Genomic DNA, 72089 nt, shown 5'->3' with positions numbered 1-72089 from the left:
AGCTTGCCCAAAGCTGATAATATAGTAAACTATATATATGCTTGCCCAAAACCGATAGATTAGGGCCCCTAGGCCATCATAGTATATTATATATGCTTGCCTAAAGCTGATAATTTGGTATACAATATATATGTTCACCCAAAGCTGATAGATTAGGCCCCCCTAGCCAAAATAGTATACCACTCCAATCAAATAACCAATTTCTTATTTTTATCATACCCAATAAAAATAGCCATGTATGGGTACATGGTTGGCCTGAGTCAAAATATTATAATTTCACTTTCACAATTCCCATCATTTTATTTAGTCCACCAAAATATTTTTGGCGTTATAAACTGACGTTCGATTATTTTCCAATAAATTACTGAAATTAAATAATTTAGGAATAAAATCCTAAAATCACAATTAAATTAATTTAACACAATATATAACTCAAATAAATAAGACTGCACCACAAAAACCAACATAAAATTCTGGTCACCGACTATCCCAGTTTAATTTTTGGAAAATAAACAAATAATTAAATAATTACAAAAATATTAAATAAATGCCAATAAATCCAACTTAGGCTCGTAATGCCTAATTGGATGCCGGAACAGACCCGGAAAATTTTTGAAGTTCATTAAATAAATACTAGAACGTGTTTGCTTGTTAATTGCACTAACTAACCACCTAACATGCATCGACAATTAATTAAATCCACTAATCTAATCTAATCTAATTGCATAATCCATCTTAGCCTAAACTAATCAACCTCTAAATGTAATTAACCTACTAAGCAAGGTTTAGTGAGTTAAACTCACTTGTTTGGCGAGTCGGTCAAATCAAATCGATGGAGACGCAACGAGGGATGACTCTCTCCAAAGCAGGCTTAGCGTTCGAGGTTGAGAACCACCTCAAAATGGGCCTAAAAATTGCTGGAAACCTATTGGTTTATGCTTTGTTCTTTGCTGGAAAAGACAAATCGAAGGCTCTGTTGAAGCAACAACGGCCCAAGAAAGGCTAAAGAGGTTAAACCAGTTTCAAGCGTGGACTCATGGGGGTCGGAGGTGGGCCAAACGACTCGGCATGGGATGAAATAGAGTCTGAGATGGCAAAACAAAAGGCTGGAAGCTATAGGGGTGTTGGGTTGGGAGGTGGGGTGGTAGGGCAGCGGTGCGGGCGAATGGCGGGCGAACAGCGGTTCGACGCGGCTGAGGGACTTTGGCAGATTCTCCGTTGGTTGCTAGGCTCGAGCAAGGCACAAATGAGGGGGAGGAAGGAGATGCACGCCAGCTATGGAAGAAGAGGGAGAGGAGGAAGACAAGTCTTGGTTTGGTGGGCCATCTTGGTCCCCTTGACCATCCACCACCACTAGCATGTTGTTTGGCCTCCGTTCAGCCACAAATGCCCATTCTTGCAACCTTTGAGATGGTCCAAAACCATAGGCAAAGGGGGACATACGAATTTCAAGGACTTTGGCTTCAATTGGACACAATTTCCTTCTTAAATCAATTAAATTTGGCCCTCATAAATTCAATTAGCACCTCACTGATCCAAGTGGTATTTTTTCTAACCATTACAACCCACTTGCATCTTAATTTTGTAATAAAAATTGGTCCTTGTTTTTTTCTGGATAAAAATGGCCCTAGGACAACTTGTTCCCAAAAAGTCTCGGGTTGCAGAAAAATCTTTTGAGACTAAGTTGATGTTCTTAGAATTTATTGTGACATGACAAAATCTTCAATTTTTGAAATCAAACTCAAATTCACGGTTAATTTCACTTTGGTGCATTTTTAGCGTGACTTAGGTTACTGGGTAGGTTTCAAATTTTTTTAGAGCAAATGACTCGTAGTCGATTTTCTTTGAGCCACAATGAACTCACTCGACACATTGGCGACTCTCGGTTGTCATAAAAATCTCGATGATTCAAATACAGACACAGGATACCAAAATGATAGAAAAATCAATTTGGTGTCGATTAACAAGAATTTTCTAATTTAGTGGGGTTACCTACGATTAGTCACATATCTCAATCGAACCGACCTATCTCTAATCTCAAATTGATTTTTAACTATGTCGTAATGGCCTCTAAAGATGAACACGGTCGAGTAGTTGATTCCTAGTCGAATTCTCAAGTCCATTGTATTAAAATTTCTTAATAACTTCCCCAGATAATCTAGTTATCTCGAGAGTGATCAACTCTGAAAATAGCCCTATAGGTGCATCGATGAAATTTCTGATTTATTCAATAGAAAATATGATTGAAAATATGGGATGTCACAACTCTTCCCCTTTTATAAAAATTTCGTCATTGAAATTCAAAGTTTACACACTTTAAGCAAAAATGTGGGGGTACAAACGTCTCATTGAATATTCAGTCTTCCATGTTGCTTCTTCAATACCGTGGTGTTGCTAGACCACTTTAACCAATGGGATGGTCTTTGTATGTAAAACTTGCTCTTTTCTATCCACAATTTGAATCGGGCTTTTAACATTTGACACTTGATCATCCACGTCCAATTTTTCAAAATTAAGCACGTGGGTTGAGTCAGGCTCATACTTTCTCGACATCGACACGTGAAAGACGTTGTGCACTTGTGCCAGTTTCAACGGCAATGCAAGACGATATGTCAGGGTCCCAATTCTCTCAAGAATCTTAAATGGACCGTGACATCCTGATTTTTAGGTTCTAATTTCGATTGGATAAGTTGGACATTTCATCGACATGATTATAGTGTTTTTTTATGAGTTGGTCACTCATGAGATAACTAAACTATCTAGGAAAGCCATTAATGAATTTTAAGGCAATGGACTTAAGAATTCGATTAGGAATCGGTTTCTCGTGTGGCACCCCTCGACGGCCCCCGATCTGTTAGGGTCGGCACAGTTCGATTTCCATTCACTTTCCTTAATAACATGTCACTCTGATACTAATTCAATTGCAGCAGGTCCATACAACCTGGGGGTTACATCTTTTAGATCGGTCCCTTGCGCAATTCATGTAACGGAAGCATATCCAACAACTCCCTTCCCTATATTCAGAAAACGATGCACACCTACTAAACATTTATAGGTAAAAGCCATACACTTTTATTTACTTAAACCAGATGGACATCATTCATCGGTACATCAAAATGCTGTAGTCTTCTATACTTAGCTATACTTCAAAAGATGACCGACATCTCCTCCAACAGTCGTATACTTAAAGTCCATCGATCAGTGTCGGCATCCAAAAGTTCATTTCTTTGTTATCCTCCTCCTCGCGGTCATATCCAACCACTTGGTCCATCTACTGGTAATAGTGGCAGCAGAGGTATCTTATCTAGTCTGAAATGTTGGTCCCCAAAGGGATGAGTACAGCCACTCAGCAGGTAAAGGACCCAATAAACCACTCAATGCATCACACAATACAATCATAACAATCATTGCATAAAACATGTCATTCATGCATCCAAGCATAACTTACCTTAAAGCCATGCATATGTCATCACACCACATGTAAATACATCCTCATATAACCTTCACCATCATGTCATACATTTACCATCATGCCATAGGTGCACATACATCCATGCACTCACCATTATCATGTCATACATGTACCATCATGCCATAGGTGCACATACATCCATGCACTCATCATCCTGCAATCATGCATACATGTTGCCATACCATGCATAATTCAATTTCAATTTCCCAATTTTATTCTTTCATTTTGGGCCACCACATTTCTCTTTCCCGGGACTAATATTTGCATCCCACATTTATCGCTCGCACCCAATCCTGGCATCGCGAGGAACCTCTGGCACAAATCTCCGGGCATCCGGTACAATACCTGCCGGGCATCTCGCATCCCAACTAGCATCACGAGGCATCCCCTTGGCACAAACCTCCAGGGCTTCCGGAATTACGTACCGACATACCATCAGGATTGTCCCCTCCTCTGGAATTACGTACCGTATACCACCGGGAATCTTGAAACTCCTGAGGACCCTCCGGAATTACACCACTAGGCCACCGGGCATCTGGCACCCCCACTTTCCGGGCATCCCGACACTCTCAGGACATCATCGGCTCACACCTCCGACGGTCTTCTCATCACCACAATGCATATTCCCATATATCTCATTTTCAATTATAGCTGAATTTCAACATGGCATTTGATGTGATGGCAAACAAGATCATTTTCATCATTTGATTCTTATATGTAGTTCCAATCATCATCATATATGCAGCAAGATACAATCACTTATGACAATACAATCCATGGGTTCCATATGACTTAGAATAATCCATACATCATGACTTTTTGAAATTTACCAAATTCCAGCTTACACAATTTCGGAAAACATGTAAATTAAATATCCATATGATCTTCAAAAATCATACAATCAGAGCATGTAATACATACGGCATAAAGGTAGCAGTTTCATGAAGAACACATGCCCAAAAGAGCTTCACACAAGAAGATATAGCTCACACAATACAGCATGAAAAATTCGGATAAAATCAGATTGCGCAGTTCTTGAAATATTTCGATTAAAATACCCGAATGACCTCCAAAAATTATGAAATTTTACCAGGTGATATTAACTAAGGTAGATTTTTCATGAAGACATCTAGGCCAGATTAGCTCTAGATAATTTACTATAGACGGTCGAAGCTCCTGTTCCTAGTACCGAACAGTGCAGTTTAGCTGTCTCCGGAAAATCAAGGTTTCACCTACTTATCTTCCATCATTTCCTCTGAACTTTTGATATGTTTTTCCTCAAGAGGTCCCCTACAACTTGAATTAAGGTATCTAGGTGATATTATCAAAGAATAGTCACCATTTAGTCCACGAAGTCTCGGGAGTCCAGTACCATACTTCCAGATCTACCGTCTTCAAAATAAAGTCGTTTCACTAGGCTAAACTTGCTCGTTTTACCTAAAATTTGAGTATGTTAATAATTAGGATGTTATATACAACTTTCGTGAAGAAGTCAAAGTGAGATTCGCGGTAAAAAGTGACATGTAACCCACAAAACCACCAAGAGGTCGACGAAACAGTTTCAGATCTAGCCTTTTCGTAGAGGAAGGGTTTCACCCCTTAAAACTCAACCATTTTATCTCAAATTTTAGTATGTTATACTTTGAGATGCTTTATACAAATTTTGTTAAGAAGTCGAAGTCGAAATCCAACTCAAAACCCACATGCAAGCCTCTACAATATTCTGGGTCAGGCCGGTATACACGAAAACAGCATGCTCTTTCAAAAACGACACACTCTAGCTTCAGTTTCTCACTCCCTAAACGTCCGAGACTCATCACACTCAAACACATATACAAAACACGACATGCAAGAGCAGAATATAGATCCCAACTTGCCTTTGTACTGAGCTACAACGAGCACGACGGTGGACGACGGAACCACGGCGACGAGCGACGGACGAGCGGACGGGCAGCTCTTCCTCGCACTATCTCTTCTTCCTTTCTCTTGGTTCCTCACTCTCTCAGCAACTCCCTCTCTCTCTCACTCTCTCAAAACCAGCCACTCCCTCTCTCTCTTTCTTTTTGGTTGCTTAGATACTTGCATGCATTCTCATTTTGCATGGGGGACACTTGTCCCCAAGGAGGAGACAAGTGTCTCCCTTGTTGAAGACACTTGGAGGAGGCCACACAGCTCCTCCTCCCTCTTCAATGCGTCGACATGGGCCGGGGTTATGGCCTACTTTAGGCCCATCTCACTTGGGCCTAAAGTCCAAACTTAAATGGCCCAAGTTTGTTTTTAATAATACATCTTAATCCTCATTTTAAATAAATACCTAATTGCATAATAAAATGGCCAAAAGACTTTGTGACATTAATCCATAAAATCAAATCTATAAAGTGCATAGTCAAGAACAAACCGTGCTCATCTTTAGAGGCCATTACTTTAGGGCATTTGATTTTTGATTTTTATTTATAAAACCAATTTGAGATCAAAGATGGCCATTCAAAGACAAATATCATTTCCCTCAAAATCAATATTTCGGGTTGAAATTCCCGGATGCCACATCTCGACCGTGCTCATCGAGATGTGTGGATCCGATCATGGGTGACTGGGTGACTCCAATAAATTAGAAAATTCTCATTGATTGGCACTAGTTTGATTTAACTATCATTTTAGTACTCTATATCTGTATTTGAATTTTTGAGATTTTCATGACAATCGAGAATCACCAATGTGTAGAGTGGGTTTAGTGTGGATCGAAGAAAATAGACCACGGGTCATTTGCCCTAAAAAGTTTTGAAAATTACTTGATAGCTTAGGTCATGTTAAAAACGAGTCGGAGTGAAATTAACTGCCAATTTGAGTTCGATTTTGGATATTGAAGATTTTGTCATGTGACAATAAATCCTATGACCCACAACTCAGTCTCAGAAATTTTTTCTAACAACCGAAACTTTTTGGAAAAAGTCGATTTATGGTCATTTTTGTTGAATCAATGCCGATGATTAATTTTGATTGTAAATTTGGAAAGCAAGATGGATCAAGGGTGAGAGGAAATGTCAAATTGAAAGTTGAGGCGTCAATTGAATTTATTGAGGTCAATTGAGATTAAATCGAGCAAGATTTATTAACCGATTGAAGCCAAATGCTTATAAATTCGTATGCCCCCTCTTCCTATGCTCTTTGGACCATTTCAAGGTTGTGAAATGAAGGTTTTTGTGGCTCAATGGTGGCCATGGATTATTGGCTTGATGGACAAGCCTTGGTGGACAAAAATGTGGAAATTTGGCCATGGTAGGTCCCCTCCAACCCCATCTCTTCCCATTCTCTCTCCTCTTCCTCTTGGCAAGCCAAAACCCTCCTTCTCTCCCTCCATTTGTGCGAAACTAGCAGACCAAGGAGGAGTCACCGTTGCACGCCACTCATCGCCACCGAGTCGCGCCGCTCGCCGCCATCCGCCTCGCCCGCGCACGTGCCACTAGCCGTACGCCGTCCGCCCCTGCTCCACCTTCCTCATGCCGTTCTGGGGCTGTCCTTAGATGTTTATTCATCGGTAAACCTCCATCTAGGCCTGGTTTGGCCTATTTCTTCATTCTCGATCAATTCCTGCCTAAATTGAGTTGATTTCCCTTCAATTCCAGCCAAGAACAGCAAGAAAAATAGTGGATTTCCAACAAGATTTGAAGGTCTTTTTGAGGTGCTTGCGGGCCTTAGGCCTTAGGTCCGCCTTGGTGAAAAATGTCCCTTGCAACGTTCCCGATGTTTTAATTCGAGCTGATTGTTAAACAGGTGAGTTTAGCTCTCTAATCTTCACTTAATAGACTAATGATGCTTAAGGGTTTATTAGTGTTAATTAAGTAGGATTATTTAGTTAGATTAGAATAGATTAGTGATTATTAGTTAATATCAATGCATGTTAGGCAAATTGTTGTAGTTAGTAAGGAAACAGGCTCTATTATTTATAGAATGTCTCTCGAGATTTTTCCCGACCCGTCTCAGGCTTCAATTGGGCATTATGATCCTAAATTGGATTTATTGCAATTATTTATTAATTTTTATTATTATTTAATCAATAATTTATTTTTGAAAAATTAGGCTAGGATAGTCAACGATTGAAATCTTATGCTGATTATTGTGGTGCAGTCCATTTATTTATTTGAGCGTTGGTTTGTGCTGAATTAAATTAATTGTGTTTTTAAGATTTTATTCCTAAGTCATTCAATTTTTGTAATTGATTGGAAATGAACAGTGCCTTTAATATTTTAATAGGCTGTATAAAGTGGTCAAAAAAGAAATTGGTATCACGTGGCTCGGTGAATCAGTACATCACCTTGGCAAATAGGTTGCCTTAGAGAATGCATGTGAATCGTTAATTATATATATCACCCGTAAAAGACGTGTGGCTCGGCAATTAGTACGTCACGTTGGCGAATATGGCACCTTAGAGAATGCACGTGACTGGTGATTAAGTACATCGCTTTGGCGTATAAGACGCCTTAGAGAATGCACGAGGGTTGGTGATTAGTACATCACTTTGGCAAATATATCGCCTTAGAGAATGCACATGGCTTGATGATTAGGTACATTACCTTGGCAAATAAGTTGCCTTAGAGAATGCATGTGGCTCGATGATTAAGTACATCGCTTTGGCGTATAAGACGCCTTAGAAAATGCATGAGTCGGTGATTAGTACGTCACTTTGGCGAATATGTCACCTTAGAGAATGCATGTAACTCGGTGATTAAGTACATCACCTTTGCGAATAGGTCACCTTAGAGAATACATGTGGCTCGGTGACTAAGTATACTATCTAGAAAATTGTATAGTATGGATGGAAATGACCAAAAAATGGTTAGATTGACATGTAATCGACTAGGTCGATTGATCGATGTTTTGATCTGTTGTGATTGTTTGGGTGCTTATTGAACTGTATTGAATTGCATGTGGAATTTGAGACCAAGGTAAGTCCTCTGACTTGTGTTGTGCATAGGCAACTCTAAGGTGTATTAGTTTTTTAATCGGATCTTAGGAAATAGAAGTCATTGAGACGTTGTCTTACTAGTTATTGAATAACAATTTTCAAGTCCTTAGACAACATTGGTGAAGGACTAGAGGCCCGTAGTGAAGAAGAAGAAGCTTGAAGAATTGACGATCTTATCGAACTAGATAGTCATAAGGAAAATCTCTTTTGTTGAGAGTCAAGTCTTTGTTGCAGACTTTGTTTTATGAACTTGTGATTTAAAACCTGACTTGACCATTCGTCTTGTATATATTTGTACTATGGGTTGCAATGTAGATAAGTGTGGTTGCTTTTAAAGTGAAAATTTGGAGTCCTACTTTTCTATCCCATTGTTTTATTGTATGGGGATTTTTAATTGCTTCCGCATGTGCTTATTAAAAAGGAATGGATCAGCAATACGTCTTGGAATATCGCTAGCAATCGACCAAAGCTGAATGATGGGCACGTGACCGAGGACCTGGGGTGTGACATGGACCTACATACCTTGGACTTAGTTTTCCTTTCTTACCAAAGCATGAAGTTCCCCTCATTGATGACATTTTTAGAAAAACGTAATCACCAACTTGGAATTCCAAAAGCCTTCGACGCTTATTTGCGTAACTTTTCTGTCTACTTTGAGCGGTCTTAAGTCTATCTCCGATCACTGCCACGGCATCCACTAATTGCTAAACCAACTCTGGGCTGGTAATCTTTCTCTCACCAACTTCATCCCAACATACCAGTGTTTTGCACGATTTTCCATACAACGCTTCAAACGGAGCTATTCGGATGCTTTGCTGATAAATGTTGTTATAGGCAAATTTCACCAGGTGTAGCTGTTCTTCCCAACTTCCTTTGAAGTCTAGTACACATCTCTTAGCATGTCATGAGGGTCTGAGTTGTCCTCTAGACTGGCCATCCGTTTGAGGATGATATGTCGTACTGTACTGTAGCTTTATACTTAGGGCACTCTACAAGCTCTTCCAAAAAGCAATGATAAACCTAGGTCTCGATCTAAGGTTATCGTAACCGGCACTCTATGCAAACGAACTACCTGACACACTACAAATCTGCATGTCTATCCAAACCGAGATCCTTTCGAACTGCAATGAAGTGAGCCGACTTTGTCAGTCTATTAACTACTACCCAAATCGAATCATTACCTCTCTGACTCCTCGGTAATCCGGTCACGAAGTCCATTGTTATATGCTCCCATTTCCATTATGGGATCTCGAGAGGTTGCAAGAGTCCTCTCGGCTTGCAATGTTGAGCTATGACTTGCTGACATGTCAAACACTTGGTGAACTTAACCACTAATAGTGTTAACATAGATTCTGATACATTTTGGTACTATTAGGATGAATGCTGTAACTGCTGCGATGCGCTTCAGATAAAATATTTTCTCTAAGCTCTACATTGTCAGGTACAACTAATCATCCTTGGAACCTTAGTATTCCTTCATAAAAAATCTGAAAGTCAGCCTTCCTTTTCTCAAAGTCCTCTTGAAGGATCTTTTGAACATCAAGGTTTGTCGGTTGGAGTAACTTGATTATGATCTAGACATTTGGCTCAATTCTGAGGGTGGCCACAAGACTTGAAAGGTGGCCTACCTCAAATTTGAATACCAAATCTCGAGCTCTCTCGATTAGGTTCCACTCCTTAATCAAAATATGGACAATTGAAGACTTACAACTTAAAGCATCTGCGACCTTGTTCACCTTTCTCGGGTTATATAAGATATCACAGTCATAGTCCTTTAGCAATTCCATCCATTGGTGCTGTCTCATATTCAACTCTTTTTGAGAGAATAAGTACTAAAGACTTTGGTGGTCCGTGAAGATCTGGAATCTTTCTCCACACAAATAATATCTCTAAATCTTCAGGGTGAAAATAATTACCGTGAGTTCTAAGTCATGCATCGGGTAATTCTGTTCATGAGGTCTCAACTGATGGGAGGCGTAAACAACAATCCTGCCATGTTGCATTAACACGCAACTCAATCCTTTGAATGACACATCATTGTAGATCTTGAATCCTTCCAGAACCAGATGGAATGGTCAGCATAGGTGCGGTAGTCAGCTTTTCCTTAAGTTCTTGGAAACTACACTCGTACTTGTCTATCCACACAAAGTTCTCTTCCTTCTTCAGGAGTTTTGTCAAAGGCGATGCTAATGATGAGAACCCTTCCATGAACTGTTTATAATAACTTGCCAAACTCAGAAAACTTCTTATTTCTGTCAATGTAGTCAGTCTTGGCCATTTGATCACGGCTTCAATCTTGCTTGGGTCCACGGAGATTCCTTTGCTTGAAATCACGTAATCTAGAAAAGCAACATGAGTCAACCAAAACTCACACTTGCTGAACTTGGCATACAACTGATGAACGCTCAACGTTTGCAGCACTAATCTCATATGACTCATGCTCTTCCTCACTCCTCGAATATACTGGAATATCATCGATGAACATAATCACAAATTGATCTAAGTATTCCTTGAATATTCGGTTCATCAGATCCATAAAGGCAACTGGAGCATTTGTCAATCCGAATGGCATCACTGTGAATTCATAATGACCATACCGAGTATGAAATGCTGACTTAGGAATGTCCTCCTTTCTCGGGAGTGGATACTTGTTCTTGATCGTTACTTGATTGAGTTGCCGATAGTTGATGCACAGGCACAACGAACTATCTTTCTTCTTCACAAACCGAACCGGTGCTCCCTAAGATGATGCACTAGGATGAATGAATCCATTATCTAATAGCTCTTGCATCTGCACCTTTAGTTCCTTCAACTCAGATAACGCCATCCGGTAAGGAGCCTTAGAAATTGGCTTTGTCCCGGGTGCTAACTCAATCACGAACTCAATTTATCTCTCTGGTGGTAATCCTAGTAATTCATTTGGAAAACATCTGGAAATTCTTGTGCCACGTCTTCCATCTTAAGCTCCTCAATTGTCGTATTCACTACAGTTGCCAGGCAACCTTGACAACCCTTATCTAACAAGCGAGTTGCCTCTAGTGACGAGATCAAGGTAATCGAGGGTCCTCCTCGATTCTCGACAAACTCAAAGCTCTCATCCTCTAACGGGTCAAACTAAATCGCCTTGTGATAACAGTCTATCTTAGCTCGTTGTTTAGTGAGTTAGTCCATGCCAATTATCAAATCAAAGTCATACATTGCTAGGACTAATAAGGGCAAAAGAATGCTTCAAGTGCCATAACTTTGGTCAAAGGGACACTTAAGTGCCATAACTTACGAAAGGTACACTTAAGTGCCACATTCGAAAAAAAATGGATCACTTGAGTGCCACTTCGGCCAAAATCCGGCCAAAACGCCAACGTGGCGTTTTTCGGCGCGCGCCCAAAACAACATCATTTTGGACGTTGACGTGGCCAAAACGGCGTCGTTTTGGGCTGGCGTAAAAAAAAAATTAAAAAAATTAATTAAAGTAAATTTAAATTTAAATTTAGTTAAAATATTTAAAAATAATAATTTCAAAATTAAATTTAGTTAAAATATTTTTAAAAATAATAATTTTAAAAACTTTAAAAAATTTAAAAATAGAAAATAAAAAAATAAAAAGGAATGGGGGAGGCGGGGGAGGTGGTGAGAGCCCTCGGCCCGCCACCGCCGCGGCCCCACCGTCGGCTGGGAAGGGCCGGCGACGGCGGGGAGGGTTGGGGCCGGCGACCTCGGCCGGCCGGCGGCGAGGGCTCGCGAGCCCTCGCCCGGATCCGGCGAGGGCGCGAGCCCCCGGATCTAGGGGCGGGTCGCGAGCTCCGGCGGCGAGGGCTCGCAAGCCCTCGCCATCGGTCGGCCGAGGTCGCCGACCCACAGCTAGGGCCGGCAACCCGGCCGACCCTCCCCGCCGTCGCCGGCCCTTCCGGCGGCGGCGGTGAGGTCCTCAACCGCCTCCCCATTGCATTTTAAAAATTTTTTTTTTTAAAACTTTTTAAACTTTTTTTTTAAAAATTTTAATTATTTTTTAATATTTTGACTAAATTTAATTTTAAACTTATTATTTTTAAATATTTTTACTAAATTTAATTTTAAATTTAATTTATTTATTAATTTATTTATTTTCCACGTCAATCCAAAAAACGACACCGTTTTGGCCACGTCGCGTGCAAAACGGCGTCGTTTTGGGCGTGCTTCGCCGGAAAACGCGACGTTGGCATTTTGGCCGGAGTGGCACTCAAGTGATCACTTTTACTCCGATTTTGGCACTTAAGTGTACCTTTCGTAAGTTATGGCACTTAAGTGTCCATTTGGCCAAAGTTGTGGCATTTGAGGGGTCCGCACGTCGACTAATAAGTCTATCTTCTCCACTCGCTCACCAATCGATAACTTGCAATCAGAACAACCCAAAGTAGCAATATTTTTTTTTTTGGTAACAAAGTAGCAATAACTTTATCCTTCAATGGTAGAGATATGCAAACTGCTAACTCCAACAATATAGGAAAGAAAGAGTTGCTCCTGGGACAAATGAAGCGTAAGCAAGATGGTTATTTAGCAAAACCATACTTGTGATCACGTCAGGCGCATCCTCTGCCTGACCTTGTGTGATGGCATACACCGTGCCTTGAACTGGGGGTTTGAGCGGTCCTCCTTGCGGCGCATTCTAAGGCAAATACCCTCTCATCTAACCCATCTACGGCGGCAATGGTAACTGTGGTTGTCCTCTTGGTTGCCTAGGACAATATCTGATTATGTGACCTGGTTGGCCACATCCAAAATAAACACCCGGCCTTCGGGGGCATGGAGCTAAACCGTGTCACCTCCAACACAGGCGACATAATCCATTTTGACTCAGCCTTGCTTTCCAACTCCACCCTTCTTATTGGGCGGAACTTGAAATCTACCTCCAATCATGGGGCCTCTTCCCATGGCAAATCCCTTCTCGATGAGAACTAAATCTCAATCCAGACGAGGTGACTTGTTCATTCAGGCTCCTTTTGAGTAGCTGCGCTCGACGATAAATTTCTTAATAACCAATCAAATCGAACGTCACTAATGGTTATCCCAATTCTTATCGAATGCCATTTTTGAACCTTCGAGTTTTCTCTTCAGGATCCTTAATTAGCCTCAGAGCATACTGAGATAGTTCAGCAAATTTGACCCTATACTGGTCAATGGTCATCGTCCCTTAACAAAGACGTTGAAACTCTTCCAATTTTTGTTCTCTGGCGCTCCTCGAGAAATACTGTTCGTTGAACGCCCTGAGGAAAGCATCTCATAGTGGAACCACTTCTCCTGGAAACACAGTCTCTTTGGCAACTCTCCACTAGGTGTTAGCATTGCCTTGCCACTAATATACTGCTAGGGTTACTTTCTCTGTCTCAGTGCACATTAGGAGTGCAAAGGCCTTCTCCAGATCTTGTATCCACAGAGACGCAGTCTCGGGGTCTCTAGTACCCATGAACCTTGGTGGGTTCAGTTTTAAGAACTGCTCCACTAGCTTGTGGGTCGGTCTCCCTGTGATCATGTTCCCTGGTGGAACTTCAGTAGGAACAATGGCGACGACGGGCGTGGCGGCAGCTTAATCCCGAGCCTGCTGCCCCATCATCTCTCGCATAACATCCAAGGCTTGCGTGATCCTAATGGATCTCGAATCACCAGGGACTACAACCCCAACATCAATGAGAGGTGGTGCTATGCCACTCGCACTAGCCTATGCTGGCACTTGACCTCGGCCTCCTCGAGTACCGACTTGGTTGGCATCTTGCCTCGAGTTATGGCCTTACAAATCCTCTTGGCAAGAGTTCTTAGCTCTTGGTCACTCATGGCTTAGCTTTCTCTACTGAAGCATGCTTCCAATTCTACACCAAATTAGAAACAGAGTGATCTAAACAATGAGCAATTTTATCAATCAACTAACACAGACATGCACAAATATGAATTTAAAGGCCATCCTACTACTATCCCATGAACTATCACACCTTATCACTCAAATACCTAACCATTGCTCTAATACCACTAAACAAGGATGTCACAACTTGATCCTCAGGCGCGTGCCCATCCCGGCTTGGTCGATTATATAGCGACGTCCCAAAATGCATCACCGATCCTTTCATTTTAATACGCATGTGGAAGCATATAAATAATCCTCAGACAATAAACCAATGCAATAAGAAAGTAGGACTAAAAATCTCAAACCTGAAAAATCAACACACTTATATACATTGCAAACCTATGCACGTATATACAAGGGAAACTACTAAGTTAGGTTCAACTTAAACAAGCTTAGAAAACAAAATCTGCCAATAGGGGTGGGGTTTCAATCCTCTCTTGGATCGTCCTTGGGGTCTTCATCCTCCTCGACGATCTCTCCTTCCTTTCGCTCCAATTAGCACCCTCGGCTAAGTATACCGGAGAGTCAGAATCGTCATCAAGCTTGGGATCCTTCACATTCACCACCGATCCACCCTTAGGATCTGTTGTGCCTTTCCCGAATACTACCTCTTAAATGTACAGAGGTACATCAGATTCCAGTACAAGGCCTACCCTTCGTCCATCATTATAATGACGATACCACGATTGGTCCGATATTTGTGGGACACTTTTTGGGGTTCACCCACATCAACCCAAACAGTGAATTTCACCAATACATATTCCAAGCCTTTAGGGTGATGGTGTATGAGAATGTGATAACATGTCTTAGTTATTTCCCCGGGTATACCAAAATGCATGAGAGGAGGGGGAGATACCGCTATCTAGGGACTTGAAATGTTATCCCACAACCGATTTAGACTACGTCTTAACAAGTTCTACCCCATTAAGACTCTATTAGAAAGAAAATACGCCCTAAGGGATGCCTAAGCACAATCATAGGTCAGAGGACTTACCTTTGCCTCTCTTCCTTCCTGCAAGTCAGTATATATCAAATATACCCAAACCACACTAATTCACCCATTCAGATTGAACTATCGATCAATTGACTCAGTCGATTACATGTCATCACGACCATCCCCTGGTCAGTACATTCAATACTATCTATAAAGTCCTATTAAATTAGGACTACTCACCCAAAGCTGATAAATAGATAATATAAATCGCTCAAAGCTAATAATATAATATATTGTATATATGCTCGCCCAAAGCCGATAAATTAAGGCCCCTAGGCCATCATAGTATACTATATATGCTTGCCCAAAGCTAATAATATGGTATACTATATATATGCTTACCCAAACCTGATAGATTAAGGCCCCCTGGCCAAAATAGTATACCATTCCAATCAAATAACCAATTCCTTATTTTTATCATACCCGATAAAAATAGCTGTGTGTGGGTATATGGTTGAGCCAAGCCAAAATATTATAATATCACTTTCACAATTCCCACCATTTTATTTAGTCCACCAAAATATTTTTGGCGCTATAAACTAACGCTCGATTATCTTCCAATCAATTATTGAAATTAAATAATTTAGGAATAAAATCCTAAAATCATAATTAAATTAATTCAACACAATATAGAGCTCAAATAAATAAATAGACTGCATCACAATAACCAGCATAAGATTTTCTGGTCACCGACTATCCAGTTTAATTTCCAAAAATAAAAATAAATAAATAATTACAAAAATATTAAATAAATGCCAATAAATCCAACTTAGGCCCGTAATGCCTAATTGGACGCCGGAACGGACCCGGAAAAATTTCGAAGTTCGTTAAATAAATACTAGAACGTATTTACTTGTTAATTGCACTAACTAACCACTTAACATGCATCGACAATTAATTAAATCCACTAATCTAATATAATCGAATCACCTAATCCATCTTAGCCTAAAATAATCAACCCTCAAGCGTGATTAACTTACTAAGTGAGGTTTAGTGAGTTAAACTCACTTATTTGGCAAGCCGGTCGGATCAAATTGACAAAGATGCAACGGGGGATGACTCTCTCCAAAGCGGGCCTAGCGTTCGAGGTCAGGAACCACCTCAAAATGGGCTCAAAAGTTTCTTGAAACCCATTGGAATATGCTTTGTTCTTCATTGGAAAAGACAAACTGAAGGCTCGGTTGAAGCAACAACGGACCGGGAAAGGCTAAAGAGGCTAAACCGATTTCAAGCGGGGACTCACGAGGGTCGGAGGTCGGCCAAACGACTCCAACACAAGCTGAATCAGAGGCTGAGATGGCGGAATAGAAGGCTTGGAAGCTGTAGGGGTGTCGAGTTGGGTAGTGGCAAGGCAAGGTAGTGGTGTGGGAAGACGGTGGGCGGCGGTGGTTTGGCGCGGCTGAGGGACTTGGCAGCTTCTCTGCTGGTTGCTAGGCTCGAGCAATGCACAAATGAGGGGTAGGAAGGAGCTGCACGTTGGCTATGGGAGAAGAGGGAGAGGAGGAAGACAAGTCTTGGTTTGGTGGGTCATCTTGGCCAATTTCTTCCAACCTTTGGTCCCCTTGACCATCCACCACCACCAGCATGTTGCTTGGCCTCCATTCAGCCACCAATGTCCCTTGTTGCAACCTTTGAGATGGTCCAAAACCGTAGGCAAAGGGAGACATACGAATTTCAAGGACTTTGGTTTCAATTGGACACAATTTCCTTCTTAAATCAATCAAATTTGGCCCTTATAAATTCAATTAGCACCTCACCGATCCATGTGGTATTTTTCCTCACGATTACAACCCACTTGCATCCTAATTTCGTAATAAAAAACGATCCTTGTTTTTTTCTAGACAAAAATGGCCCTAAGATGACTTTTTCCCAAAAAGTCTCTATTTGTATAAAAATCTTCTAAGATTGAGTTGATGTTTCTAGAATTTATTGTGACATGATAGAACCTTTAATTTCTGAAATTGGACTCAAATTCACGGTTAATTTCATTATGGTGTGTTTTTAGCGTGACCTAGGCTACCGGGTAGATTTTAGAAATTTTCAATGTAAATGACCCGTTGTCGATTTTCTTTGAGCTACAATGAACCCACTCGACACATTGGCGACTTTCGGTTGTCGTGAAAATCTTGAGGATTCAAATACTGACACAGGGTACCAAAACGATAGAAAAATCAATCTAGTGCCGATCGACGAGAATTTTCCAATTTAAATGGGTCACCCACGATTAGCCACGCATCTTAGTCGAACCAACTTGTCTTTGATCTCAAATCGATTTTTAACTGTGCCGTAATGGCCTCTAAAGATGAGCACGGTTGAGTAGCCGATTCCTAGTCGAATTCTCAAGTCTATTGTATTAAAATTCCTTAATGGCTTACCTAGATAGCTAGTTATCTTGAGAGTGATCAGCTTTGAGAACAGCCCTATAGGCATGTCGATGAAATACCCGATTTATTCAATAGAAAACATGATTGAAAATATGAGATGTCATAATAAAGAAAATAATTAATATCAATTGTGAATATCTCATAGTTAGTGGATCAAAATTTTAAAATATGCTGTAAATTTTCCTCTAAAATAATATGACTCGAGTTTGAAAGCAAAGAAGATGTAACATGATCATCAACTCCCATTTGCAATTCAAATTAAAGTGGGAAAAACATAAAACAAAGTTGTTAAAGTGGGAAAAACATAAAATAAGCAATCAATTGTGTGTTCATAAGCCGTCATAGCGATCATAAATATAAATTGTTAATTTTCTATATTTTTGTGATTAAATCTGTTAGACCATAAATTAAAATTAACAACCTTCTCTAAGCCAAGGGATAAAATGATGGAGGATAAGATGATATTTTGTTGGCTGTAATTAGGCATTTATGTGATGGAGAGATTATGGAAATAAAAGTAATTTTGTTTGTTAGCTTGTTAAAAAGAAAGAAACAATAAATTGAAGAGAGAAATGGGAGGATATTTCGATCAATGAATTTGTGAAAAAAGAAAAAAAAAAGGAGTGTCTTAGCTAAAGTTGGGTGTAAAGTTCACCCAAAATATTTTTTGGTATGAAGATTTTAGAAGTGTTGAAATATATGGCTAAAAGATTAGCAAAAAAAAATAATTGTCTAAAAAAATTCTCATCCTTTTATATGACAACCAATTTAGTTATAAAATTTTCAATTTGACCAATTTAATCTTAAAAATTTTGACAATTTGTCAATATAGTCCATTTGGCTTATTTTGGCTGGAAATTACTAACTTCAACGTTGGTTGTTCTACATGGCCTAGTCGACCTTAGTGAAGACAAATTTTGCAATTTTTTTAAAAACAATTTTCTAAACATTTTATCTTTTTCATTCCTTTCTCTTTTTTTTTTTCCTTTTTTTCCCATATTTTTCTCTGCCAATATTAATGATTGTCTATGTCAATATCGATTGTGCCATATAGAACGATCACTGATTGAATAGCCATGTTAATGGTTTTTGGTTAAAATTGAGTGGAATGACTACATTTACATACTATTAAAAAGTTTATGACTAAACTAGCCAAATTAAAAAAAAAAAAAATTAGAGTTTAATTGGATGTTATAAAGTATCTTTAGGATTGTTGGCACCTAAATACTGATGATCCATTTATTCTTCGAGTCAATACCATCAAAAGTCCAAAACTGATACATCTGTGACAAGTTTACTCAAAACTAAGTTTTTTACTATCAAAGACCCAAAACTACTATACTTTTGACAAAATTATCTCATATTGATATATTTGTGACAAATTTATCTTCTGTTAGTTTCCATTAAATTTTGTTGTCAAATTTTTGAGTTGAATAACATGGTGTACCAACTTTGGAATTTAACTATTTGTTTGTCACATTTGTACTCATTTCGTATTTTTGTAATATTAATCCAATTAACAGAGGATATATTTGTGACAAATATACCGGTTTAGGATTTTTGACAGTTAAAAAAATTAGTTTTGAGTAAATTTATCACAAATATACCAATTTAAGGTTTTTGTAATCATTTGGGGTAAATTTGTCACATGTGTATAAATTTAGAGTTTTTCATGATTGTAAAATTAGTTTTTGGTTAATTTATCATATGTATATCAGTTTGAGATTGTTTATGGTATCAACTTGTCATGCCCCAAAACCTCAAGCGCACAAACATCCCTCAATGGTTGATTATCTATGAACGCATCACCTGTCCACTCATTTTAACTTTCAATTAAATGCAAGCAAAGCATATTATAACACAATACTTGGTCAAGCAAGATAATAGGGATAGTATACACAACAAACATTTCTAAAAGCACAACCTTCTTTTAATTATTTAACCCTAAGAAATTTAACATTTACGAATCGATTTAAAACCTAAGTGATGCACATACAAAAAGAGTTGAAAGGGTTGGGAAATCAAATGATCTACTCCCTTGTGAACCCACAAAGTTGTAGTGTGCTTCAGAAAGGTCGCCTCACTCCCCCAAAGCATACTCGGTGATGGCCCTCTAAAAAGACATGGGGACCTCAAAACAAATAGGGTCCACATCCATAACTATGGGCTCAAAATATTTAACACCAATAGAGTGAGATAAAATTTCAGCAAGTCAACATCCTAAACTTTGATAGGATGCTAATTTGTCTCAAAGTCAGCCTAAACAATGCAGCATTACATATCCTAACCTCGCCTTGGCATACCCCTGCATGTTAGTAATTCACATATGCCAATAGTAAAACAACAAACTCAATAAATAATTAGAACATATCTCAGAATATTATATGCACAAAACATTCACACGTGTTCCAATTATTATGATCCTTAGGCCATGGCCAACACATGACTTTACGGTCTTTTGGCATGATTGGATATTGTCTGCCCCATCGGTGACATCGGAGAAAGTATAGGGAAGTAGGAAATAACATAAGTGAGAACTAAATTGGATAGGTCACTTGCCACTCGTATGAATCCATTTGAGAGATAAGAGCATGATAAGAAATATTTATTGTTTTTAAGCCAAATGCTAAATGAATTATCACTAAAAAAAAGTCTGCATTTTATTCATCATTGCATGTTTTTATAAAATGAACTTGGAACAACCCTCCAAGTATGAACAATTATTGAGATTCTTTGGGAAGACAAATGACTCATAAATAAGGACTCTAAAAACTTTTAATGATATTTACTAAACCTTAAAAATATGAGAAATAAATGTTGTTGAGCGTAAATATCAGAAATTGTGTGATTCAATGAATGTAGACATCTTTCAAACATGCACCTATCGAAGTATCGGTATGATTATTGAAGGCAGCTATTGAAGTATCGGTAAGGTTACAAAAGTATCAATAACTACACGATAGGTAAGACTTGCACAAAAATCGATGTTGTTTTAGAATGCTCCGGCATCAGACACTTTTGTTGCGTGTAAACTCGTCCTTGAGTTTTCATTGTCTTCATCTTCATGGTAAAGAGAAAGATCTGCAACATTAAACGTCACCAAAACAACATGCTCACTAGCGAGTTGAATCTTGTAGGCATTATCTCCAATTCTTTGCAATACTTTGAAAGGACCATCTGTAACAACTCGAGCCCCACTATGTAAATATTGTCCTCTTTGGATACTGAGTTCTCATGGCTTTAAAATACGTCGTGCTGGGGTAAAGGCCTTGGCCCTCGGCCACCTTCCCCCAACCTAATATTGTCCACTTTGGAGGCATACATGCAGCAACCTCCTCCTCACGGGTTTGTTTTTAGCGTACGTGAAACACGTCATACAAATTAGAGGGACCTAAGTCTTATAAACTAGCCCAAGTACTCCCCCTAAGTGATGTGGGACAAGAGATGCACCTTGCGCTTGGGCGGTCACATTCTCCACCCCTTGGGAGCACAACGTCCTCACTGTGGCTCTACATGCGGTCGGGAGTTGGCTCTGATACCATTTGCCTAACATGCATAGGTAAATCCCTAATTTAATTACTCCAATATAATTTATCCACCTAATTGTATTTAATTAAATCTAATTAACTCATGAGCATAATTAATCGACTAATAAGGGATTAGTGAGCATTGTAATGACCCGGGCCTTATTGTGTAATATTGTCTGCTTTGGACAATGCGTCACACAGATTAAATGAACCTAAGCCTTATAAACTAGTCCTAGGACTCCCCCCTAAGCGATGTGGGACAGGAGACGCACCCTTGTGCTTGGGCCGTCACACTCTCCCTCCCTTGGGCGCACAACGTCCTCGCTGTGGCCCCACACGTTGTCGGGAGTCAGCTCTGATACCATTTATATGATCCGGGCCCCACTGTGTAATATTGTTCGCTTTGGACACTGAGTTTTCACGGCTTTAAAACGCGTCACATAGATTAGATGGACCTAAGTCTTATAAACTAGCCCCAAGACTTCCCCCTAAGCGATGTGGGACAGGAGACGCGCCCCCCCGCTTGGGCCGTCACACCATCGATTCTAGGTTTCAACTTCTCGTGACGACCTCAAGGAAAGCTCTCCTTTTTAAGATGTGGCCAAACCAAATTGCCTTCCTTAAAAGCAGTGGACTTGCGATGCTTGTTGGCTCTCCCTTTATACTTCACATTATGCTTTATGACCCTTTCCCATATTTGCTCATGATGCTTCTTTGTAAAGTGAGCATGATCCTTGGCATCTCCACTAAAATGTTGAGAGATGGGAAGTGGAGCTAAGTCCAAGGGACTACTAGGATTCTTCCCATACGCAATCTCAAAATGAATTTTTCCATTTATAACCAAATTCAACTTGAGCTAAAGTGGTGTCCCATTGATGCAAGTTACTTCCGATTAAGCTCCTTAAAAGATTTTCCACACTCCGATTAACAACTTATGTTTGCCCATCGGTTTGGGGATGATGAGAATAGCTAAACTGAAGAGTTGCACCTAGCTTCTTCCAAAGTGTGCGCCAAAAATAACTGATAAATTTTGAATCTTGATCAGATGTCATTATTTTTGGAATACCATGAAGTTTTACGATCTCCTAGAAGTAAAGATTCACCATATGAGCAGCATCCAAGGTCTTGTTACATGGCACAAAATGCGTCATTTTGAAGAATCGATCAAAGACCACCATAATCGAGTCTTTGCCCCTTTGTGTCCAAGGAAAACCAACTATAAAATCTAGGCTCACATCTTCCCAAGGGGTGGTTGGGACTTGTAATGAAGTATACATGCTAGTGTTTTGAGTATGGCCTTTAGCAATTTAATAAGTTTGACATCGCTCCACATGTCTCACAACACAGATTATTCTTGAAAAGAAATCCATCTTGCAACAAGAATTGTTGAATTGAACACTTTGAACAATCTTTCCAAATTTGCCTAAAGTCGGGATGACCTTCATAAAGTTCCTTGATCATGTCAAAGCCTAAGACCTTCACTTGCATTGTGGATAGCAAGGAGTGCTTGCAGCTTAAAGCATCTGCCACTCGATTAAGAGTTTCATCTTTATGCTTGATAAGAAAAGTGAAGGCTTGAAGAAACTCTACCCACTTGCCATGCTGATTATTGAGCTTATGTTGAGTATTTACATACTTCAAAACTTTATGATCTAAAAAGAGAACAAATTTCTTGAACAATAGATAATGTCACCAATGATCTAAAACTCTAAAAATAGTATAAAATTATTTATCATAAGTAGAGTAATTCTTGCGGGAATTATTCAACTTCTCACTAAAGAATGGGATAGGCTTTCCTTCTTGACTAAGAACCGCACAAATTTCCACATTAGAAGCCTCACAATCAACTTCAAAGACTTTACTAAAATCTGAAAGTGTAAGAATAGGAGCCTCGGTTACCTTCCTTTTAAGGAATTTGAAGCTTTATTGTGCCTCTTTAGTCTACTTGAAACTTGCTCCCTTCGAGCATTCGTTGATAGGAGAAATAATGGTACTAAAATGCTTGATAAAGTGGTGATAGAATGATGCCAAACAATGGAAACTCGAAAATCATGAATAGATGTTGAATGGGTCAACTTATGATTGCCCCCACCTTGCTAGAATCCATCTTGATGCCTTCTTTAGAAACAACATAACCTAGGAAGCCAAGGCCATCGGTAAAGAAGTGACTTTTTAAAGTTGGCATACAACTTTTGTCCCAAAGAACCCTGAAAACTTGGAAAAGATGCTCAAAGTGTTGCTCATGAGTAGAGTTAAAAACAAGAATGTCATCAATATAAATAACAACAAAGTTGCCAATAAATGGTTTAGAGATATGATTCATATGGTGCATAAAAGTACTAGAGCATTAGAGGCCGAATGGCATGACCATCCATTCATAGAGGCCATCTCTAGTTTGAATGTGGTTTTCCATTCATCTCTAGCTGTCATTTGAATTTGATGATATCTACTAGGAAGATCCATTTTAGAAAATATAGTAATGCCATGGAGTTGGTTGAGAAGATCATCAAGCTGAGGAATAGGAAAGCGGTATGTGATGGTTATCTTGTTCACTGCTTGACTATCGATGCACATACACCACGACCTATCCTTCTTTGGCACAAGTAGAGCAGGGACAACATATGAACTCATGGTCTCTCACCATTCCTTTAGCCATGAGTTCATCCACTTGTCGTTGAAGCTCCTCATGCTCTTTAGGGCTCATTCGGTAGGCTGCCTTATTTAGGATGCTGGCTCCCACAACAAAATCAATACAATGCTAAATTTCTCTTATGGGTAGAAGATCGAGCGGAATCTTTTTTGAAACAGCATCCTTAAATTCTTTAAGAAGAGGTTCTACTTAAGAAGGGACATCATGGCAATCTTCATTCTCTTCTAATACCACAAGAGCATATGCCTCCGAGGATTCTTCAAAATTTTCATCAACTTTAGATTTAGAGAGTAAATTATTACCCTCCCCATTACATCGTTTAGGAGTGCTCTCCATCTTGGAAGCATAAGTATTCTTGGACCCTTATGCTTAGTTTTTCCATCAAATTGCCATGGTCTCCCAAGAAGCAAATGACAAGCATCTATGGAACAATATCACACCACACTTCATCAATGTATGTTTTTCCAATGGAAAAGTGAACAAGACATCGCTTATTAACCCTTACCTCATTCCCATTGTGAAGCCAAGAAAGTTTGTAAGGTTGTGGGTACTTTTCCATCTTGATTGCAACTTGTCCACCGTTATTGTAGCCACAATGTTCTCGCAACTTCCTCCATCAATAATAATATCACGCACCTTTTCATGAGAAATGCATCTAGTATGAAAAATATTATTGTGAAGCCACATACCATCCTCACCAAGAATAACATTCAAGACCCGACAAAGAATTAGAGACTCTCCTTGGTCTCCATAGATAACTTCATCTTTCTCATCGGATGTTTCGTTTGTACTAAGGGAATCTTCACATTGCTCTTCCTCAAGCTCTTATTTTGCTAGAGAGACGATCTTGTGATTTGGACATTCGAATACAATATGTCCAAACCCTTGACATTTGAAACACTAGATAGAGTTAGGGCACTTGGAACTTAATGCTCCTTCACTCTTAGGAGTTGATTTTGAAGTAGTCACCCTAATCTTAGAAGTAGATGCCCTTTCACCCTTAGAAAAGTCTTCTTTACTCAATACCAAGAGATATGACCACGAGCCTCTTTAAGTTGCCGTTTCACCTTAAGTGCAAGTTGACAAACATCATTATAGGCAAAAAAACACCCCAAGTGCCAAAACTTAGCACAATGGGACCCTTAAGTGCCAAAACTTACAAAAGTGCACTTAAGTGCCACTTTTTTTTTTTTTAATGAAAAATGAGACACTCGAGTGCCATATATGATGAATCCCGCCAAAAATCCTAGATGGCAATTTTTTATATTAATTTTCTTACTTACGTGGCTCGCTAGATGGCTAACTCAACCAAAATAAACAAAAACGACGTCATTTTGGTATAATTCGAATTTTAATATAAAATTAATTAAATTAAATTAAATTAAATTAGGAAACAAAAAAAAAAAAACAGGAAGAGGAGGAAGGTAGCTGGTGGCTAAGGGCTCAGCCCTCACCACCACCACCTCCCCACCGTCACCGGAAGGTTGGGGAGGGTCGGCTGGGGCCGCAAAGCCTTGGCCAGGGGCCAGTGACCCCAGCAAACCAGCAGCGAGAGCCTTCTAGGGCGGACTATCATGTCCCCATCCATCCATCTATCCTTTCCTACTTGTTTTTCAAAGTACTATGCTCCATCAACGTGAATACTACTTAGTTGGCTTAGGAAGCCATGTCTTCTATGGTGCTCGTGGCACTGCCGGTTGGGGGTAGGGACAACAGCGACAGTGTAACACTACTTTCACGTTTTCCAAGTGCCATTTCCAACCGCAAACTTCGCTTTCTTGCCATTTGAATTCTGAATTATGAAGGCTAGAGTTGGACTCGGACTGACCTGCTAATTATCTTTCCCCTCCTCTTCTTTTCGCAGAGTCGACGTTTCAACCGAAACTTAATGAGCTAAGAGTTCCATCGCGCGAGTTCTTTTCAGCATAGCATCGGAAAGTAGTCATCTCAGCTCAAGGACCGGGTCCAAGTTCATTTCATCGTTGGCAAAACTTTCCAGATTCGATGACTCCACCAACTAAAACAATTGGGTTGTTTTACTTTGACCATTCTACACCGTTCCTTGCTTTAATGCACTTGAATTAGAAAAGAAACAAGATGTGGAAATGCGTAAAGAGAGAATCCCTACATCTCTTTGGTTGTTTTCACAAATCGTCCGGGCAAATCTTCTTCCCTTAATCAAGATAGGGGTGTGATCAGTGGATCACGATAGGGCCCCGCGAGATGGAGGGATCTGCCGTCTCTTTCGTGTTGGTGGTGGTATACCCAGAAAAGTGCAAACGACGTTAGGGACTTCCACACGTTGGAGAGCGACGACCAAATGTTTGTAATCCTCGGTTAAAATTCTAAACGATTCTACATACGTGATGGGGACAAATGCATTTGCAGCCACATGTTTTTCCCATGGTCTCAATCTCTCTCCAGCTATTTACTATGTGAAATGATACCGACCAAAGAAAGAAAAAAACGTGGGAAACGACTCTTTTACCATTTCCAAAGCAGTGACATATAAGCGCACTTTTGTCCCTGTCAGTTGTTTTCACTGTATGTTTTCATCTCTTAAACGTTTTTATGTGTCAAGCTTGAGTAGCTCACAAGTAGCTTGACTTGCTTATACCCTATTCACGAGTGTTCTATGTGCTATATATAGATTTAGGACATTTTCAATAATTTTTCTGAGTTTGAATGACACATAATAAAAACGTTTAAGAGATGAAAACATACAGTGAAAAACTGACAGGGACAAAAGTGCGCTTATATGTCACTGCTTTGGAAATGGTAAAAGAGTCGTTTCCCATGTTTTCTTTCTTTGGTCGGTATCGTTTCACATAGTAAATAGCTGGAGAGAGATTGAGACCGTGGGAAGAACATGTGGCTGCAAATGCATTTGTCCCCATCGCGTACGTAGAATCGTTTAGAATCTTAACCGAGGATTACAAAAATTCCGTCGTCGCTCTCCGACGTGTGGAAGTCTCTAACCTCGTTTGCACTTTTCTGGGTATACCACCGCCAACACGAAAGAGACAGCAGATCCCTCCATCCCGTGGGGCCCTATCGTGATCCACTGATCACACCCCTATCTTGATTAAGGGAAGAAGATTTGCCCGGACGATTTGTGAAAACAACCAAAGAGATGTAGGGGTTCTCTCTTTACGCATTTCCACATCTTGTTTCTTTTCTAATTCAAGTGCACTAAAGCAAGGAACGGTTTAGAATGGTCAAAGCAAAACAACCCAATTGTTTTAGTTGATGATGTCATCGAATCTGGAAAGTTTTGCCAATGATGAAATGAAGTCGGACCCGGTCCTTGAGCTGAGATGACTACTTTCTGATGCTGTGCTGAAAAGAACTCGCACGATGGAACTCTTAGCTCATTAAGTTTCGGTTGAAATGTCGACTCTGCGAAAAGAAGAGGAGGGGAAAGATAATTAGCAGGTCAGTACGAGTCCAACTCTAGCCTTCATAATTCAGAATTCAAATGGCAAGAAAGCGAAGTTTGCGGTTGGAAATGGCACTTGGAAAACGTGAAAGTAGTGTTACACTGTCGCTGTTGTCCCTACCCCAACCGGCAGTGCCACGAGCACCATAGAAGACATTGCTTCCTAAGCCAACTAAGTAGTATTCACGTTGATGGAGCATAGTACTTTGAAAAACAAGTAGGAAAGTTGGATGGATGGATGGATGGATGGATGGGGACAGATGGTGCTCATTTGCACGTTTTCTGTCTCTACCACCCACATTAGTCTCTCTCCATCTTACGGAGATCTCTCTCGTGATCGACCTGTCCATCACATGTGAATCTTATTGTTGCATAGTAAGGGATGGAGAAGAAACCTCTTCTTGTACTTACACGTCTTGACTGTACAATGGTCAAAGCGAAACAACCCTATTGTTTTAGATGGTGGTGTTTTAGATGGTGGTGCGATATCGGATCTGGAGAGTTTTTGCATGAAATGAAATGAACTCTGACCTGCTCCTCGTTCTGAGAAAGCTGCTTTCGATGCTGCCGTGGAAATGAAGTAGATGCCCCGCGATTATCCTGGAAAAATGCTACTTTTAATTAGGTTTAATGTTTCAGAAGTCAAAAGGCCCAGAAAAAGAAAGGAGAAATAAAGTTTGCGTTTGAAAATGGGATTTCTAAAAAGGGAGATTGGCAGTACACCGTCACTATTATCCGTAACCTAGCTGGCAATGCCCCGAGCATCACGGGCATGGCTCCACAAGTCAACTTGGTGTTCAAGTCGGCCCAATTATATCAGCATTCAAGTTCCACGTGATTCAGAACCTGAAAACAGTGGAGACGAGCTCGAGCTTGAATACTTAACCTGAGTAGCTCGTGCTGATCATACAATTGTATTTTCTAATTATATATGTACGCTCATCAATATGAATTCACTATGAACTCTTCAATTATATGTATTCCCAAAATGTAAGTTTAAGTTTGAGATTATTCAAAATTCAAGTAAGGTCTATTGACTAATCAAGGCGAGTAAAATTGAGCTCAAGCTTATTTGACAATTTATTCAAGTTAAGCTCAAGAAGAGTATTGGGTCTTGAATACTGGGGTGGAGTCGACTCGATTACACGAGCTTATTTGACAACTTATTCAATTTAAGCTCGAGAAGAGTATCGGGTCTTGAATATCGGGGTGGAGTCGACTCGATTATCCCCCTACCTACTGCACCTCTCTATCTTGTGGAGCTCGAGATCTCTAGTATGGAGAGAGAGAGAGAGAGAGAGAGAGAGAGAGAGAGAGAGTAGGTGGTCCTCTTTGGTTGTTTAAGATTATTAGGATTTTTTAAAGATATTTTCCTATGTTACAAAAATGACAATATTTTCGATTTTTCTTAACTTGGTGTTAGAGCTAGTGTTATCCCTTTAATGAATGTGTCTGTCAAAATTTCATGTGAATATATGTAGTCAAAATTCCATGTGTCACTCCTAATGCAGTTTGCACATGAGAGGTGATGTTGCAGTATTGTCCCATATCGCTTGACAACAAGTCTTCAAAGCTCTTTATTTTATATCGTTCTCCTCCACTTATCAATTTAAGCTTTTGGATCGGATGTTCATGTTAATTGTCTATATCTCTCAAGATTATATATATCTCATTTGAATTGTACATATTAGGGATAATTGGTTCTCGATCCGATCCAATCTAACCTAGAATGGGGAACTAAACCCAAAGGACTAGTTCCCAGTTTTCAAGACTGGGGACCAGTCGGCTAGTCCAGTCCTATGGAACCAGTCAATTAGTAATGATGAGATAGGCATTGGTGCTCCACTTCCTCAAGGATGCAAAATGAATAAGGAATACATACAACGAGAGGCTCTACTAAGGAAGGGGCATGTGAATTGGAAGTCCAACACATGCTCTTCATATGTACAAAACAAACATATGGCCGCCTTCACACTTAAAGCTATGTGAGAGCAAAATAGCCTACTAGAAGAAGAGCCAAGAGACTGAAGAGTGAAAAGTCAAATAGGAAACTCGGAACAAATAGAGATATCGGGCCTTTCTTAATAAAGAACTCTCCATTAGAGGGAGAAGCGATCTGAGATCGAAAAGTGGAGACCAAGCTATTAAAGAGTGAGATTTGGTTATCAAGCGAGATTTGAAAGTCGAGCGAGAGCCAAGAGACTAAAGAATGAAGAGCAAGGCACGAAGGAAAGACTAGAGTAAAGAGCGAGGCATTGCGAGAGGGGAAAGACTAAAGGACAATTAGGGTCTATTTATTTTCTTTAAGAAATTAAAAAATTATATATAAGCGGTCTTGTCCAGTCAATCCAGTTCCCACCCTCAAACTGGGAACTAGACCAAAAATCACCGGTTCTATTTTTTTTATGGAACTAGGAACCATACCAGTACCCCTCGGAACTACCCAAAATCAGCCGATTCAATCCTTTTCAAGCAGTTCCTAGATCGCCCATAGTGCATATCTTGATTAATATATTATCTCATAATAGTTATCTAATAAAGTATATAAATAGGCTTATGTGTTTTTGAATAATATAACATTGGAATATATTCCAGAATTCAAATCTTTTCCGACTTTTATTTCTATCCCTAATTACATATATACGCACTTAAGGTTTAGGCCAAAAACCAACCTACGCATGACAATGAGTGTTAGAATATGTAACTATTAAACCATACCTTCATCAAATAACTTAAATTCTTAGAAAAGTTGGTAGTGATATCATGAAATCTCAAATGATATCAAAATCAGTGTTATCTTTTTCATGAATGCACGTGGTCAAAATTCCACATGAATGTTCATAGTCAAAATTCCAAGTGCCACTCTTAATTGTGCTTACACATGAGAAGGGGTGTTGAAATAATGTCCCACATCACTTGACAACATGTCCTAATTGCTTTTTTATTTCATGTGGTCTCCCTCTACTCATTAGCTTAAGCTCCTGGTTTGAACTTTCTAACTTGATATCAAAACCTTCTTTCTTGAGGCAACCTTAATGCAGGGAGTGTACTTCACACTCGGTGCATCCCATGTACTTGTGGCAAAATAAATCTATCCACTATGGTCGTGTCATGAAGCTTATCTTTTTGATGGAGATATTTTTCGACGCTATGAAGACGAATCTTTGCATAGTAACTTTTGCTTAGCGAAGCCCGGTGTATTCAGCTTGCTATAGCCACGTCATCCGTATTGGCTGCATTTCGATGCCATGAAGACGTGTGTTTACATAGTAACTTTCGCTTGGCAAAGCCTGGTGTATTCAACTTGCTATAGCTATGCCATCCGTATTAGCTGCATCCGTTCAGTTACAATTTTGATAGTAAAGTCGATCGCAAAGGATGCATGCTGTTGAGCTCCAATAGCAAAGTCGACTGCAAAAGACGCAGTTCTCGATTTTTCACTTCTCATTTCGAGAAGTCAACATCAGCACCAAACTCACCATTATTAGACAAGCAATATATTGAAATCTCGTTGTCAACAAAAGCTTGTAGCAATCACACACGACACCCCACCTCGGATCCATTGAGTGCTAATTTCATGAAGAAACGTGTTTTGATGATTATTCACTTGATTTCAAAGTCTAGCTAACTTAATCACCTTGATTGTGAGGACGGATGTGAGAGATAACTAGGGATTTCTATAAGATATTTTTCTTTATTACAGATAATTATAATATTTATGATGATTATCTGTTTTTTTAAAGATTGCATGTATATTACGTGTATATCTTCATTTGATTGTGTATATATTGATTGAGATATTATGCTGAAATAGTTTTCTAATAAAGTTTATCAATAGGCTGGTGTATGCTTATACATCGAAATATACATATATTCTCAATTTTTATATTTCGTATTATTCTTGTGGCAAAGGATCATCTCAAATGAGAGCGACAAGGGAGATGGCTAACTGCAGAAGAGGGGCTACAAGGTGGAGAGGGAGAAAAGAGAATAACTGGGCTGAGATTTTGGTCGTTATATGTGTAAATTTTCACACAATGTAAAGGCATTATGGGGAAGTTAAGCTTTTTGGAGTGTTGTTAATTGTGAATTAACATGCACGCTCTATTTTGTTGTTCATCATTTACGCTCCTTTTACTCGACAAAAGAAATGATATTTTTAGAAAATGCTTTACAGGAGAATGACAATATTTTTCGGTATTTAATTAAAACTTAAAAATGAACTGAAAAATATTTTCTGTAATTTGATATGAAAAATATTATTTGATTTTTTTAAATAGGCATATATTATCTGGGCGACAATAATTTGTGCATGGGCAGCTCGGCAACCGGGTAGGGGCAACAATAAATTCATGTTTTAACCGTGTTTTTCTATGCATCTTAGATTGAGATTTCGGTTACTACATGTGGGAATCCTCCCAGAATGTAAAGGTATTTTGACAAAGTTTAGCTTTTTCCTACGTGGCGGGGACTTTGATCTAACGTGTACGCTCTAATTGGTTGCTGTTCCATTGGCGTTTGAAAGTGGGATTCCCAGAACGGGGGAATAGGCACCTTGCACGTTTTCTTGAAACACAAAATGTTGCACACATTGTCATTAGAATGAATCCGAACACTTGTTGGGCACAGACAGCGAATCCGAACAGTTGTTGGCCTCTGCTTCTATGTAAAGGCGTCCTGCTTGCATGTTCACTTCACCATGCGAACTCTCCCCTTTCCTTCTTCATAGCAAAACCCCGGTGGTCGGAAACCTCCACAGCCAAAGACAAATGTAGCAACAGCCATTGACGAACGCTTTGGCTGCCACCGCCACAATGAGCTCCGCCACCCTGGCCACCATTAATGCCCTACTTCTCTTGGCACTTATCGCTTTATGTAATATCGTGAAACGGCAGCTTCATAGCAAAACCCTTAGAAACAAACATAATCCACTCCCACTCCCTCCTGGCCCCGCCCCGTGGCCGGTGGTCGGTTGTGCCCTGGGCATGCTTTGCAACAAGCCCGTGTTCCGGTGGATTCATCGCCTGATGAAGGAGAAGAAAACTGAGATAGCTTGCATCCGTCTAGGGAGCACACACATCATTCCCGTGACCTGTCCAACAATCGCTCAAGAATTCCTCAGGAAACAGGATTCGCTGTTCGCCTCAAGGCCGGTTACGATGGCGTCTGGCACATTAACCAGCAGCTACTTGACGACAGCCCTCTCACCCTACGGGGAGCAATGGAAGAAGATGAGGCGGGTCTTGGTGTCGGAGGTATTATGCCCGGCACGGCACAAGTGGCTCCACGACAAGAGAGCGGAGGAAGCCGATAACCTAGTGAAGTATGTCTTTAACCGATGCAAAACCTCAGGTCATCAAGTGAACTTGAGAACCACTGCGAGGCACTACTGTGGTAATGTGACAAGAAGGCTGATGTTCAACAAGAGATACTTTGGCAAGGGAAGGCAAGATGGAGGACCAACCATTGATGAAGAACAACATGTAGAGGCGATCTTCAATGCGCTGTATTATCTCTATGTATTTTGTGTTTCTGATTACTTTCCATTCTTGGTGGGGCTTGACCTTGATGGGCACGAGAAGAAAGTAAAAGAGAGTGTGAGGACCCTTAGGAGGTTGCATGAACCCATAATAAGCGAGAGGATCAAACGACACAGGGACGATTTGAGTTGGGAGAGTAATGAAAAAGAGCCTCAAGACTTGTTGGATGTTCTGATTATGCTTAAAGACTCACAAGGGAAGCCATTGCTGACGCCAGAAGAAGTTCGAGCCCAGACGATGGTGAAGTTATATCCTTCTCGCTAGAGTGTTCGATCAGATAGAAACCATAAAAACTGTACATCCTGATTGGTTTCTCCATATGTATAGGCCGCGGATCCACAGTGGTCTTTTTTTTTTGGGTCGAAGACCCACAGTGGTCTAAATAGTTTAAATTCTAACATTATCATGCACGGCCTAATATGCAGGAGATTATGATTGAAGCAGTGGACAATCCATCAAACGCAGTCGAATGGGCAATGGCGGAGATGATAAATCACCCCGAACTCCTTAACAAAGCCACAGAAGAATTAGATAGAGTTGTTGGAAAGGGGAGGTTCGTCCAAGAATCCGATATCCCCCGGCTCAACTACATCAAAGCATGTGCTCGGGAAGCTTTTAGGCTCCACCCGATCGCGCCCTTCAACGTTCCACACGTAGCCATGTCAGACACCATGGTGGCCGGCTATCGCATCCCCAAGGGCAGCCACATCCTTTTGAGCCGGGTCGGCCTCGGTAGAAACCCCAAGGTTTGGGACGAACCCCTCAAGTTTAACCCGGACCGGCACATCACGAGTGACCAAGCAGAAGTCGTGCTGACAGAACCCGACCTGCGCTTCATTTCTTTCAGCACTGGCCGACGCGGTTGCATGGCCGCCGCACTTGGGACAACAATGACTGTGATGCTTCTCGCTAGGCTAATCCAAGGGTTTAGTTGGAGTAAACCGTCCAATTTGTCGAGAATCAATCTCGCCGAGTCGAGGGATGACCTATTCCTCGCTGAACCATTAGTAGCTCAAGCGGAGCTGCGCTTGCCAAGTCATCTCTATCTTGCTTAGATACCAGTACAAAGACATGGTGACGTACTTTTGTTGATATATTATATGAATAATCAATGTCAATAAAATAAATCCAGATGTCCATTGGATAAAAGCTGGACATCCCAAATAAGAAATCTCGAGTGTGAACTAGGGGCTTCTACCCAAAACATATTCTAATGTATTGATGTAAAAATTCCCTGTCTTGAATATAATCTCTACCTCTTGAAATTGAGTAAGTCCAACATTTTCATGTATGTTACCACCGTTATTAATGAAGTTGTTTGGAGCAGATGCTATCTCTACCACTCTCTTCAATTTGTTGTTTTTTCATCAGGCTAAGGGAAAAAACTGTATTTATTTTTATCACATATTTTTATTGGTATCACTGTACAAATGATTCATTGCACCTAACAAGATATCATTTTACCTTGCATCATATTATCACTTTGCCTAGAGAAATTTATTAATTTAATCTATGGTCTCATATTTTTAATCACAAAAGCTACCTAGAAGATTAAAAAAATTATATTTATGATGGCCTAAGAGCACAAAATTAATTGCCTGTGTTTGTCTAATAGTTTGTGCGAAACTATATGTCTGATTATCTAGTTGATCATGATAAAAAAAAATGGAAAATATAATTTATCAAAATATGGAAAATCTCAATTTGTTAAAAGCGTTATCAAATGTTAAATATATTATATTTAGATTATATTTAACTATTAACAAAAGACCAGAACAATAAATAAATAAATAAATAAATAAAGGAATTACTTGGTGTTCTTCTACCATGAAGAAAGCAATTAATATCAATTGTAAATTTAAGGTAAAATTCCAAATAAAGTGCTAAAGTGTTCTTGTTTTCTCAAATAAGAATTTGAAGTGCATTATTTTAAAAAAAGGTTTGAAGTAGCCAAATGCGTCTCAAATAAAGACCCAAAATGAAACTTGTTTCAAATAAAGGCTTGAAATGGTCATATCAACATTAAAAAAGGATCTACCCTCTTAGACAAAAGGGCATTTTCATCTTTTAATTTAACTTATTTATTTATATATTTTTATTTTTCTGTTCCCCTTTCCCTTTGCCAACCATGGTGGTGGTGGCTAGACTCAGGCAAGTGTAGCCCTCATCGGCGAGTGCAGCCCCCGACTCTAACGGGGGCTACCCTTGCCTAAGTTTGGCAACCTCTGCGGTGGTTAGTGGAGCAAAGGGGAAAAAAAAAAAAAGAAAAGGAAATAAATAAATAAAATTAAATTAAAAGATGAAAATGCCCTTCAGTCTAAGAGGGTAGACCCTTTTTTAACACTAATATGTCCACTTCGTAACCTTATTTGAATAACGTCTACTTCGGATCCTTATTAGATAAAATGAGAGTATTTCAAGCCCTTATTTGGAATTTTCCCTTGAATTTACACACTTTCTTCATAGTAAGTGTAGAACACCAAGGAGTTCATTTTTTTTTTTTTTTTTGGTCTTTTGTTAATATTTAAATATGATCTCCGTCATGTTAGGCAAGGGTGGCCCTCACTAGCGTCAAGCAAGGGCCATCCTCACCTAACGCCAGGAAGGGCCACCCTCACTCGCCTAGGTGAGGGCAACCCTCACCTAATGCTAGCAAGCGTGGCCCTCGCCTAAAGCGACTGACCTCCACTAGCCATCTACAACGATGGTTGAAGGAGGAAGAGGGAAAATGGGGAAAAAAAGAAAAGGAAAAGGAAAAAAAAGGAATTTTTTTTTTTAAATTACAAAAATATATTTAGACCAAAATACCCTTTCTCCGATAGCTAGAATAGTCTCCAGCTAGCCAAAAGCCCTTATTTGTGACGATTTGGCCACTTGGATCTTTATTTGAAACAATGTTCACTTTAGGTTCTTATTTGAAAAAATAAAGATACTTCAAGTCTTTATTTAGAATTTTCCCTAAATTCAATTTCATAGTCAGTGGATCAAAACTTTAAAATATGCTTGAAACTTTCCTCTAGAATAATCTGATGTGAATATCTAAGTAAAGAAGATGTAACTTGATTATTGACTCCCATTTGCAATTCAGATTAAGTGCGAAAAGCTCAAAACAAATTTGTCAAAATTAATCTATCTTGCAATTCAACTTTTTCAGAATTAATCCCGCAAGAGCATAGAAATTTGGCCAAAGCCAAATGATAAAATAACATGGACGAAACTTGGTGGCAAAAGTCCGAGAATTGGGCACGTGCACGATATGTTCAACTGGTTTAAAGAAAGAAGAAATAAAAAAAGAACAGGAAAGTAAAGAGATTCGGGAAATTTGTGGATCTCTTTTAATTATTTTCGAACCCATTACATATATCCACGTTTGTACTTCTCCAATACAAGGAAAGCAAAATACACAGAGAACAGGAAAGTAAGAGGAGGCTGATTCTTTCTGCCGTTGCTCCGACGAAGAACTGCTGGCAAAACTTCCGGCAGCGTCCCCTAGCAAAATTTCTGGCGTCCCGACAAGTTCTGGCTCTCTCTCCCCCACGAACTTCTAGTAAAATCCTCACCTCAGTCGCTTCAAAATGTGCATTCTATGGCATCGGCATGTGTAACAAAACATATGGAGTGACCCGCGTATTGTGGGCAATTAATAGTAAAAAATAATCTTTTTAAATATACTTATAAGTTATCGAGATTTTTGTAAACAAGACCTGTATCTTAATGGGTATTTCATGAATGCTTTGCAAGTAATATACGGTAATTGAAATATCTCCACCAACTTTCTCCGTGGAATATTGAGCCATCTTTCACGATCTTCTCGCAATCCTCATCTTTGGAACTAAATAAGTGTAAAAGATTTTACTGACAAGGTACCTGTTAGACAATTAGATTGAAGAAGTTTACATTTTCTAGTGCACTAATTTTTCTAATTACGTGTACTTATTTGAAAATTATAATTAGAAAGTTTGTGTTTCAATATAAGACTATTATATCACAAAATACTTTATAAATATTATATTGACCTAGCGATTTTGTCCGGTCTAAGAAACTAAAAAAAAAAAAGAGAGATGAACAAATATCTAAATAATGAAGTACTTTTACTCAAATTTAATGTCGCATGTTTTGATATATAGCTAAATAGTTTTACTAGTAATGAATGAACATTCTCTCGTAAATTTGCTTAACTGCAGCTTATAATAATTTTATCGATAATTCCTAGTATTTCTGTTAAAATTGGTTCTAGACCAATGAAACCTCATCATCCATATGTGATGAATTGATTCAATATACATGAACTTGGCGATGGATTAATTTGATGCTCATATATTGTTATTCATGATATTGATCCGTCAAATTCATCAAGGTGTAAATCATCTCTGAAAGATTTATCACCTGTATGGAAACAAATCTCAAGTTATTGCCATATGGAAATAAAGAGTTATTGCCAAATAAAAAGAAAAACACAATAAGATGAGGCATGTAATTATTCTCGCATTTATTGCTGGTGCACTCTCCATTCTAATTCCAACTGCTTTTTAGTAATGGTATACATAAAAAACAGTCGGTAAAAATAAGTTGCACGAGTATTTTAGAGGCAAGTGATGGCGGAATCACCGGCTCAAGAGCATCCTCACAAGCCCATCGGTTGAGCCGCCCAAGATAAGTCTGGCCTTCTCTTGCCCTTCCCTTTCTCTCGAAGGTATCTGTAAGGAATTGAGATGATGGGAAGCCGAACAGAGGAATAGGATAATGGAAATTATACATTGCTTTCTCATATCAAATATACAAGTGTACAAGCCTATTTATGATTCATAGTCTAAATAATTTAGGGAATAATTGTACAGAAAAGTAAAGAAAATATTCCCTAATATACAGTATCAATCAAGGAGAATTGCATCAGCCATATGATATCAATCAACCAACTCATATCAAATCTTGAGGCAATGGTATCTCCAATACTCCCCTCAAGCTGATGGTTTGTACACAAACACCCAGCTTGCTTAGAAGATATGCATGTTGCCTGTGACACAAAGGTTTGGTGAATATATCTGCAAGTTGCTCTGTCGTCCTTATTCCTTTTGTTTTGATCACTATATCCTATATCTTGTCCTTGATCAAATGGCAATCGACCTCTATATGCTTCGTTCTCTCATGAAAAACTGGGTTCATTGCAAGCTTAAGGGATGCATCATTATCACAAAGTAAGATTGTTGGTTCCTTGATCCATACTCCAAGATCATGAAGCAATCCTCTTATCCACACGATTTCATAGATGGTCTTTGCCATTGCTCGATACTCAGCTTCAACAGATGATAGAGAAACAATTGATTGTTTCTTCGTTTTCCATGAGAGTAGTGAATCTCCCAGTTTGATACAGAAGCCTGTGACAGATTTTCTACTCATAGGACAAGTGGCATAATCTGTGTCACAATATGTCATCATCTTCATGTTATTCTTCCGAGATAGTAGTATTCCCAGACTAGGGCATCCTTTCAAGTACTTCACCACCTTCAATGCTGCATTCATGTGAGACTGCTTTGGATCATGCATGAATTGACTGAAAATTTGTACCGCGTAGCATATATCAGGTCTAGTCATGGTGAGATAAATGAGTTTCCCAACAAGTCTCTGATATGTAGAGGGATCCTTGAGTTGAGGGTCCTCATTCGGTGGTAATAATCCCTTGTCGTAGTCAAATGTTGTTAACTTGATATTTTGCTCAATTGGGATGACTGTCGGTTTGGAACCTAACAATCCTGCTTCTGATATGATCACCAAGATGAATTTTCATTGACTAAGGCAAATTCCTTTGTCTTATCGTGCAATTTCTATCCCGAGAAAATATTTTTGGGGTCCCAAATCTTTTATGTGAAATGTCGAATGCAGGTACTTCTTGAATGCTTTGATGGCAGATGCATCATTTCCCATGATAAGTATATCATCAACATATATTAATAAATAAAAGGATGATGTACCTCGGTTCCATGTGAATAAGGCATAATCATGCCTTGATTGTTTGAATCCTACATCAGTGAGTGCATTGGTGAATTTGGCATACCACTGACGAGATGCTTGTTTGAGCCCATATAGAGATTTGCAGAGATGACATACTCTATTCTCCCCTTATCTCCATAATCCCAGTGGAAGGTCCATATATATCTCCTCTTCTAAATCCCCATGAAGAAAAGCATTATGAACATCCATTTGGTGGAGGGGCCAACTTGGAATGTTGCAACAGACAAAAAAGATCGAACAGTAACCTCTTTTGCAACTGGAGAAAATGTCTCCTGATAATCGAATCCCTCTCGCTGTGTGAAGCCTTTAGCCACTAACCGTGCTTTGTAAAGTTCAATAGAGCCATCAGGTCTATATTTAATTTTGTACACTCACTTACATCCAATCGGCCATCGATGAGCTGGGAGAGGAAATATATCCCATGTGTTGTTGTTCATCAAGGCTTGTAGTTCATCCGCCATGGCTTGTTGCCAGCGAGAATCTTTAACAGCTAAAGCATATGACAATGGTTCTTGTTCTTCGGATATTCTACTAATGCAACACATATGTTTTGGCGATAAATGAGCAAAGCTAACATATGAGGAGATAGGATAGTGTGTACCCGAAGAGCTTGACGTAGAACAGACATAGTCCTTAGTCATGTGGGAGGCTATGTTGTTCATTCCGAACATCAAGGAGGGGTCGGATTAGATTTCTCCATAGAAATATTAGCTTGAGAAGTTGGAGAAACAACCACATGATTTTCCAACTGATAAGTGGGAGAATTCTCTAAAGTATGCATGTCTTCATTCCTTTCTAGTGATGAGCTGGGATCTTCTTTAGACACGTGGGTGCCATCTGTGAGGTTCCCACTTGAGGAACCAAAATTAGTTGCGAAGGGGACATGTCTTCTTACTTAAAAATGGAGGACGCTGACCAATCTCCTTTTTTAGCTCCTCCAAGGATGCGTTACTTTGAAAAGGAAAAGCAACCTCATGAAAAACAACGTCCCTACTAATGAGAAACCACCCAATTGATTGATCAAGAACCAAATATCCTTTTTGAAGAGACGGGTCTCCCATAAATATGCATTTCAGGGCACGGGGACCCAATTTGTCCCGAGGCCCCATAGTAGATGCATAACATAAACATCCAAAAACACGAATATGTCGAATGTCAAGTTTTTTACCAAATAACATCTCGAAAGGTGTTCATCCATTCAAGGTTGAAGTCGGCATCCAATTGATTAAGTAAGCTGCCATGACCACACAGTCTCCCTAGAATGTTTCCGGAATTGAGGCTTGGTATTTGAGGGCAAGAGCAACTTCTAGGAGATGACGATGCTTCCTTTCGACAATCCCATTTTGTTGAGGTGTATAGACACAAGAACTTTCATGTAGAATGCCATTGGAGGTAAAGAACAAGGAACAATCATGATTAAAGAAATCGTGGGCATTGTCAATACGAACTCATTGAACGGAGTTTTCAAACTGATTTTTTATCAGAGTAATGAAAACCTTTAAATGGGAAAGGACTTGGGTTTTGGACTACATGAGGAAGACCCAAGTTGCACGTGTGTAATCATCCACAATAGTGAGAAAGAACCGAGACCCATCATGATGTGGGGTGTGATAGAGTCCCCAGATGTCCATGTGCAATAGAGCAAAGGCTTTAGTAGCACGTGATGTACATTGTGGAAAAGGAAGATGCGATTGTTTTGCTAGTGGGCAAATAGGACACTTAAGATGAGGGAAGGAAGCACTGTGACCTAATCGTCAATGTGACAAAATATTATTATTGATATTGGCATTACACATGGTGCCTTTATTTAAGGAAAAACAAGAAAAATCAATGTTATTGGGTAATGTTGGGTAATGTAGCCCAAAAATAAAGTCCACCGTGATTTTTACCCTAACCCATCAATTTCCCAGTCAAAAGGACTTGAAAGAAACAGACATCGGAATCAAAGAAAATTTGACAAGAATTGTCTTCACAGAGTTTGGACACAAAAGTCAAATTGAATTGAAAGTCGGGAATGAAGAGGACATTTTTCAATGTAATGATTTGATTGAGGCAAACATTTCCAATTTTAGTGATATGAGTGTTGTTGACACCTAAATTTTACAATTTTATATAGGACTTAATCATGTAATTAGGAATTAGTTGCTAAAAAAAAGAGAAAAAGAAAAGAAAACAAACAATGACAACAAAAGAAAAAAGAAAAAGGAGACAAAAGACACAAGAGGAGCTGGGTTGGGCCGAATCTGGCCTTGGCCCAACTCGACTCTCCTCCTTTCCTCTCTCCGCTTGGCCCGTGCTAAGTTTCTTCCTCCTGGGCCAATCTTTAGGCAAAAAGAAAAACCCTAGAGAGAATCGGATGTAGGAGGGAGAGGGGAATCGAAACAAAAAAAGAGGAGAAGAAGACACAGAGAGAATAGAGACCAACGAGAGGAGAGAGCTCAAGAAAAAAAAAGGAGGAAGAAAAACCGTTGTTCTTCTTCCTCGGTGGGCTCGACTACCGCTTGCCGTGCTTCGCTTTCCACCTGCCGAAAGCTGTACTCGTCCCTCATGCCTGCTTTTCACACGCCCAACATCGGTAGCTACCTCGTCGGACCTTGTAGCGCCTCTGACCCGCGACCCAACGCTGCCACAACCACCGCTAACCTGCTGTTGCCCTATTCGGCCTCCGCCGTCGCTACTCCGGTAAGCCACACCCCATTGTCCCTTGTTTTTGGTCATTGCTGGGCCGGAGTTTGTGGCTATCCGGTTCATGCGAATTTTGGCCCTCGCTGACATGTTGCTGCGTCTTTGTTTGTGTTGAGGTTCGTGTTTTGAGACCATCGGTATCGACTCCGACCCTGCTCTGGTCGAACGGCCTCGCCATCATTAGAGCTCAACCGGTCAGGGGACGCCAAAGCTGATGTTAGTGCCTATACGTGTCACACTTGCCACCGTTGTCCCTGCTATTGGCGCCACCAACCTCCCCCGGTGGGTGGCGTCCCTTGCTGGCTCCGTTGCCCTCGCAGTATGCAAGTGGCCGCGAAGGAGGGATGAATCGGGTTAGCCTATGGATCGAGCTGACCCAGTTTGCTTGTTTCTCGGGTAGGGTTTTGACTCATCTAGGGGGGCTTACGCAAATGGGTTGACATATCCTTGGGCCGGGCTCATCCTTTTTAAGGAAATAGGGCTAATTCAATTTGGGCTAGGCTTTTTTTTTTAAAGGGAAAAAGGAAAAGAGGATCTCGAGCCAGGCCTGTACTATGGGCCCGTGTCGCAAACCTGGGCCTGCTGGACCGAACCCGGGTCCGGTCTTCGATTGGACCCGACCCCTGCTGATCGGGCCAAACCCGGGTGGGGTTAGACCAGACCCGACCTAGTCCGGCCTCGAATTATTTTATTTTTTTTTTAAAATAAAAAAATATTTAAAAAAATTCGAAAATCCAAAAATATTAAAATTTAAAAATATTTAAAAATTAAAAATTAAAAATAATTAATTAATTAAAAATTTCGAATATCCAAAAATAATGGGGTTTGATTAGGAATTGTTATGTATTGTTTTCTTTAGTGTAATTAGTCCTTTATTTGCTCATCTTTTAATTATATCATATGTTTCATTTGCATATCTGATTATATTTAATTGCACATGTTTAATTTTAGTGCAATTAGGATCCTGGTAGCTATGGTTGTTACTTTAATGATTGCGCACCTACAATGATCACCTCACATGTTAGTGGATAGGTATAAAATCAATCCAAACTGCTTGACAAAAATTCTCTTTTAAAATGAACAAGAATAGGTATGGAAATGGCACTAATTGGCTAATTAGTGTAATCAAGTCATCGACCCTAGATTCTTTGGTTGCGTAGGAAGTGAGGTATACTCCCATACCTCACTTGGTTTCTAGTCAACCCCAATAGGCTAATGGCAACTCATTTTGTACAAAAATTCATAGAAAATATCCAAATGTCACGCAAGATATGGGCTTGGGAGAGCTCACGCCTAATCATGGGGCTTAGGTCCATCCTGAGGCAATACCCCTAAACCTAGTCCCTCCTCTTGAGGGATAGATCGCGACAACTTGGCGACTCCACTAGGGAATTGGTTTTAAACCTTAAAGGACTTAGGCCAAAATTAATCTTATTAAAAAATATTTTGTTTGGCAACGAGAATTCCAGATACGTCCCTAATATTAAAGGTGTTAAATGTTTTTGCAAAATGGGAGGTATAAGGAGAAATGTTTGTTCACCTTTGTCTTGTAGGGAGGTGTAGGAATGTATGGTTTATTTTTTATGTACGGAGTGTTGTTTGCTTATAAATTGTCATGCATGCGTTTCCTGCATTGCACTACACCATAGCGCACACAACCTGCCACCGGACTCGAGATGCATAGGATCACTTAGGATGGTGTTGAGGTGAATACCACTCTGACTACAACCGTGTAGTACAAGTCGCCCACGTCTACCTCGAAATTTCTTTCTTCACGTCGAAGGTACCCACCCCAGTCTATGAGCATGCGACACGGGTCAGTTCTTTAACAAAGCCGGAGTCATGGGTAACCCGACCCAGCCACGACCTTGTTGGTTCAATCCGGTGATCCTATGGCTTCATTTTGAGCCGTATAGAATAGAAATCGAACCACATTCCATGTGTATGTCTATGTAATTGGATAAATAAATAAAAGACAAAGGTTGGCACCCATTGTAAGTATCATTTCCTTTTTATTTGCCCACTTTGTATTGCATTTTCATTTTGAAATTCGCGGAAATCAATTGAATGCCCTCGGCGATGTAGGCTTGTGATTGAAAAAAAAATTGGCAGTCACTTTTGATAAGTGAACATTGAAAGCAAGTTCTAAATACTTTGATTTGGCCCTGTTGAACACGTGGTTTTGTTTAAATTTCTAGTTATGGGCTCAAAATCATTTTGACAAGAAAAAAAAATTTCAAGTTGTGATTTTATATTGTGGCACAAAAATTGAAATTGCATTCTTTTTTTTAATCAAATTCTCTCATTCTCACATTTTGGGGCTAAAGTGCAAATCATTTTGTGTACAAATTTCTCAAAATAGAAGTCAGTTAATGACACTTTTGCAAACGAAACTTTTTGAAATAAAGGTGGACATTCGATTAATGGCTGTGGATTAATTATTTTAATGATGTCTTCTCTTATGATAAAATCTTGGCAAAATACTAAAACCCTGTAATAATGATTATGGGGCATGTACCGTCGTCTTGATTCTATTGTAAGAAGTGACCCCATTGAGATATCATTTTTTCTCATTCACGTACTAACATTGTCATCTTTTTGCAGGTTATGCGTGGTGCTCCTTGACATTAGGACAAGAGTTAATTTTTACTCTTATCTATAGAAGAGTTGTATTTTATCAATGTTCTTATTCTTGTTAAGAATCATGTTTTTCATTTTGAGTTTTGATTGTGAATCCAATTGTTGCTTTTGTAAATCGTGGGACTCACATTTTTTATGATGGAATTCAGTTTCATGAAAATCATCATTTTTTTTTTTTATAAAAAACAAAAATAAAACAAAAAACTAAACAAAACAAAACAAAGCAGAAAAAAATTCAGAAGTATTTTAGGCGAACTTTTACGTCTACCTTCCAAAATGAATTTCAAGAAAACTTTGCTTAAGGCCCTCTCTTCATGTAGTCATTTTCTCGGGCTCATCAAACTCAAGGAGCAAGTATGCGTTGAGGTTTCGTCGGCGCCAATTTTCCATAGAAGCGGAACGAAGTCGAATTCCACTTTGAGAAGTTTTGTTATTCGCAAATGCCTTATGTGCCAAAATAACCAGTCGATCTCATTCACTTTGCATGATGAGACAAATGAAGGGAGTTGCCAAGTATCCAAAAGGGTGAATTCAAAGGAAGAGTAAAACGTATCGATTCCGGTTATTCATTTCTAATACCGTTTCTGACATGCTTTTCTTTTCATTGTCAAGGAGATATCAAGAGTGCCAAGTTTTGTAACGTTCCCAACAAACGCGATGGAGCACTTTTAAGTCTTGTTCATCTTAAACAAAAAAAGATTCAAATGAAACAAAGGGCAATATTGTCTATTCCTCCATGAGAGATACCTTGGGATGTTGATCACCCAACTTTGAAAATGATGTATATCGTTCTTAAGCTTGATTCTCTTCAGTATAAAAAATGACATGTCTTTTTCTTTGATACAGGACGGATTCGAACAGAACAAAGGTTTGTCAAATAAAGAGTGGGAGAGCGACGTTTGATTTAGAAAAAAAATCTCTCATCTCCTACCAATGAAGTGTACTGGAACAATATTGTCAAATTCATCAAGAAGGATGTATCGTTCCTTAGTTGAACTTAATTAAGTATAGAGATAACCCGTTTCATCTCCTCTTCTTACAGGGTAATAAATAAAAAAAGGAGTCGTACCTTGACCATAGAAGCATCGCCTTCCACCAAGGAATCAAGAAAACGTCAAACATTTAAAGGCGAATGCAAGGGAAGGGTATTTTCAAGTTACCAAATATCCACGAAGGTGAATTCAAGAGGTGTTAGCGTCCAAAGGATAAAAGCGAGTGAAGGGTAACAATGTATCGTTTCCAACATTTTAATCCCTAATGATTTTTGCACTAACATATTCTTTTACATTTTTACAAGGTTATTGGGTCACCATGCCGCAGGTAAGTACCCTTCTTCTAAAAAAAAAAATTTAAAAAAAAAAGGAGAATTTCCATTAAAAAAAAAAAAAAAAATTTGGCGCTTTCCATGAGATAAGCACAAAAGTGAATAATAAAAAATTTCTACAAACTTTTCGAGCATCATTTTTATCTCAAAATTGTTTCCTCGTTTTGTGGATTATTCATTTTGAATCAAAATTCCTTATGAAGATTAATCTACTCGGATGATCTTGACAAAATGAAATTGAGATGTTAATCATGCCAAGCAGAGAATACTTAGGATGAGGAAAGGTAAGCCATTTCCAAACACATCATTCAAACACTTTGAGAGTTGAGTGAAAAGTGACATTCTCTTAGGACAAATGATTCATTTGCATTGAGTGCAAAGATCGAAATGATAAAGGTGTTTCCTTCATCAATCTCAAGCATTGCACTAATCTCTTGCTACCCCTTTGGGGCAAAAAAAAGATGATCCTTCAAAGTACCCATGTCGAGAATGACCCCACATTGGGGCAGCATAAGAGTTATAGTCGTGTTATAGACCGAAAAATTGAGAAAGATTATATTACTTTCACTTGCATCAATCTTTTAGTGATAGCTTCAGAGGAATTCTTATCAAAGCTTGATTCATTCCAATGTGAAGAAGAGCATTTCCTTTCTCTATCCAAACACTAATACCCGTTGCTTTAACCAATTTGGGCCTAATTGTTCATTTCTGAACCCCCGAGCGGTGAGCATCTCCCTTCATTGGAGCAAGGCATAAGAATTGATCAAATACAATTGATATTTACGAGAAAATGGGAAAAGCATCTTGAAAGTCGTAAGAGCTCCAAAAGTTCAAAGAAAAAAAAATTGACAAATTAGGGGGCATGAAAAAGCAGTGTGCCTGGTAAAAGCAAGGCTAATGCCCGTTAAGAAAAAGAGCCAAAAGGCTGCATCTTATGTAAAAGAAAAAATTATCAAAGTCCAAGTGCCTACACACAAAAATTCATCGCTAGAGCAAAGGACATTAGAGAAATGAGCAAAGCTCCTTTGCATAAATGATTAGTCAAGGGACTTTCGAGATGTGCTGTGTTTCAAAAGCCAAATGCTTTCGAATGGTCGAATGACCTGGTTGCGATGCGATGATGATCACCGACTCTTAAAAACCCTCTTGAAAATTTTAAGCATTTCAAGCCTCTCCCAAGCTAACATTACCACCCCCTTCCAAAGTCTCTTCTGATTGTGATGGTTTGAGTGAAAATGAGAATGCCACAAATAAAGCTATCACTTGAAGGAGTGGAGGTAATTCTATCTTGTCTTATCTTCAAAGTTCTCGACTTGTAAACCGGATGAAGATAACGGCAAATGTTCCTTTATTGGCTTCAAAGCAATAATTCCTTTGCGTAAGCCCTAATTGAGTCTATATTGCGGTCCTCTCAAAAGGCCTTTTTGGTCGATCGGATTGTGCTCATCATGAATTTTTCTGAAAGCCTTTGAGACGGGTTATGTGAGATACCCTTAGCAATCAGTTACTTCCCACGCAAATGGATGGGATCAAACAGCCATTTTATTGAGAGTGTGAGAAACTATTTCTGACTAAGAAGGTTTAGCTTGGCATGTTTAATGAGTCTTTTTCACGAGTTGTAGCCATTTTGATAAGAATTTAACTCCCAGAGAATTTGATGATTAATGATACATTCCCAAACAAGATGACAGTGTTGCGCCACATGATGCTGATTGACATCAAATGTTTTTTTAAAAGAAATTGAACTTAGCTTGATTAGCTTGTTCAATTAATGCGGCAATATTGCCAATGCGTCTCTTGATGATGTCTCTAATAACATTTGCTCAAGTTGAGTTTGACAAGGTTCCCTAGTGAAGCCATGCATTTTTTCAAGGGGTTAGCGAGTGCTTCCCTAAAAACTAAAGGTTTGTGGGTCTATCATTAAACCATAAGACTCGTGGGTCTATCCTTAAACCACACGGCTTGTGATTTCATCCGTAAACCATGTTTGTCCGCTCCCAGTCAAAACCCGTTTGTACACGGTGAGACTATCACACCCGGTCAAAACCCGTTCATACACGGTGAGACCTTCCTCCTGGTCGAAACCCATTCATACACGGTGAGATCTACCTCCCATTTGTACACAGCGAGACCTCTCTCCCAATCGAAACCTATTCGTACACGATGAGACTATCATACCCAGTCGAAACCTATTCATAAACGGTGAGACTTTTCTCCCAGTTGAGACCCGTTCGTACACAGTGAAACTATCATACCCGATCGAAACTCATTCGTACACGATGAGACCTACCTCCCAGTCGAGACCTGTTCGTACACGGTGAGACTATCATACCCGGTTGAAACCCGTTCGTACACAGTAAGACTATCATACCCGGTCGAAACCCGTTCATATACGGTGAGACCTTCTTCCTAGTTGAAACCCATTCGAACATGGTGAGACCTACCTCCCAATCAAAACCCGTTCATACATGGTGAGATTATCATACTCGGTCGAAACTTGTTGTTACACGGTGAGACCTCATTCCCTCTTATCTTATGACCCGGAGAGCTTTGTATCCCGGACTCTTCCTCCCTTCTTATGACTTGGAGAGCTTTGTATCCCGGAGTCTTCCTCTCTTCTTATGACTCGGAAAGCTTTGTATCATGGAGTCTTCCTCCCTTCTTATGACCCGGAGAGGTTTGTATCCTAGAGTCTTCCACCATTCTTATGACCCGAAGAGCTTTATATCCAGGAGTCTTCCTCACTTCTTATGACCCGGAGAGCTTTGTAACTCGGAGTCTTCCTCCTTCTTATGGCCCAAAGAGCTTTGTATCCCAGAGTCTTCCTCCTTTCTTTTGGCTTGGAGAGCTTTGTATCCTGGAGTCTTCCTCTCTTCTTATGACCCTAGAGAGTTTTGTATCCCGGAGTCTTCCTCCCTTTTTATGGCCTAAAGAGCTTTGTATCCTAGAGTCTTCCACCATTCTCATGAGCCGGAGAGCTTTGTATCCTGGAGTCTTCCACCCTTCTTATGACCCAAAGAGCTTTATATCCTGGAGTCTTCCTCTCTTCTTATGACCTGGAGAGCTTTGATCCTGGAGTCTTCCATCCTTCTTATGACTCGGAGAGTATCCTAGAGTCTTCCACCCTTCTTATGACCCTAGAGAGGTTTGTATCCTAGAGTCTTCCTCACTTCTTATGACTCGGAGAGCTTTGTATCCGGGAGTCTCCCAGAGTCTTCCTCCCTTCTTATGGCCCGAGAACTTTGTATCCCGGAGTCTTCCTCCCTTCTTATGGCCCGGAGAGCTTTGTATCCTAGAGTCTTCCTCCCTTCTTATGGTCTGGAGAGCTTTGTATCTTGGAGTCTTCTTATGACCCGGAGAGCTTTGTATCCTAGAGTCTTCCTTTCTTTTTATGACCCAGTGCATTTTTGTAGCCCGGAGTCTTTCTTCCTCTTATTGACAAGACGCGCTTCCATAGTTATCAGTACTTACCATCGACCTAATACGTGACTATGTACCTAGGGTGTCTCTATTGCCAAAATAATTTAGGTATCTTTTATCTTTGAATGGAACCTCTTCGAGCTCCCATTCAAAAAGGGGCAACTGTTGACACCTAAATTTTACAATTTTATTTAGGACATAAACCATGTAATTAGGAATTAGTCACTAAAAAAAAAAAAAAAGAGAAAAAGAAAAAGGAGACAAAAGACACAAGAGGAGCTGGGTTAGGCCGAATCTGGCCTTGGCCCAACCCGGCTCTCCTCCTTTCCTCTCTCCCCTCGGCTCGACCTGCACTAAGTTTCTTCCTCTTGGGCTGATCTTCAGGCAAAAAGAAAAACCCTACAGAGAACCGGGCATAGGAGGGAGAAGGGAACCGGAAAAAAAAAAAAAAAAAAAGGAGAAGAAGACAAAGAGAGAACAAAGACCAGCGAGAGGAGAGAGCTCGAGAAAAAAACGGGGAAGAAGAAGTTCTTCTTCCTGGTGGGCTCGACTACCACTTGCCGTGCTTGCTTTCCGCTTTCCGCCCGCCGGAAGCTGCACTCACCGCTCGCGCCTGCTTTTCGCATGCCCAACACTGCGCCCTGTTAGACCCCGCAGCGCCTCCGACCCGCAACCCAACACTGCCACAACCGCTGCTGCCCTATTTGGCCTCCGCCATCACTACTCGGTAAGCCACACCCCATTGTCCCCTATTTTTAGTGATTGTCGTGCCAGAGTTCGTGGTCGTCCGGTTCACGCGAATTTTGGCCCTCGCTAACTTGTTGTCGCGTCGCTATCTATGTTGAGGTCTGTGTTTTGAGACCGTCGGTATCGACTCCGACCTTGCTTTGGTCGGACGCCCCCACCATCATTAGAGCTCGGTCGATCGGGGACGCTAGGCGACGTTGGTGCCTATCCGCGTCACACTTGCTGCCGTCCGCCTTCGTCCACCATCGTCGCCGCTATCGGCGCCACCCACCTCCCCTGGTGGGCGACATCCCTTGTCGCGCCGCTGCCCTCGCAGTATGCAAGTAGCCGCGAAGGAGGGATGAATCGGGTCAGCTTGTGGATCGGGCTGACCCGATTCGTTTGTTTCCCAGGTAGGGTTTTGACTTGTCCAAGCTGGGCTTGCGCAAATGGGTTGACATATCTCTCGGCCAGGCTCATTCTTTTTAAGAAAATAGGGCTAATTCGATTTGGGCTGGGCTTCTTTAAAAAAAAAAAAAAAAAAAAAAAGAGGATCTCGGGGCTATGGGCCGCCGTAGACCCAGCTGCCAAACCAAACCCTAGTCCGGTCTCCAATTGGACTGGGCTTGCGTTGACCGAGTGAACCCGGTCGAGTTAGATCGGACCCGACCCAATCCGGCCTCGAATTTTTTTATTTTATTTTATTTATTAATCAAAAATCCAAAAAAAAAATATAAATATTTTAAAATATTTTAAAAATTCCAAAAAAAAATTAAAAATAATTAATTAAAAATTTCGAAAATCCAAAAATAATGGGGTTTGATTAAGAATTGTTATGTATTGTTTTTTTTTAGTGTAATTAGTCCTTTATTTGCTCGTCTTTTAATTATATCATATGTTTCATTTGAATATCTAATTATATTTAATTGCACGTGTTTAATTTTAGTGCAATTAGGATCTTGGTACCTATGGTTGTTACTTTAATGATTGCACACCTGCAATGATCACCTCACATGTTAGTGGATACGTATAAAATCAATCCAAACTGCTTGGCAAAAATTCTCTTTTAAAATGAACAAGAATAGGTACCAAAGGGCACTAATTGGCTAATTAGTGTAGTCAAGTCATCAACCCTAGATTCTCTGGTTGCGTAGGAAGTGAGGTATACTCTCATACTTCACTTGGTTTCTAGCCAACCCCAATAGGCTAGTGGCAACTCATTTTGTACAAAAATTCATAGGAAATATCCAAATGTCACGTGAGATATGGGCTTGGGAGAGCTCACACCTAATCATGGGCCTTAGGTCCATCCTTAGGCAATACTCCTAAACCTACTCCCTCCCCCTAAGAGAAGGGTCGTGACAAGTGTCATTTCCATTGGGAAGATGAGCTGAAGTATTGTGGGGAGACTTGCGAATTTGAGATAGGAAACGTTCATTGCAAACTATGTGGTCACAAGCACTTGAATCAATAATCCATGCCTTATCTGAAATAGAATTTTCAAGGCAATAAGATGTACCTGCATAGCTGCCCCCTTTGTCATTTGTTTCTAATTGATTGAGTGCCCTCATAATTTGCTGGAATTGATCTTGATTAATAGGCTAGTTGACCCTAGCATTTGCTGCAATGGAAGTGTTATGTTCTTTTCTCCCCCTATCCATCGGCTTGCCACGCAATTTCCAACAATCCTCCTTAGTATGATAAGGACATTTACAAAATTCACAAAATTTACCTTTTTTGCTTGAATTTTGACCAATTAATCTGGATGACGTGGTAGGATCTCGGTCACTGGAGGTTTTCCACGTGGGTGATGTGGCCAAATCTCCTCCGTCTGATTTAGGCGCTGCCAAGATGAGACCCTAGCTGTTAGATCTCACTTTGCATCCTGGGCCGTCCGATCTAGGGATTAGATCATGTTTGCCCATCTGCATTAAGGCTTTGGTATGTCCTGAGCCGTCAGATCGAAAGGCCCCCATCAAATCCCATCCATCCATTTGAAAAGATGGGTTTTCTTCTTCACCACCAACCCTAGCGCTGCAGATCCCATTCGAGAGAAGCTTCCATGGGTGTTCCGTCCGTTGCTCCGGTGCGGCTCCGTTGTTGCTTTTGCTGCCAAGACAATGCGATCTCTCGTCTTCAAGTATTCCGTGGAAGCAAGACATTGGGATTCTTCTTGGACGGCAAGTTGGTAAATGTGTCCAAGAGGTGGAACCGAATCTATCGCAAGGATTTGGCTTCGGAACGGCAAGTACATCTCGTTGAGAATAAGTAAAAAATGTGTTGCCTTTTCTCGCTCTTTAATTGCTCAGTATTGAGCTAGAGTAGCTTCGGGACCCTCGGGCTTTTCCTCCACCATCTCCTACTCGTTCAGAGAGTAGACAATTTGTTAAAAATGGTGGTAATTGAGAGATTACCCTGTTTTAGTTCTAACAAAGCTTTGGTCAAGCTAAAAATTTTAGCCTTATCAAGTTTCCCGTACATCTCCCGAATGTTATCCCAAATTTTCTTCATGTCTTCGGTTGGTGGGAGTCCTGCGGCTACCTCCGGGCTGAGACAATTTCCTATCCACGTTCGCACGAGTTGGTTGCACTTCCTCTAGTGTCGTGCAAGCCACTCGTCGGACGGCACCGGCACGATGCCGTTAATAAATCCATCTTTATCCTTCGTTATTAGGGCATGCCGGAGTTCTCAAGACCAAACGGAGTAATTCTCCAGTCCCGTGAGTTTTAGGGTAATTAGGTGTTGTTCCGGACCGTCGTCGATGGTCGTGTAGAGGGCGTCGCCTGGTTTCGACCAGCCACTAATGGTTCCAGCAAGTGGAATGAAGTTGGGGCTAAAAAATAAAGCCAAGTTTGCCCTAAAACCCAGTGGACCCGAACCAATTTGATTTGGGAATTGCCAACCTGACCTAGACTCAGGATTCAGACCTTCTCTTGGCCCACTATTTTCAACGAAGCCGATTTGGCCCAGTTGAACTTGAACGGGGACCCATTGAAGGTATGGCCCTAGAAAAATTTATCCTGAACGAGCATATCCTTGGATTGATTGATTTGGATTTGGTTGTCTTTCTCTCGTCTCCTCGAGCTAGTTCTCTTCAGTAATGTTGGGATCTGAAGAAGGGTCATTGGAGGAGTTGTTGGATGAACCAGAATTCGGATTCTGATTTTTGGGCATTTTTGCTTTGCAAGTTGAAATTTGCTGTGCGGAAGCTTATTGCAGAAGCTCTGATACCATGTAAGGAATTGAGATGATGGAAAGCCGAACAAAGGAATAGGATAATGGAAATTGTATATTGCTTTCTCATATCAAATATACAATGTACAAGCCTATTTATGATACATAGAGTCTAAATAATTTAGGGAATAATTGTAAAGAAAATTAAAGAAAATATTCCCTAATATACAGTAATCAAGGAGCATCGCATCAGTCATATGATATCAATCAACCAAATCATATCAAATCTCGAGGCAACGGTATCTCCAATAGTATCTACCTAGCTAGCGATAATGCTTCGACTATGAGCACATGTGAACATTCGAGAATGGATATTCTAATAACAGCATGCTTGGAGTTCTACTTTTGGCCGTGTATTGATTGAGTAATACGCTAGATCTCCAAGTCAAGGGGGTTCCAGAGCTTCTTGTCGTTTTCATCAGATCTCTACTGTGCAACATAGTAGATTAGATTGTTTCTTCTTGAATAAACTGAGAAGGACATATGCTTTCTTATGCTTAGGCTTACAGCCAATGATTAGTCATGGACATGTGGCGAAAGTTCTGTTTCAACAATTGAGCATGAGGTTTCACAGGTTCCATTTAGAATCTGGAACGTACCCGTTAAAACAAATTTCTCATTTTTTGGAACCTAAAACTTACCCTGCATACCCTAAAACTTGAAACCTACCTTATCGTAGATTTCAAGGTCAATTCCAAGATCTACATAAGTTCCACCTATATTATTAATTGAATGATTGCAGTGAATTAAAACCTCTAATGACCATCACTTACTGCTATAATTCACCAACCATAAAGACATATAGAAAATATGAACATTAATGAGGTAAAAGTCTCAGCCATGAAATGGAATCTCAAATTAGAGCTTTCAAAATATATATTCATCATCGAATTGTATGGAATATCGCAAGATCACATGAAGACATAAATCAAGAAAAAACATTAAAACTTGTTCTAGGTTTTAGGTCACAAATTACATGTTTTAATTTCAGGTTCCTCCAACTAAATTCCCGGAACCTACCTATCAAAACAAAATCTTCATATTTTGGAACCTGAAATCTATTATGTATACCTTGGAACCAGGAACCTACAAGTTCCTAATAGTCCGATTCTCAAGTTTCATGTTCTTCCTTGAAATCATGCTCCCCACTAATCTCTAATGGATCACTAGAGGATGGCAAAATAACACATGGGTTGAGGTGATGGTTTTGTCTAGAAAAGGAAAAGGTCATAGGGATGAAAAAAGAGGAAGAGGAAAGTTAAAAGGTATACAATTGATCTCAGGGAAACAACAAAGAAATTTGAGTTGATTTCCTTTTTCAAAAATCTTAATTTTGAGATGATGTTCTCCGTAGTGAGATGACAGCTATAGTTTTTACAGGGTTGGTTTTCTATCGTTATGGAAACCTCTTTGACTTCTCTCTCATACCTGGATCAGTGTTTTTTCTTTACCATCTCTTTTTGGAATTCAGTTGGGGCCGCTGATATTTATGCGGATGTAGTTCTTCTGATGAGCTAATGTGGTGGAGAACAGTTTCAACTATACTTCAGAACAAAACAACGTTTTTGAACGTACAAATAGACTCTGCCTCTCGAAGTGAGCGATGCAATGCATTTGACGTGCATGTCTGACACTGTATGTACTGTTTTGCAGGGAAAATGATGATGAAGATGTCACCATTAAAACCCTCTTCTGTGGGTTTTGTCAGTCTGACCTTCACGAGGCCAGGAATGAATGGGGGTTCACCACTTACCCTGTTGTTTCTGGATACGTTCGTTAATGCTTAAGATCTGAAATTTTCTTCTCCTGTTTTTTCAAGTTAAAGCTTCATCAAATCATTTAAACTAGGGGGCAAGGAACTGTACATTGCGTACCACTCTTAAACAAATGGAGTTTATTTGAAATTGTGTTCACAGTCTAAAGCCAGTGTGGCCAATGGATTAAATTCAGCTTTCGGACTTCTAACCGTAACTTTCGACTTTACTCTTTTACATCTTCTAAACATGATTCTATCAAGGTATCCTTTCGTGGGTCCATGCATGGAGTTATTTCTTACTGTTTGACAATTGCATCAAACACTAGTTTGTAAAGAGCAAAAGTTTCCAGCACTTTGTTTCCAAGGGAATTGTGTAAAATAATTTTTGATGCATTGATGTGAGTGCTAGCAATCATGTCTCCAAGTCCTTTTGTCCAGTCGCATACTTTTCCTGTAAGGCCTGCACTTTTCATCCATGATGAAGTTCTTCGCTTAGTTCCCGAGTGGCCTTCTCCTATCATTGCAATAAAGGAAGTATTAGCTGTGCGAATGATAACTATTCTAATGAAATTAATTTTAAAATAAAAATAAATTTTTCTATTTTTTTCTTGTATTGGTTTCTAAACAAAAATGCGCATTTAATAATGATACAAAATTTTCATTTTTAAAATAGAAATTCATTTAATAACGACATAAAATTTATTCCTCTTAATTGGCGACAATAGCGACATCAAACCGGCAAGGGCAACCGACGACAGGGCAATGGCAGCCGGTGACCAACAGCCAACGGTAGCTACCAATGGGGGTTGGTTAGCGGTCATAGTCCATCTATGGCAATAGCATATGGCAGGTGGTGGCATCGAGTGGACACTCGATTAGTAGTGATAACAAATGATAAGAAGAGTTTTTATTTTTCAACAGAAATAGAGAAATAAAAAATTTGTACTTCTTGTTTCTACTCTAAACTTATTTCTAGACTAATAATTTGTTTTAGAAATAGAAAAATGCAATTGCGTTACCAAATGGATTTTTAATTCTAAAAAAAATTAAATAAAAAAATAGTTTTGAAACAAAACTAGAATAATTATCATGCGCACCCTAAGTATATGCTCCTTTTGCGTAGTAACCAAGACAAAAAAAAAAAAACTTGTTTCTCATTATATGTTTTGGTTATTGTGGCACTCCCGACTCGCCTGAGGCCGCCACAGGCACTCTCTCTTTAGCTACTCAATCTCATATAACTATGATTAGAGATTTTTTTTTTTTTTTTAAAACAGTCCCAGCACAGCTTATTAGTGGAAGCATAAACAAGTCTCACCATCTCTCCCTCCAACAACCATAATGCAATACACACCAACTACACGCCATAAGAAAAAATAATGCCGATTCACTCTTATTTATATTTTCATGATAGACATCAAGGTCGATACAACAAAAAAGCCAAGATTTTAACTATACTCGGTTACCACCCCAAAAGGACTCGATTCTACATCAAACATGTACCACCCTCCATAAACAAGCGTCGGCTATCTCCAAAAAGTGTCAGCTCCCAATAGCTACATGCGCCATCATACCCAATCCGGTGCATCAAGTGGCGGCGGTAGTAACATCCCTAACATCGCTCCATCATGTTGGACATGGACAGATAAAAACTCTTGGATAACCGGGCCATCAGCTTGACCCACATCATACGTCACCAGAACACGGACTCGAACAAAAACTAAACCAGGAGCACCGACACAGACATGCTCAGTACACTCCACATCCACATCAGTAGGTATGCCATAGTAAGTACCGCATGCAATCGGCAGCAAATGCATCTTTCTAATCTGAAATGTTAATCCCCAAAAGAGGTGAGTACAACCACTCAGCAGCAAAGATCCACCAAACTACTCAATGCATCAAACAGAACATTGAAGGCATCATAAACAAAGCACATATCGTTCATGCATTCAAGCATAACTTACCGCGTAGCCATGCATATGTCATCATGCCATATGTGCATAGACCATCATGCACTCATCATCAAGCATCCACGCATATATCACCATGCCATATGTGCATATACCACCATGCACTCATCATCAAGCATTCATGCATATCCATGCCATATGTGCATATACCACCATGCACTCATCATCAAGCATTCATGCATATCCATGCCATATGTGCATATACCACCATGCTCTCATCATCAAGCATTCATGCATATCCATGCCATATGTGCACATCATCGATCTTTATATTTCAATTAGGTCACATCATTTTCTTCCCAGGGACCAATGCTTGCATCCCACAATTTATCGCTTGTGTCCAACCTGGCATCACGAGAAACCTTCGGCACACACCACCGGGCATCCAGCACCCCCACATTCCGGGCATCTCGTATCCCAACTGGCATCACAAAGTATCCCCTCGACACACACCTTCGAGACTTCTAGTACCCCCACATTCCGGGCATCCGGCACCCCCACATTCCGGGCATCTCGTATCCCAACTGGCATCACGAGGTATCTCCCCGGGCACACGCCTCCAGGGCTTCCGGCACCCCCACATTCCGGGCATCTCGAAACTCTCGAGGCATCGTCGGCTCACACCTCCGACGGTCTTGTTACCATCTCAATTCACATTTATACATGTATCTCAATTTCAACATGGCATTTGATGCAACAATATCAAGGATCTCAACCAACTTTTCATGCCATCTAACATGCCATATGCCATCATATATGCAGCAAAATCAACCACTCAAAGTATTTCATCACATGGAGAATTTCATTTATTTTTCAAAACACATCAATTTTTTTTAATAAATCAGAATGCATTCCTCTAATTAAAACTCCAGAAAATTAATAAATGACATTAATAAATTCTGAAAACTTGATACATTATAGACAAGACCTAAAGGCAGATATCTCATGAATAACATCATACCAAAAGAACCTCACACAAAACAGCACGGTCCATGCATCACAGTTTTCAATACTTCAATATTTCAACTTGCACAGTTTCGGAAGAAATTTAAATTAAATATCCAAATGAACCCCAAAAATTCTGAAATTTTAACATGTTATATAAAATTCCTAGAGGTAAATATCTCATGAAGACATCGAAACCCAAATCGTTCTAGGTTAATAGATATAGACGATTATTTCTTCCTGTTCTCAGTATCATCTTTTCCCAAATTATCATCTTCCAAAAGAAACTCATTTTGCCAACCTACATATGTTCATTTCTTCTAAATTTTTAGTATGTTATTCCTCATAATATTACCTACAACTTTAATTAGGACACACGATCAAATTTTAACTGTATGATTATATAAAAATCACAAAATCATACTAGGTCGAAGCAGCGTTTTTCCCAGATCCAGTTTTTTTCAAAAGATGACGATTTCACCGACCTATTTTTGTTCATTTCCTATAAATTTTTGATATGTTCTACCTCAAGAAGTACACTACAACTTTGGTTAAGAGATAAAAGTGATATTTTCACAAGGAGGTTACTTTACAGACCACGAAACCACTGAAAGTCAGCACAACGAATTCCAGATCTAATCTCTCTAAAGAAAAATCATTTCACTAACCATTTCTTGTTTTTTTTTGTCTCAAATTTTAGTATGTTGTTCTTCAAGGTTTTCTCTACAACTTTTATGAAGAAATTGAAACAAGATTCCGACTAAAAAGTCACATGAAACACACAAACTCAAGAATGGTCAAACTGGTCTTTCTAGAAACTGCATGCATGACCAACGAATCTCTCTCCATAGCTCCGAAATTTCATCCCGTCTACCACAACCAAGACTTACCATCCACTACACATACACACAGCAATGCAAAGGGTAGGTTTTAGGACTTCACTTGCCTTAAACTCAAGCACAAACAGCAACAAGAATGGCGGCAAAGCGGCGAACGGACGGCGGCCAAGCTAGGCGGTCGATCCTCCTCCTTCCTCTCGCACGCCCACTTCCCTCTTCCTCCCTCTCGGATTACACACACACACACACACACACACACACTCTCTCTCTCTCTCTCTCTCTCTCTCTCTCTCTCTCTCTCTCTCTCTCTCTCTCTCTCGGTCGATTCCCCTTCACCCATCCGCCTCTCTCCCTTTAGCTTTCTTTCCCACAATCATTTGCAATCATTTGATTGCATGAAGCCACCCAAGGAAGCCAATGAGGGCAGCCACACTTGGCTCCTCCTCCATGCCACTTGGCAGCTCACATGCAAGGTTGATGGGCTTCAAGGTTTGGGCCGGTCTTGGGCCTTCATGGGCCGGTCAACCAAGGGGTTGGCGTGGGCTGGTTGGATGGTCTTTGGGCCTAAAAATCAGCCCACCCTCTCCTATTCCTATTCCATTTAACCCTTATTTAAATAAGCTCCTAATTTCAACTTATAAGCCCACAAAACTTTATAATTTAAATCAATAAAATTCTACTTATAAAGTGCACCACCAAGAATAAGATTTCTATATCAATTTGCACTTTAATAAAATCCTTGGGTCACTTGAAGACACATCTCCATCCAAACAATCATCCTTTACAATGCTCGGCCTTAAATTAATTGAAATTCATTAACTCAATGGCTAATACAAAATCAAACGGCACTTCCATTACCTAATCATGGTTCATGGTACTACACAGGTTGTCACGAGATTTTAGGATGCCACAGTTATACACACTGTCAATATTCAAAGCAAACGTGTATTACTTAACTTTTTTATTTCAATGCATGCTATTCACTTTTAAGGCCCAAGGTGTTTTTGCAACCTTTTTTTGTCTCTATTTGTTGAGATGTAAAATGAAATTGAGAGACTGACTAGCATTCGTTATATCAATATCGACAGTTAGTTAAAAAGTTGATCTCAATTGAAGTATTGCAAGCGTGCAATGAGCTTGTACACTCAGTTAACTGTTCTACTTGTCTGTCTACAGGCATGATATCGTTGGAACTGTGTTTAAAGTGGGGAGCCATGTGAAGTAATCCAAAGTGGGTGAGCAAGTAGGTGTCGGGGTCGTAGTGGGCTCCTGCAAAAAATGTGAGATCTGCCAGCAACATCGGGAAAACTACTGCCCCCAGACTATATTTACCTATAATTCCCATTAGACAGATGGAACAAAAACATATGGTGGTTACTCTGATATGATGGTCATTGATGAGCATTATGTGCTTTGTTTCCCTGACAAGTAACCGTCGGAGATGGTGCGCCACTATTATGGGCTGGAATCACGGTGTATAGACCGATGAAATACCATGGCACGACAGAGCAAGCATTTGAATGTGGCTGGACTTGGTGGGCTTGGTCATGTGGCCGTGAAAATGGGCAAGGCATTTGGACTAAAAGTCACTGTTATTAGTTCCTCTTCCAAAAAGGAAGCTAAGGCGATTGAAAGACTCGGTGCTGTAAACAGTGACCTTACAGTAATGAAGGTGAGTGAAGTTTGGAAACAGTAACTAGTACCTTTCTACTGGTAGGAGGACTAGCATGTCAATCATTGCTATATTCAGTCCTGTGATTCTCTTCTAGCGGACGCAATTCAAAATTTTTGTGATGCGGGAATAGAGATGCACGGTCTCACCAATATTCCATCAAAAGCTGGAGATGACATAGTGTAGATATACCCGAATAGAAGGGGATTACTAAGTCAGTTATGCAGAGACTAGAGTACCTTAAATTCTCCTAATGGAATTACTTGCTTCTTGCAGCCAGCTTTGGGAACCATAGACGACATTATTGACACAGTTTCTGCTGTGCACCCTCTTCTTCCATTGCTTAGTCTGCTCAAGCTTAATGGCAAACTTGTTACTTGGGATTGCCTGATAAGCCCCTAGAGCTGCCCATCTTTACCTTGGTTGTAGGTAAGGGATAAACTAGTGCTGCATTGAGTGGGTGGTCGAATTGTTTAAATGGAATTGCAAATTTGAGTCAAGTAAAAATAAGTTAATTTTGGAGCTCGACATTGTCCAAACTCAAATTCACTTGTTAAGGCTGAATTTTAGTCTCTGCTCGAGTTAAGCACAAACTTGATCTCTAATTCTGAGAATATGATAAAACCAGATAAATATATTACATGCTTCTTTATAGTATCTACAGATGCATAACTATCCTTAAATATATAGAAGTTCAATTACTTGATTAGTTCAAGTTGAGTGTCTCTAAACTCAAGCTTGACTGGTTAAGCACTCGAGCTACTCGAACTCGAGAATGATCTAGCTGAGTCCGAGTGTTCTATGTGTCAAGCTTGAGTAGCTCACGAGTAACTTGACTTGCTTACACCCTACTTGCAGCTATCCAAACAAAACATTCTTCTGTAACAAACTTCTATTTTCTTTTCTCTTTGGCTTCCTTTCGATAGATTAATTTTGAGTTTTACCAACGAATGCGTATGAGCTGAAAAGGTGCTACAGACTTATGTTTTAATCAGTGTAGACTTATATTTTTCACTGCCGGAGATATTAGAAGTTCCAGCTTATGGTCAAGCTCGAATTGCAAGTTGCTGAACCAAACTACAATGATTCCGACTTTGTTAATTCTTTCAGGCGGCAAGCTTGTGGGCGGCAGTGATATAGGAGGAATGAAAGAGACTCAGCAGTTGCTAGACTTCCGTGCGGAACATGGTATCACTGCGGACGTTGAGCTAATCCGGATGGACTACATCAATACAGCCATGGAAAGGCTTGCGAAGTCTGATGTTAGGTACAGGTTTGTGATCGATGCGGCCAGCTCCTTGTCACAGTAGATATATGGTGACACGTTCTGGATATTTCATTTGCCACTTTTGAGGACTTTTCATTAGATTAAAAAGGATGAATAAATAATTAAATAATTTGAAAATACAAGTCAACACTCGCTGTGCCACGTGGGGGATGACGGACATCCACGTTGGTACTGTTCAGCCAAAATTGATCAGATGAACTCAATTGACAAAATGTAAAAATGTTTTTGATTAAATTAGTAAAGGTACAATAAATTTAGGTTTTTTTGAATAATTTTTCTGAATTTGAATGACACATGATAAAAACGTTTAAGAGATGAAAACAGACAGTGAAAACAACTGGCCGGATGGAAGTGCGTATACGTCACTGCTTTGGAAAGGGTAAAAGGGTCGTTTCCCACCTTTTTGTTTTTCTTTCTTTGGTCTGTATCGTTTCACATAGAAAATAGCTCGAGAGAGATGGAGACCATAGGAAGAACATGTGGCTGCAAATGCATTTGTCCCCATCACGTACGTAGAGTCGTTTAAAACCTTAACCGAGGACCACAAACATACCGTCGTCGATCTCCGACGTGTGGAAGTCCCTAACCTCGTTAGCACTTTTCTGGGTACACCTCCGCCAACACGAAACAGACAGCAGATCCCTCCATCTCGGGGCTCTATCGTGATGCACTGATCACACCCCTATCTTGATTAAGGGAAGAAGATTTGCCCGGACGATCTGTGAAAACAACCAAAGAGATGTAAGGGTTCTCTCTTTATGTGATGAATCGACTCAGTATATATGAGCATGGCGATGAATTGATTTGATGGCTCATATATTGTTATTCATGATATTGATCCGTTAATATCATCAGGGTGTTAATCATCTCTGAAAGATTTATCACCTGTATGGAAACAAATCTCGAGTTATTGCCATATGAAAATAAAGAGTTATCGCCAAATAAAAAGAAAAACACAATAAGATTAACACAATAAGATTAGGCATGTAATTATTCTCGCATTTATTGCTGGTGCAGTCTTCATTCTAATTCCAACTGCGTTTTAGTAATGGTATACATAAAAAACAGTCTGTCAAAAAAAGTTGCACGAGTATTTTAGAGGCAAGTGATGGCGGAATCACCGGTTCAAGAGCATCCTCACAAGGCCAACGAGCCGTCGTTGGGCTGCCCAAGATAAGTCTGGCCTTCTCTTGCCCTTCCATTTCTCTCGGAGGCACCTACCTAGCTAGCGATAACGCTTCGACTACGAGCATGGGAACATTCGAGAATGAATATTCTGATAACAGCATGCTCGGAGTTCTACTTTCTGCCGTGTATTGATTAATTAATACAATAGGTCTCCAAGTCAGGGGGGTACCACAGCTTCCTGTCGTTTTCATCTTATCTCTATAGTGCAATAAAGTAGATTAGGTTTTGTTGACCAAGTAGATTAGGTTGTTTCTTTCTGAATAAACTGAGAAGGACGTATGCTTTCTTATGCTTGGGCTTATAGCCAATGATTAGTCATGGACATGGGGATGAAATTTCTGTTTCAATAATTGAACACAAGGTTTCACTCTGTTTCTAGTTTTAGACTAGTCTTCAATGGAGGTGAACGGTTCAGGTTCCATTTAGAACTTGGAACCTACCCGTTAAAATAGATTCTTCATTTTTTAGAACCTGAAACCTACCCCGCATTCCCTAAAACTTGGAACCTACCCTGTCGTAAGTTCCAACGTCAGTTTCAAGATCTACCTAAGTTCCACCTATATTATTAATTGAATGATTGTTGTGAATTAAAACCTTTAATGACCATCACTTGATACTATAATTCACCAACCATAAAGACACAAAAAATATGAACATTAATGAAATAAAAGTCTCAGTCATAAAATTGAATTTCAAATTAGAGCTTTTAGATTATATATTCATTATCAAACCGTATGAAATATCACAAGATCACATGAAGACATAAACCAAGAAAAACATTAAAATTTGTTCTAGGTTTTAGGTCACAAATTACATGTTTTAATTTCAAGTTCCTCCAACTAAACACCTAAAACTTAGCCATCAAAACAGAATCTTCATATTTTGGAATATGAAATCTACTATGTATACCTTGGAACTGGGAACCTACAAGTTCCTAACAATCCGATTCTTAGGTTTCACGTTCTTCCTTGAAACCATGCTCACCGCTAGTCTCCAATGGATCACCAGAGGATGGCAAAATAACACATGGGTTGAGGTAATGGTTTTGTCCAGAAAAGGAAAAGGTTATAGGGATGAAAAAAGAGGAAGAGGAAAGTTGAAAGGTACACAATTGATCTCAGGGAAACAACAAAGAAATTTGAGTTGATTTCCTTTTTCAAAAATCTTAATTTTGAGATCATGTTCTCCGTAGTGAGATGACAGCTGTAACGTTTACAGGGTGGGTTTTCTATCGTTATGGAAACCTCTTTGACTTCTCTCTCATACCTGGATCAGTGTTTTTTCTTTACCATCTCATGTTGGAATTCAGTTGGGGCCGCTGATATTTATGCGGATGTAGTTCTTCTGATGAGCTAATGTGGTGGAGAACAGTTTCAACTAAACTTCAGAACAAAACAACGTTTTTGAACGTACAAATAGAGAGTCTGCCTCTCGAAGTGAGCGATGCAATGCATTTGACGTGCATGTCTGACACTGTATTTACTGTTTTGCAGGGAAAATGGTGATGAAGATGTCACCATTAAAACCCTCTTCTGTGGGTTTTGTCAGTCTGACCTTCACGAGGCCAAGAATGAATGGAGGTTCACAACTTACCCTGTTGTTCCTGGGTATGTTCGTTAATGCTTAAGATCTGAAATTTTCTTCTCCTGTTTTTTCAAGTTAAAGCCTCATCAAATCATTTAAACTAGGAGGCAAGGAACTGTACTATGGGATACCTTAAATTCTCCTAATGGAATTACTTGCTTATTGCTGGCAGCTTTGGGAACCGTGGACCACATTATTGACACGGTTTCTGCTGTGCACCCTCTTCTTCCATTGCTTAGTCTGCTCAAGCTTGATGGCAAACTTATTACTATGGGATTGCCCGATAAGCCCATAGAGCTGCCTATCTTTCCCTTGCTTGTAGGTAAGGGATAAACTAGTGCTGCACTGAGTGGGTGGTTGGACTGTTTAAATGGAATTGCAAATTTGAGTCGAGTCAAAATATTTTAATTCTGGAGCTCAACTCAACTCGATTGTCCATTGCTTGATACTCAATTTTGTTGGAGATGTGTCTCAGTGTTGCTGATGTTCTGTCATTTTTCTTTGTTTTTTTATTTATTCAGTCAAGTTTATTTATTATGCAATTGGTTTGTTAGCTATTTCTAGGAAGTGGAACAAGACGTTTGTGTGCGGTTATGTTTTGCACATTTGTGTGCGGTTTCAAAATAGGTTCTTATTTAGCTTGTACTAGACTTTTTTTTTATTTTATTAACGATGTATGAAGTTCAATGTTTTGCTTCATTCCTTCTCTCTCAGTGTAATAGAGAAGTTTCTGTTTTTTAGTTGATTATATCTGAAATAACAATGGTATCAGAGCTTCTGTGGGATCTTAAGGGACTATGAAGTGAGGGTAAGTGAGTGAAGACTACTTCCAATTTGCAAAGAAAAAGGCTGATAGAGGCGGGATCGAATGGATTCTCTACAATGGCTGCTCTAGTCTTTACTAGGGAAAATTATCAAGCTTGGGCTGTCAAGATGACAACATTCTTGGAGGCTCATGATCTATGAGAGGCTGTGGAGAATGATTATGAGGTTGCTTTACTTCCAAACAATTCAACCTTAAATAAGATAAAGTACCATAAAGAGAGAATCACAAGGAAGACCAAGGCAAAGTCTTGCATGTATACTGCTGTCTCACCCCCTATTTTCACAAGGATCATGAGATGTGATTCTGCAAAGGCAATATGGGATTTCTTGAAGGATGAATACGAGGGAGATGAGAAGATAAGGAGCATAAAGGTGCTGAATCTCTTGAGGGAGTTTGAGAGACAGGAGATGAAGGATTCAGAGTCCGTGAAGGAATATTCTAATAGGCTGATTGAGATAGCTGAAAAATCATAATCTTAGGGATTGACTTGAAGGATGAAAGGCTAGTTCAAAAGATCCCAATGTCTCTTCCAGAGAAGTTTGAAGCCACCATAGCTTCTCTAGAAAATATAAGAGACTTAGTTGACATAAAACTTGCAGAATTGTTAAATGCCCTTTAGGCACAGGAGTATAGAAGACTAATGAGAAGAGAAGAGCCTGTAAAGGGTGCGCTACAAGCTAGAGTGAAGTCCAATGATGGAGGCAAAGGAAGAAATGAAATCAGTCCAAAGGAAAAGTTGGTGACTCAAAGTTTGTAGCAAAAGAAGGAAATTCTAGTGGGTCTAGCAAATGGAAGAAGAACAAGAAGCCTTGTCAATACTGTGGTGGAATTAATCATCAGTCCTTTAGATGTTGGAGGAAGCCTAATGCTAAGTGCAGAAGATGTCACAAGTTTGGTCACATGGAAAGCGATCTGCAAAGAGAAAAATTACCAGCAAATAGGAGAAGCACAAGTAGCAGTGAATGAGACTGAGGAAGAACACTTGTTTGTAGCTTCCTATTTTAGCTCTTCTATTGAGAATGATGCATGGCTAGTGGATAGTGGTTGTACTAATCATATGACTGGCAATTTGAAACTATTTAGGAGTTTAGACAGGTCAATCAGGTCCAGAGTCAGAATTGGCAATGGACAGTATATTGAAGTACAAGGGAATGGTACAGTGGCTATTGAAGGAAATCATGAGGTGAAGCTGATCAGTGATGTTCTCTTTATGCCAAAAGTTGACCAAAATCTGTTAAGTGTTGGTCAATTAGTTGAAAATGGTTATAAAGTGAAGTTTGAAGGGAATGAATGTCTTATTGATAATGCAGATAGCAAAGAAGTGCTAAGAATGCCAATGAGGGATAAGAGCTTCATGTTCAAGTCACAAGAGATGCAACAAATGGCTTTAAAGTGCAAAGAAGAAAATGCAAAACTATGGCATAAAAGGTTTGGGCATGTTCACAGAAAGAATATGTTGTTTATGCAGAGGAATAGCTTGGCAGATAACTTGCCAAGTTTGGAGAAGGAATTTCCACAGTGCAGAACTTGTTTTCTTGACAAGCAAGCAAGCAAGATTTCCTTTCAAAGGAGGAGGCTGGAGAGCATGTAAGAAGCTGCAATTAGTCCGCACAGATTTATGTGGACCTATGTCTGAGTCATCTCTCAATGGTACTAGGTATTTCATTACTTTCACTGATGACATGACTAGGATGAGTTGGATTTATTTTTGCAAGCCAAATCTGAAGTTGCTGATGTGTTTATGAAGTTCAAAGCCTTAGTTGAGAATCAAAGTGGGAAGAAAATTAAAATGCTCAAGTCTGACAATGGTTCTGAGTATACTGCTCACAAGTTTAAGTTAAACTGTGAGCAAGCAGGCATTGTGTAGCAATTCACTGCTCTCTATTCACCTCAACAGAATAGGGTCAATGAGAGGAAAAACAGAAGCATTATGGAGATGGCTAGATGTATGATGCAGGAGAAGATGTTACCTAAGAGGTTCTGGGCTAAGGCGGCTAATACTGCAGTGTTCATGTTGAACAGATTGCCCACAAAGGCCTTAGAGAGGTCAACACCTTTTGAAGTATGATAAAGTGTTAAACCTTCTGTGAAGAATTTGAAGGTTTTTAGGTGTTTGTGTTATACTCACGTTCCTCAGGTCAAGAGGGACAAGCTAGATAAAAGAGCTAAGCTTGGAATCTTCATTGGGTACAGTCTTCAATCAAAGGCTTATAGGATTTTTCACCCTATGACAGGGAAGGTGTCTGTGAGCAGGGATGTTGTTTTTCTAGAGAAAGATGAGTGGAATTGGATGGAAGAAAAGAATGCAAGACAATAACAATCTGCAAAACAACAACCTGCAACAATTGTAGAGGTTGATGAAGTTGTGGATGGATTGGAAGATAGTATGGATGATCTTCTAGTAAGAGGCATAAGGTTACTTGCTGAAATCTATGAAAGAAGCAATGTGGCAGTGCTTAAACCATCTAACTTTGTGGAAGCTAAGGAGGATCAGAGGTGGATTGCAGCAATGCAAGAGGAGTTTGCAATGATTCAGAAAAACCACTCATGAGAGCTTGTTGACAAACCATCTGATAAGAATGTGATTGGGGTTAAGTGGGTGTTCAGAACAAAACTTAATCCCGATGGTTCTATCAATAAACACAAAACTAGGCTGGTTGTGAAAGGCTATGCGCAAATATGGGGAGTAGACTATTCTAAAACATTTGCTTTTGTTGCAAGGCTTGATACAATCAGACTACTATTAGTTATTGCAGCAGAGAAGGGATGCTTATATTTCAATTAGATGTCAACTCTACATTTCTTAATGGAGAGCTTGAGGAGGAGATTTTTGTTGAACAACTTGAAGGCTTCAGTATCAAAGGGCAAGAAAAGAAGGTATACAAATTGAGGAAATCTCTATATGGATTGAAGTAGCCTCCAAGAGCTTGGTATGGGAAGATAGATCAATATTTGTAGGATTTTGGTTTTGTAAGAAGCTTGAGTGAGTTCACTCTTTATGTCAAGAAGGTGAATCACAGTGTTGTAATTCTGTCACTCTATATAGATGATTTATTGGTGACAGGGAATGATGTGGATCTGATAGAGAGGGTGAAGCAAGGTCTGTTGGCAAGTTTTGAGATGTCAAACTTGGGAAAGATGGCTTACTTTTTGGGTCTAGAAATCAAACAAGCTTCACATGAGATCTTTATCTGCCAGAAAAAAAATACATGAAGGAAATTTGAAAAAGTTTCAAATGGAAGATTGTCGAAGTGTAAGCACTCCTATGGCTGCTAAGGAGAAGCTACAGAAGAATGATGGAACGGATACAATAGATACTTCTATGTATAGAAGTTTGATTGAATGTTTCATGTATCTTACAACAACCAAACCAGATATTCTATTTGTTGTAAGTGTTCTATCCAGGTTCATGAGTAGTCCTAGTTAGTTACATTTGGTTGCTGCAAAAAGGGTCTTGAGATACCTCAAAGGAACATTGTTCTTTGGTGTGAAATTTAGGAAAGGTCAGAAGTTTAAGTTGCAGGGCTTTTCTGATAGTGACTGGGCTGGCTCAATGGATGACATGAAAAGTACACCTGGGTACTACTTCACTCTTAGAAAAATGCAAAGACCTTTGAGTTAAAGATATTTTTGAAAATGCAAATTAAATCTGAAAGCCCACCTTTGAAAATTTGGTTCCACTTGTTTCTCCTGGTATTCCTAGAAGCAGGAGATTGTAGCTCAATCCACTACAAAGGCTGAATTTATAGCAGCTACTGCAACCTTGCAAACCTGCAAATTACCCCAATTTTGGCCTAAAGATCTTTGCCCTCCAAAGCCCTGAAGAAGCATAATGAAGATAATGAAGGATTTGTGGTTGAATTCTAGTGATTGCATTGAAGTTAATGTGGATAATCAAGCTGCTTTAGCAATATCACAGAATCCAGTTTTCCATGGCAAAACCAAACATTTCAAAGTCAAATTTTTCTTTCTACGTGAGGTGCAACAAAGTGGTGAAGTTAAGTTGGTCTATTGCAAATCTGAATATCAACTTGCAAACATGTTCACAAAGCCACTTCAGGCTAGAAGATTTGAGCTGTTAAGAGAGAAAATAGGAGTTTGCAGCAGCAACTAATCCAAGGAGGAGTTTGTTGGAGATGTGTCTCAGTGCTGCTGATGTTTTGTTGTTTTTCTTTGTTTTTTTTTTCTTTTTTCAGTCAAGTTTATTTATTATGCAGTTGGTTTGTTAGCTATTTGTTTGGAAGTGGAACAAGCATTTATGTTTTGCACGTTTGTGTGCGGTTTCAAAACAGGTCCTTATTTAGCTTGTTCTAGACAGTTTTTTTTTTAAATTTTTTTATTAACGATGTATGAAGTTCAATGTTCTGCTTCATTCCTTCTCTCTCAGTGTAACAAAGAAGTTTCTGTTTTTAGTTGGTTATATCTGCAATAACAAATTTGAGCACAATTGGTCAAGTATGATTTCTCAAAGTGGAAATCAACTTGATTAAGCTTTATATAAGCTCGAGCTCAAGCTCAAATTCACTTGTTGCTGAATTTTAGTCTGTGCTCGAATTAAGCATGAACTTGATCTTTAATTCTGAGAATATGATGAAAACAGATAAAACGTGCTTCTTTATAGTATCTACAGATGTATAACTATCCCTAAATATATAGAAGTTCAATCACTTGATTAGTCTGAGTTAAGTCTCTCAAAACTCAAGCTTGACTGGTTAAGTACTCGAGCTACTTGAACTCGAGAATGATCTAGCTGAGTTCGAGTGTTCTATGTGTTAAGCTTGAGTAGCTCACGAGCAGCTTGACTTGCTTACCCTACTTGCAGCTATCCAAACGAAACATCTTCCGTAACAAACTTCTATTTTCTTCTCTTTGGCTTCCTTTCGACAGATTAATTTTGAGTTTTACCAGCGAATGCACATGATCTGAAAAGGTGCTATAGACTTACGTTTCAATCACTATAGACTTGTACTCTTCACCACCGGAGATGTTAGAAGTTCCAGCTTATGGTCATGCTCGACCTGCAAGGCGCTGAATCAAACTACAATGATTCCGACTTTGTTAATTCTTTCAGGCCGCAAGCTTGTGGGTGGCAGTGATATAGGAGGAATGGAAGAGACTCAAGAGATGCTACACTTCTGTGCGGAACGTGGCATCACTGCGGACGTTGAGGTAATCTGGATGGACTACATCAATACAGCCATGGAAAGGCTTGTGAAGTCGGATGTGAGGTACAGGTTTGTGATCGATGTGACCAGCTCCTTGTCACAGTAGATATATGGTGACGCGTTCTGAATATTTCATTTGCCACTTTCGAGGACTTTTCATTAGAATAAAAGGATAAATATATAAATATATAAATAATTCAAATATTAATGTCAACACTGGCTGTGCAATGCAGGAGATATTCATGTCAATGTTTTTCTACCAAAATTAACCGGATGGAGTCAATTGATAAAATGCGAAAAGGTTTATGATTGAATTAGCAAAAATACTATGGTTTTGGACTTTTTGAATAATTTTTCCAAGTTTAGATGACACATAATAAAAACGTTTAAGAGATGAAAACGGATAGTGAAAACAGTTGACTGGGACGAAAGTGCACTTCTATGTCACTGCTTTGAAAAGGGTAAAAGAATCGTTTCCCACATTTGTTCTCTTTTTTCGGCCTGTATCGTTTCACATAGTAAATTACTCGAGAGAAACTGAGACCATGGGAAGAACATGTGGCTGCAAATGCATTTGTCCCCATCACGTACGTGGAATCGTTGAAAACCATAACCGAGGACCACAAGCATACCGTCGTAGCTCTCCGACGTGTGGAAGTCTCTAACCTCGTTTGCACTTTTCTGGGTATACCACCGCCAACACGTAACAGACAGCAGTAGCCCTCCATCTCGCGGGGCTCTGTCGTGATCCACTGATCACACCCCTATCTTGAGTAAGGGAAGAAGATTTGCCCGGACTATATGGGAAAACAACCAAAGAGATGTAGGGGTTCTCTATTTATGTATTTCCACATCTTGTTTCTTTTCTTATTCAAGGGCACTAAAACAAGGAACGGCGTAGAATGCTCGAAGCGAAACAACCCAATTGTTCTAGTTGGTGGTCCGACATCGAACGTAGAAAGTTTTGCCTACGATGAAATGAACTCGGACCCGGTCCTTGAGCTGAGACAACTACTTTCCGATGCTGCCCTGTAAATGAAGCGCAATGATCATCCCCAAGTAATGCGACTCTTAGCTCGTTAAGTTTCGGTTGAAACGTCAACTTTGCGAAAATAAGAGAAGGGGAAAGATAATTAGCAGCTCGGTCCAAGTCCAACTCTAGCCTTCATAATTCATAAGTGAAATGTACCAGAAGAAAGCGAAGTTTGCGGTTGGAAATGGCACTTGGAAAACATGAGAGTAGTTGTACACTGGCGCCGTTGTCCCTACCTAACCGGCGGTGCAACGAGCACCACAGAAGACATGGCTTCACAAGCCAACCAAGTAGCATTCGCGTTGATGGATCATATAACTTTGATAGTCTGCCCCAACACATGTTCGGCGTTTTGTGGTCACAGCTAATCTCGACAAGAATTGCAGGCTCTCGCCCATCCACCTGATGGTGAGGGGGCGGTGGTCATGGCCCCAATGCACGTGAGAGATTTTGTGAAGCCACTACTCATTGTTTAAAAGCTTAAATTTTTAAATGAAGCAGAACTTCTTTTGTCGCACAAAATGTCACATCAATTTACAAAATAATCTATGTCACGCCTCTTTCTCATTCCCACATGGAGTCCCATGTGATCATCACGTGCCAATTTTTGCCACATGAACGAACCACTGAAGTTGCTAATCCCGAGTCAAGGAAGAATTTGATCATACATAAGAGCATGAGTTGAAAGGGTTTGAAGGCAACAAAACAAACGATGATATTGTCCTAACCCTATTGTAATTATACCAATTCAATCTTAAATAGTTTAATTGTACAAATTGAATTTTAAACATTTTCACATTTTTGTCAATGAGTTTTATCGGATTAACTTTAGCTAGAAATCACTAACATAGATGACGGTTGGTGCTAACTTTGGCATTTTTTAAATAATATTTTAATAAAAACTTAAATTTTTAGATGAAACGGAAATTCTTTTGTCGCAC

At 39.7% G+C, this 72089-nt stretch overlaps 1 protein-coding gene and 1 pseudogene across 1 annotated transcript; both read left to right on the top strand.

Annotated features, from left to right (window-relative positions):
* The first annotated feature begins 32053 nt into the window (after nucleotides 1-32053).
* LOC104417841 (tyrosine N-monooxygenase) lies at nucleotides 32054-33896 on the top strand. Its single transcript, XM_018860525.2, has 2 exons — nucleotides 32054-33081; nucleotides 33267-33896. Exons 1-2 carry the CDS (start codon nucleotides 32116-32118, stop codon nucleotides 33894-33896), a joined length of 1596 nt encoding a protein of 531 aa, XP_018716070.2. The 5' UTR covers nucleotides 32054-32115.
* Nucleotides 33897-37436: 3540 nt separating this feature from the next.
* Nucleotides 37437-70221, top strand: LOC120287795 (annotated as a pseudogene).
* Nucleotides 70222-72089: the final 1868 nt, after the last annotated feature.

The sequence above is a fragment of the Eucalyptus grandis genome, chromosome 8 (assembly GCF_016545825.1).
Source record: "Eucalyptus grandis isolate ANBG69807.140 chromosome 8, ASM1654582v1, whole genome shotgun sequence".
Taxonomy (NCBI): domain Eukaryota; kingdom Viridiplantae; phylum Streptophyta; class Magnoliopsida; order Myrtales; family Myrtaceae; genus Eucalyptus; species Eucalyptus grandis.
The sequence above is the reverse complement of the archived record's forward strand: the minus strand, read 5'-3'. Positions and strand labels throughout refer to the sequence as shown.

Bases quoted from the DNA above. Each gene is read 5' to 3' on its own strand.
- LOC104417841 (XM_018860525.2), top strand. From the start codon at position 32,116: ATGAGCTCCGCCACCCTGGCCACCATTAATGCCCTACTTCTCTTGGCA. The intron at 33,082-33,266 runs GTGAAGTTATAT...CCTAATATGCAG, and splicing joins AAGTTCGAGCCCAGACGATG to GAGATTATGATTGAAGCAGT.